This window comes from Talpa europaea (genome assembly GCF_964194135.1).
Source record: "Talpa europaea genome assembly, chromosome: 5".
Classification (NCBI taxonomy): Eukaryota; Metazoa; Chordata; class Mammalia; order Eulipotyphla; family Talpidae; genus Talpa; species Talpa europaea.
In genome coordinates, this window is record NC_140071.1 from 61,859,922 (window position 1) to 61,932,010 (window position 72,089).

General features: G+C 39.9%; 1 pseudogene across 1 annotated transcript; it reads right to left on the minus strand.

Annotated features, from left to right (window-relative positions):
• Positions 1-48,309: 48,309 nt before the first annotated feature.
• LOC311170542 (U3 small nucleolar RNA-associated protein 14 homolog A-like) lies at positions 48,310-55,001 on the minus strand (annotated as a pseudogene). Its single transcript has 3 exons — positions 53,991-55,001; positions 52,639-53,875; positions 48,310-48,391 (listed from the first exon to the last, which is right to left on the minus strand). The product of its transcript is annotated as a U3 small nucleolar RNA-associated protein 14 homolog A-like (transcript).
• Positions 55,002-72,089: the final 17,088 nt, after the last annotated feature.

Sequence of the window (72,089 nt, forward strand, 5' to 3'; positions counted from 1 at the left end):
CGGGAGGGTGAGAGAATTCACCAGAGCCAGAGCGGGGAACAGAGCAGGCAGAAGGACCGAAGTTCACTGCTGAGGGGAGCAGCGGGCGGCAGGAGAGGTCTGTGCGCCATGTGGGACCCTCCTCTGGTGGCTGGGGAGCAGCCAGGAATTGAATGGGTGCTACAGAGGCTGCAGGCAGCTTCGTAATTAGGAGCTCAACCGCTGCACCACCGGGGAGGCCCACCCCAGTTCTTGTATGCATAAATAAGTGAAGATAAATCTTTAAAAAATAAAAATAAAGTTGCAAAAGTAAATCAAGGCCCAGGATTTTATTTAAGGTCTCTCTAGTTCCAAAGTCTGTACATTATCCACTGTGACATTTTACCTCCTATTTCTACGGGGATTCTTTATTTTAGTTCTCCACACATACTTTAGCTAGGATTAACAGAAAACAAAGGTGTTTTATTCATCTTCGTGTCACTGGTACTTAGAATTTAATGTCTATTCATAAATGATTGTTAAACTGAGCTGAACTGTAATTTAATGCAAATCACATTAATTTTATTCAATTTTGCTCTATCTTCTGTTCGTTGATTAATTCTTGGTATTTATTTAAATTTATCTTCTTCATTTTGTAATATTAAAAAGAGGTTCCGTGTGATATTTTCAAATGTATAACCTTCCAAAAAGGTAATGAACCAAAGGAGAGAATCATCATTACCTTCATAACGATGTGCTTGATTCAAGTGATCATTGTCTTTGCTTTCTTTGGAAAGCAGAATATTAGCCCTCCTCCAGTCCCCAAATTCCTAATCTTGACTTATCAGGAGAAAGGACAACTTCAGGAAAGAATTTTAATCATTGACTTCAAGCAAACATTTAAACTACTGTTGCTATGTCCTCTGTATCCAAAAGACTCTTTACAAATGGTGTCAAGTTATCACTGTGTCTTCCTGAGTTATTTGTGTAGAGCCAGCGCCCCAAGCCTGGCCAGGTTCATGATGCTGGCAGAAGGGAGAAGAGACAGGGAGCCCTGGGCAGGTCTGACAATATGTCTTTGTTGAAGCAGCAGGAGACATGATACATACACAGCAGCAGCAGCAGCATCGGCAGCCTGGGGTGAGTAGCTGGCCTGGTAACTCTAGAGGCAGCAGCAGTGGTGGTTCCTGGGAGAGCAGGAAGCCCAGGGGTGGCTCCTTAGTCACAGCAGCAGCAACAAGAGCAGTGGCCCCCTTCGGAGACCTATTACCTTTTATATGGTTTATGAATAAAACTGGCACGGAGCCAAATTTATGCCGAGGTTATGTAAGCAAGTCTTCACTATTCATCAAGGTTACATTAGTATTTCGTGCTTCCTGCACATGCAGACCACATCTCAAGTTTACATGTTATCTATTAGGCAACCTGTGCTGGAAGGTCACAGCAAAAACCAGCCTGAGAAACTTTGAGAAAACTGTGTTTTTTTTTTCACTTGCCTTACAATATGTTTACTTTTTACATATGGGAAGGTCACCGGCTTACCCACAGTTGATAAATCACTTATGAACTCTGAGTTACTTCTAGCAAGGAGGAACAATTTGTGCTCAACCATTTAAAACCATCTCCCTGAGTTTCCTAGAAGAGGGAAATACATGACCTAAGGGAAAGAGTATGATTTGATGAAAACTCTCAGTGGATGAAATCTACGAACATAATCTTAATGCACCAGGCTCAAATCCAGTATTTAATTACCTTTTTCTGCCCCATCATCCCTAAAGAATCCTACAAATTCTCATCCATAGGTTGGCTAGAATTCTCAGAGTGAGAGGAAAGGGAGTTGGGGAGAAAGCAGCCGTGTGAGGCTATCACGTATATGTGGCGCTTTCCCACCAGGTGATTCTGGTCAAGCATCCTCAGGATGGGTTGATTTCAGCCTCCAGTTAATACCTCTGTCATAGAGGAAGGTTTTATTCAAAAGGAGTATTTGGGTTCAGAATTCCCTTAGGGGGGCCTCCCTGGTGGCACAAGGTGTTAAGACGCAACCTATGAAGCTATCCGCAACCACTGAGGCATGAGTTCAATCCCCAGCCAGGGAGATACCCACATGGTGCAGCAGACCTCTCCTGTCTTGCCCACTGCTCCCTTCAGCAGTGTATTTCAGCCAATCTGCCTGTTCTGTTCCCCACACTGTCTCTGGTGAATCCTCTCACCCCCCACTTCTCTGAGCTGTACCCCAGTTCTTGTATGCATATTTAAAAAAAAAAGAATTCCTTTAGGGACTTTCATTTCTGAGATTGAACCAAAATGCACGTGAATAGATGACGACTAAGTGATTTACTTAGAAATATTTCGAAAGTCACCCTCCTGAGATCCTGAAAAAACTTCTGTCTCAAATTTTAGCCAAAAAAATTAAATATTGCACTTGAAAGATAAGGAAAATGGAGTTCTTGTGGCAGTATTTTAACTCATTACTATTACTATGATGTAGGGTAAGTGAAAAATTATCAGGCTTTTCCACCTTCCCACCATTAGCATTAATGATGGATTCCTGCAGTCCTAAATGCATGCCTGTTGGCGGACACCTGGAGTGGGGTGTGGGCATGCATAGTTGGGTACACCTGGGCTGAGACTGGGCTTATAAGGGTGGCGTCACAGGGACGCCAGCAGAAGAGAAAGAGCACAAGGAAGAGAACAAGAAGAGCCAGCAGAGAAGCAGGCACCATGAGAGAACACTACAGAGCCCAGGAAGAGTGAAGACTTGCTGGGGACGGGGAGACCTGCCAGCCTCCCAGCCCCCAACCACCCCTGCCTGCCCTGTACCTGGTAAAACCCCAATAAAAGCCTGGAAAGCCACTGAGGGCTCCAGAACTCTCCATTACCCATCTGCTTGGATCATAGAGATCTTGCTCTGTGCCTTCCTGGCACTACATATGCTCATTAAAATATTACAGTCAAATGCCTCCCTTCTTTAATACATAAGGCCCAGGTAAGATAAGAGTTTGTTCCTCATCTAATTATTTTCACTGGAAAAGAATGCATCTCCCTCTACTTTTATCTTAGTGCCTTTTTGAATTTCCAGGAAAGGAAGACTATCTTAGATATAATCAGAGTCAACCTGGAACACAGTTCTAGTGCAAGCACTCACAGGATGGACAGGTTCACTGTGGATTTGGGAAGATGGGTAAAGGAATCTTGGAGCCCTTGGTGGATTTTTACAGGCCTTTAATGTTGAATCCAGGAATCTGCCACATAAGCTGGTATGCGTGGGCAGGGGCCAGGCTGCCAGCCTCCCTGCCCCAATGAATCTCCACGGGAGCTCACTCTCCTCTCTCCCTCTGAGTCTAATGTTGTCTTGCAGTCATCATCATAGTTGCCCTGTAGCCATGTCTTATAATGACACCAACCTCTTACCCCTCTCTCCTTGGGCCAGGTATGCACATATACATACATGCATGCCCAGCTCCCTGGGCCCTGGTGTCCATAATCATGGGAGGAGAGCAAGACCACAGGTGCGGGTCATAGAGGCTAATGGAGGGAGGGGGTAATAAAGCCTGGTAACTTCATTTACCCTACAACTGTATCTTCTGTTTTAAATTTTACACAGTTGTAAAGGGCAGGAACAGGCACCAGAGCAGGTTTTCTAGGATCCAGCAGAACGGGTAAAGGAGGAGACAGAGTCCTCAGTGGTTTTGCAGGTCTTTTATTGGGGTTCACCAGGCATATGGCAGGCAGGGGTGCTGGGGGGCCGGGAGGCTGGCAGTCCTCCCAGCCCCCAGCAAGTCTTCACTCTATCTGGGCCCTCCGGCATTCTCTGCTTCTCTCTTGGCTTCTGCTACTTTCTCGGCTTCTCTTTTGGCTTCTGCTTCAGCTTCTCCTGGCGTCCCCGTGACGCCGCCCTTAAAAGCACAGTCTTAGCCCAGGTGTACCCACTCCAGGTGCCCGCCATCGGGCATGCATTCAGGATCACAGGGTTCCCTCATCTATCCTGATGGCGGGAGGACAGAAAAGCCTGATATTTTTCCTTACCCTACAACAGTATACATTAATTGAAAATTTCTTGTTTTTTGAGAGTCAGGTAAAATTTGATTTGAACAAAATGTCTCCAAATGACTGCTCCAAGCACTGTCATTGCGACTACTTACTTACAGCATTTTAGTCAGTCTCCAAATTGGCTCTGTCCCAAAACCCCTACTGATAGGTCCATTGGGCTTTTTATATAGTGTAGGTGACTCAACCTTTACTTCCACATTTTAGAGTCGTCTTCAAAGCGTGGTCCCTGAACCAGCAGCATCAGCATGACTTAGAACTTGTAGAAATACAATCTCCTGGGTCCTCATCCAGACTTATGAGTCAGAACTACTGGGGGCAGAGCTCAAACATCTGTGTTTTAACAAACCTTAGTTGATTCTGATGCTCACAAATTTTTGAAAGTCACTGTTTTCAGATAGATCTGCTCCAAGTGTGGTCTATAGTCAGCAGCAGATAAACTGTGTTCTTATTAAAATAAAATAGCTATATGTACTAAATCACCACCTCAGAATTCTGCTTTAACAAGCTCTCTAGGTGATTCTCATGCTTGCTAAATTTTACGAAGCACTACTTTAAAGCATTTTCTTCCATGATTACTCACTCTTAGGGCTCTTCATCTGATCTCTTTTAAGTACAGGAGCAAAGAGACAAGAGACACTAGTAATACATTTCTTCCACATTTGTCCCATTCTCTTTCCTTTTCAATGCTGCTAACACTTTTCACGTGGTCCCTGATGGGTTGAAAACTGTAGGGCTTACTATCAAGTCTAGTTTACCCTATATCATTTCTTTGCAGTAAGGAATGTTTCTCTCAAGAGGCCAAAAGTATCCCCAAGGATTCTATGACAGTTAAGAAGACTTTGCCTGCACTGAACATATGGAAGGAAAAAAAATTACCAGTGGGTTAGCAACTAGGGAGATAAAGTTTGTCAAACTACATGCAAATAGCATTGATGAGTCTCAGCACTGACTCAACCAGAACACTCTGTTACAACCAAAGGAAAGAAAGGAATCACCATATGGAATATGCTGGGATTTGATTGAAGTCTGTATTGTATTTTATTTGATGGAATGGCAAATATTCCAAAAAAGAAACTATAAAAACAATAAGATACAAATAATGAATTTACTATGTCTCCAATTTTTTCTCTCTATGGAAGCATTGTTGACTTTATAAAATCGCTGAGAAATTCCCCTCTCCAATTTTTTAAGGAATTTGAGAAGAATGGGCATTAGATCCTTGTTGAAGGCTTGAATCCTTATTGACAATTTGGTAGAACTGACTAGTGAAACCATGTGGTCCTACGCTTTTGTTCTTAGGGATACTTCTGATTACTCTTTGGAGTTTTGTGCTTGTAATTGCTCTGTTCAACCTCTAAAATTTTTCAGGGCCAATTTCCTTCTTCTTGCAAATTTTTTTTATCACATTTAATATGATTTAGGAAAGCAACAGTGTTTCTTGTAGGACATTTAGAGTCTGTGACCTAAATATATATAGCCTGTCTTCATTAGCATAGTAATTTGATGGTTTGGGGTATAGAAATGACTAAAATTTACATAATTCACAGAAATAAAGCAAAGATGGCCAATTCATATAAAATAAGTGAAATGGGACTGATTACAAACAACCATAACAGCTAAATCAACTGATAATGACCAGATGATAGAATGACACATCATAAATACTTGCTTGGTATCACTACAGCCTTCAATATAAATGCCCCCCCTTTTTTTGGTGGTATGTAAAGGCAGATCTTTATAAAATATAATCAGGTCCAGTAACTCGGTTTCCCTTGAACATCAGAATTGTTTTGTGGAAGCAACAAATCTATATGCCATTGAAAATAGAGAATTTTATAGGGAAACACAAGGAAAGGGGGTAAGTCATAGATGTACCTTATAATTTGTCAAAAATGAGTATGGCACTCACTCTTTCTACCCACCCCACCTTAAATTATATTCATCAGGATTTATGATTAAGGGCCAAAAATATACACTGGTTCAATAACCTAATATTTAGAAAAATCTTACTTAGCAGAGATGGTTGGACATTAATTGTGACATATCAAACAGACTTTTTCAGGAAGTATCTTCTATTTACACATTTCTTGTTGAAGAAAAAGATACTCTAAAGAAACTTTTAAAAAGAACCCAGATGAGTATTTTTTTAATGGACCATAAATAAGTCCTGATTTCAACACATTTCACAGCTCTCCAGAGTTGAAAAACTAAAGACAATTCTCAAATTTCAAAAGTAGCATGACTTAAATGCTAACACAGTAAAGTGGTTTGTATCTCAGAAGCATACAACATCATAAAGGATGATGTCATACAGGCACTATTCTTTGTTCCTAACTAAGCAGGCTAGTTGAATTGTGAATGGTAAATGGAATATTGCCCACTCCACTTAAGTTGACATTTTGTACAGACTGGAGGAAATTTGTGGTGTGAGCTCAATAAAGAAGTAATTAAAAGTAAAAGACTCTTAATGATTGTAAATGAAGCTGAGAACACAAACTCAGATCTTAGTAACCTAGACTTATGACTCTAGGGCCATGGTCTGTTAACATTGGCTTCTTCAGAGGATTGTTTTTCTTTCAAAACAGCAGTGCTATATGAATCAAGAGCTTCCAAAGGAACTCTTTCATGTCATCCAACCTGAGGTCTAAGACTTGAAAAAACTTATTGATCTTTGGTGAAATCTCAGTTATATAAGTAGGAAGTTATTTTTAAAGTCATACCAGATGCTACAGTTCCTCTTCATTGCTCCCACATGGATGTAACTGTTTATTCAGAATTGAGCCAAAAACCCTGATATTAAAAAGTTAAGTAGAACTCCTTGACAAAACTAGAAAACAGATTTGCATGCACTGGATTATAAATATTTCTTTTAGTTTTATTATTTGTTTCAACTATGGCTTTTGAACACTCTGCCTCCCCCCTCCAATTCCAAACCTCAGAAATTTTCCTTTGGAGGCACATGGTTTTCATTCTGGAACTGACAGAAGGATTTCTTCATGATTTAAACCATTTTTTTTTACAGTCTTTTTAGTGAGACTAAAACATTAGCAGATAAACTGCAACCCTCGCTCATCATTTTGCAATAAGAAACATGAAGTAGTCTATGCTGTCAGAAATAATCTTTGGTAACATAAAAATGGTAATTAATTTAGTCAGGTTGCAACTCAAATTAAAAAGAAATTTTTATTGCCATACCATAACCTTAGTTTGAAGGGTTCTTTCTATTACGTATGTCTTCTATAATTCAAAGTTAAAATTTGATCACTTGCAAAGGAAACTTAAAAAATGTTCAATTACCAGTTCTCATTGAGAAAGTAAGTCTCTGACTTTATTGTCAGAGATTAAATGTGCAAATCACATGTTTCTTCAAGACTATGTTTATTCATTATACCTAGTTCTTAGAATAATAGCTAAGAAATGTTCAATACATGAATAAATGAGGGATTATACTTCAGTTATCAGAAGAATCTCAGTTTTGAAGTCAGAGCTATTCCTCCTTTATTTTCTAATAAGTCGATTGATGAGCATCCTTGCTTAGTGAATAAGTAATCAGTACTATTCCCCAATATAAAGTTTTATATTATGTCACCTATTACTGCCCAGGACTTGCATTTTATGATATAAAACACCATCCAATTCGATTATTTACCATATTTTCATGTAGAATTACCAATGTATCTTTAAGAAAGATTGAATCATTCCTTAAAGTTCTCTAGTAATGACATAATATTTACATAAACTTCCACTTCCTTGACAAGGCCTAAAAAGTCCTTCAAAATTAAGCTTTTATTTATATTTCCAACTCTATTCCCTGCCATTCCTCCTTGGTCTCTGTATTGCAGCTCATTCCCACTTTCAGAATTTTGGTTTTCTACATTAGTAAAGTAATGTATATCAAACTAACCTTCTGTTGGTAATAATTAGAAACTCAGGAGAAAAGAACTACTGTTTGGAATCACAGAGGAGTGAGAAAATCCCACTCCACAGGAGACTCAATATTTGAAAAAAGGGACTCACAATGGTGGAAATTCATATTTATATGCATTTTTCCTAATGTCACTGTCTAGTCTACAGCCTAGTGTGGGAAAAAAAAAAAAACCTAAGCACAACATTATTAGCTTAAGGAGTCAAAGATGAGAATTGGGAGAATTGGGAGCTGCCTGAGTGACTAGCAGTTGAAAGGGGGAATTCTTAAAAAGGAGTCATAGAGGGGAAAAAAAACAAATATATGTTAAATCCTCACTAAATCCTTGGCTGACATAACATTGAGGATATGTAGGTTGTTAGGAGAAAGGAACAACTCATGGGCACATCAGCAAATGCATCCTCAATGGGGGTGATAGATTTTGAAATGAGTATTCTGCTGTTAAGGTCTCAGAAGAACCACAATTTAATTTAGTATTAAAAACTACAAACCAAGACTAAGTGATTTGCCATCAATTTAACCATCTAATAAAAAAAAATATGCCTCTCAGAGGGAGATAAACATATCCAGAATATTGTATATCAGCACAACATGTAGTATGCAATCAATATGAATAGACATATAAACAAATTTTAAAATATGATCCATTGTCCAGAGGAAAAAATAACTGCTACACAAAGACAAACCAAATATCAAAATTAATATGCAACTTCAAAATTTCTAACATAATAAATGTTGAGAAGCTATAAGAAAAATAGATGAAATAGGTCGATAGGGAATTTTGGAACAGATGTAGAAACTGTAAAAACATTAACTAATAGTAAACATTTTTATATTGGAAAAATAAAAAAAAAATTCATCATATGAAATTCAAAACAGATTGGATGCAATAGAAGAAAATATCAGTGAACCTGAAGACAGTCTAAAGAAATCATCCATTCTGAAACACAGAGGGAGACATGATTGAAAAAATATGAAACAGAGCTTTCATTTGGGATATTACATAGCCAAACATATAGTAATTAAAATCCTGGAGAGAGAAAAGTGAGAGAAAATGGGACAAACAATAAAATGGATGAATGAATGATAGAAATATGATGGATAGACAGACAGGCATATTTCAATTCAGTTTTAAATTCTGTCAGTTTGAAAAAAAAAAGTCTTTACTAGTCGCAGTGTTCAGTCTTTCTTGGACAAATGTGTTCCATTTTGCAAATATCCTCCTTTTCCCCCAGTTTCTTTTCCCAAGTTGATGCATATAGTTATGCTGGGACTAATGGGCTTGTCTTGTGCCTGATGGAAAGGTCCAGGGTTCTCAGGTGCAGCATCCGCTGATCTGTGGAATGATATTATGTCTATTTGAATGTCCCTGTCTTTGATGACATTAACAGCAAAAGGTTTATTTTAATATAATTCAAGTATGTTATGGGCAGGACAGAGACTGGTTGTACCTCACCTTAGTTCCTATTCCTGCTAACTCTTAGGCACCTGCCACATTATTCTTACAGCCGCTAGGTATATTAATTGTACCCAAGGTTTTACTGTTGTGATACATTTGCTGGCTCTAATTTGTCTCTTTCCTGACACTCCACAGTTTCACTGATATGGCTTGACCTCCATGCTAGTATAGGTACCAGGAGGTGATCATTTCTCAGAGGCCCAAATAGAGAGGAATGTGACACCTTCCCACTGGCCCCATTCCTCTCTACCTTTTTTCACTATAAAATCAAATAGTGCTACCTTATCTCACACCTAGAATTTAGCTAAGGGAGAGACAATTCTATATTTCTCTAGAAGAAGAAGGGAAGGTATCTTTACTTCCTGTAGCTCATATCCTTCTTTTGCTGTCATTGCAGTTTCATTGTCAAAGACTGAAGTGGGAACATCTCCATTTTATATAAGAACACTGTAAGTGGAATCCTGTAACCATAAAACAAGAGCTACTAAGATAAGGGTGATAAAGAAAATTGGAAAATTCTGTCATATGATAATTTACTGGGTATTATTTTGCTATATAATCTTATTTGGCAAAGCAGAAACTAACAATCCTCTGTCTCTGTATTCCTTTTTCAGCAATCTCTGATCTCTTCCTAGACATTTTATAGGCAAGAAAAAAAGAGAAGGATGAAGGGCAATGCAACACTTTTCAAAATATTACTATTGCTGGGCCTACCCTGGTGGCACAGGCAATTGAGCACTGCGCTGTTAAGCGCCGCGCAGTGAAGCTGTCCGAAGCCTCTGCAGCGCCGGTTTGATCCTGACTGGCTGGCAAGGGTCCCACATGGTGCAGCAGACCTCTCCTGCCCCGCCTGCTGCTCCCCGCAGCAGTGTATTTCATCAGTCTGCCTGTTCTGTTCCCTGCTCTGTCTCTAGAGAATCCTCTCACCCTCCCGTGCATCTGGCCTGTACCCTGATTCTTCTATCAATAAATAAATAAATCTTTAAAAAGGTATTACTATTACCCAGTAATCTATTTTATTTATTTGTTTATTTATTTATTTCAAAGATTTATTTATTTATTTATACAAGCACTGGGTACAATCAGAAGCGTGGGAGGGTGAGAGAATTCACCAGAACCAGAACGGGGAACAGAACAGGCCGACTGAAGAAATACACTGCTGAGGGGAGCAGCAGGTGTGGCAGGAGAGGTCTGCGCACCATGTGGGACCCTTTCCTGGCGGCTGGGGATCGAACCAGCCCTGCAGAGGCTGCGGGCAGCTTCGCAACCCAGCGCTCAACCGCTGTGCCACCGTAGAGGCCCAATATATTTTTTTAATGACTATATAATATGGGCAGAGCTGTAAGATATAAATTCATTTGGGAATAACTTTCATAGCCATGAGTCTTGATGTTCCTTGCGTTTTAGACAGTGTTTGTTAGCAAGGTACACTCAGATTAATGAAGACTGTAGACACCAGCTTCAAAATATTGCTTTGTGATCAGGACTCCTGTTTTCCCCCACTGAATCTATCTCACCATATCAAATTTAAACTTCTGAGGATAAATGTAAGAGTAATTTGGAGCTCATAAATAATATCAGAGCTGATAAATTTCCCAGTAGATTTTTTATGCCATCACTAAATGTAACTTCCTTTGGGTCATTGCAATTTTATCAGATTTTATTCCCAACCAAGTCTTTAATGATGAGGCAAACTATCACATTCAATTATGATTATTTTTAATTCCCAAGTATATGTTTTTATTTAAGGAAGTCTTGCTCTTGTTTTAACAATGTGTTCTCAATTTGGTCTAGTGATAAATTTCCAAATTTACTTACGGTAATCAGCAAAAGAAGAGTTAGTATGATGATTGATGGCATAGTCATCTGGAGACAGATGTTTCTGGGATTTAATTCAAACAGGGAACTTTTTAGACATATGCATGGATATGTGGATGTATATCTCACTCACAGAAGAAAATCCCCTTAGGAGCAATGGATTTCAGATGTGTTGTCTCAGCTGGTTTATTAATTACAATGTCTGGTAGGCACTGATGAGTCACACAGCACTGTACCAGATTCTTGTCTTTCCTTAAATGTCTTGTTCTAGTTTATATCAATACAACAAGGTAGAAAACAACTCATGTGCATGAAACTTAGGCTGATGTACTAGCTGAGTTTTATGTGTATAACTAAAGTTCTAAATATTTAATGTACAGGGTTATTTCTCATTTCAGAAGAAATACAAAGGCAGTACTCCTGAGATCCCACAAGCTAGTCCATCATTTTAAATCCAAAAGTGAATGATTATGGTTCAGATGACTTCAAGTTGGCATGCGATGGTTCAGAGAAAATCATACTTATTTCTGAAAAGAGATTTTTAAATGAGTATTTTGTTTCTAGATAACAGCCTTAATATATCCCATGATCAGAAGAGCATAACATAAAGCTCAACAGCAATGTGAAAACCAAAATCATTCCTCAGAAGTGAGATGTAATATATTTTATTAGACAAATTAGAACTACTAGAAAATATTGGAAATCTTTTCCTACAATAAAAATAAGAGTAATATCACATTATTGTGAAAAACATCAGTTTCTTTCACGTTGTGCTTTGTTACCTGTCATAATGTGGAGGTAGACTACCTCCATGCATTTGATTTTAAAATAACAGAGTATGAAAAAAAAATTATTCACTGAATAAATCTTGTAAGTTCAGCTATAAAAATTGCCCAGGTCAAAAAAAAGAAAGCAGGACATGTGTGAAGCTCATCAAAATAACTTCTTTGGTCTCTTAACTCTGTCTACCTGGAAAATCAAACATCCCACAGATTACATGAGAAAAATATTTTAAATCTGGTTAGAACTGTTTAATGAGACAATTCATATTTCCTTGAGGTAATAAGGACTGATTAGGCATAAAAAGAGGCAGAAAATAGCAGCTTCCTTTGAAGATTGTCGGAGTACAAGGCTTGAGGGATCTTTGACTACAGCAGGCAAAATGAGAATTTATTTCAGAAAAATCAAGGCTATTTATTCTGATAACAAGAGGGAATTTGGGCAGGGTAAGCAGTAATATTCCCTGTTTTTTTTAAAGGAAATATTCATTACATTATTAGAAGTTTACATCTCATGAACAGTATTTTTGTTAAATCACATTTAAATTACTAAATCCTACAAATAAGTATAATTAGAATAAAAGAACACATCTCAACGTCACTATAAATATAAAATGTCACTGAAATCTGAGGCCGTCAGATATGGACTTGAAATTGACTAAGCTATTTCAAATGCTATGTCTTTAAATTAATTTATGTTGAACACAGTGGGTAACAGAGTCAATTCTAGTTGCTATGACAACCGACACTGAAAATTTAAAGATCCAGCAGCAGGCTCAATTCTCTGCAAAGAGGACTATTTTACATTAAAATTACATACCACTGCAACATTTCTGATGAAACATGTTAAACAGATACACATGCAAGCCATTTTTTTAAAGACAATTTAATTAGTATATGTAAAATAGCATGTTTACCATATTAAATTTCCTCCTAGGTAGATTTAAAGAGTGAATTTGAATCTAAATTTCAGAAAGCTCACAACTAATTATCAAAATGCTACGCTAGGGAAAGGAAAGATATCTACACTAACCATGTAATAAAAACAGCATGGAGTACCAGTCTATACCAGTTTCTTTACAAATGCATTCTCACAAGATGGAAACTTAAAATAATAGCAACAAAAGAGAATTATTCATTCATATGAATCTCTGAATTTTTTAGTTTGATAAAACATGTTTTCTCTAAAGAGTCATTTAATAGAGTGTAAAATTACTGGATTTGAAAACGATTGTGTTTTGTTGTGTTTCAATTCAATTTTTATGAGGTCAAGGCTCATCAATTCTACCAAACTAACATACCCACTCATGTAATCCAAATAGACACCTGGTGTATATAAACCAAGTGGAGGGAATGAGTTTAAGGGGCTGTCAATCAATGTGTGCCAAAGAGGAGAGAAAGGTGGAGGTTTCAGAAAATGGCACTCCCTAGGTCTCTCCCACTGGATCACAAAAGGCAAGGAAAGTGACCACCTGTTTATGATTAAATGCACATTGTGATAGCCCAGGTTGCCAACATGTCTTTCAAAACACTCATATGTGCACATTTTTTTCGGGCCAGGCCATTTTCAATGTTGTTTAGTCCGCTAAAGTGTAGTACTAATTTTCAGCTGACTTATCATGAGACACTGATTAAAATTGGTTGCCTTGGGCCTCCCCGGTGGCGCAGCGGTTGAGCGCTGGGCTGCGAAGCTGCCCGCAGCCTCTGCAGCGCCGGTTTAATCCCCGGCTGCTCCCCGGCCACTGGAGGAGGGTCCCACATGGCGCGCAGACCTCTCCTGCCGCCCGCTGCTCCCCTCAGCAGTGTACTTCGTCGCTCTGCCTGTTCTGCTCCCCGCTCTGGCTCTGGTGAATTCTCTCACCCTCCCACGTTTCTGACTGTACCCAGTGCTTGTATAAATAAATAAATCTTTAAAAAAAATAAAATAAAATAAAATAAAATTGGTTGCCTTTGGGGTGTTCCTGAGGCCAAGAGTTAATTCATTTGAAATACAGAGGTGATTGAAATTGAACTATAAAGCATTTAGAAATACCTTTAGTGTTCATTTTATAATTTTCAAGTTAGATCCTTTAATCAAGCTTCATGCTTTCAGATTTTATTTGAAGGATGAGAAAGGAAAGAATTATTTCCCTCTCCTAAAATAGATCTTCCACACTAAGATTTTCCTACCACACAAGAATTCTGACTACAAAGGATCCCAAGTGCCCATTTATTCAGATCACTGACACCATATTTTAAGTTTATAGAGATGCTTAAAAATTCTGTTTTATTTGCTGTTCATGGTTTCCTATTCCACAAAGACAAGAGTTAAAAAAAAAAGAAAGCACTACTTGGATTGAAAATGTACAAGGTCCTTGGAATATGAACTGTGGAGATAAAAATCAGTGTGAATGTCTATATTTCAAGTAAATTTCAAAGAGATGGAAAATCAAACTATTTTAATGTGTGAAATTTAATATTGCTCCTATACTGAAATTATAGGATGCTAATAATGTTGATACCATGTTTATCATCAGAACAAATATTACCCATGAAGATTCAAGGAAGAAAATTTTTTACTAGAAAAAAAAATTACATGGATAAATGGGGAAAGGGAAATCTCTTTACCAAATGGTACTTAGAAAATGGACAGTCAAATGTGAAAGAATGAAGCTGGATCATTCTCTAACTCCTCACAACAAAATATAGTCTAAATGGACTAAGAACTTAGACATAAGGCCCACAGCAATAAGATATATAGAAAAGAGCATTGGCGATATGCCTTGTGATATCAATGATAAAAAGTTTTGTAGACTCAGTCCCTATGACAAGGGAAATACAGGCAAAAAAAAAAAAAACAATTGGGATTACCTCAAATTAAAAAGTCTTTATGCAGGAAAAGAAAATATGAGTAAATTAAAAACTGATTACCTCAAATTAAAAAGTCTTTACACAGGGAAAGAAAACATGAGTGAATTAAAAAGATATCCTACCAAATCAGAACAAATACTTACACATTATATAACCAACAAGGGGTTACATTACACATTATATAACCAACAAGGGGTTACTATCCAAAAAATATAAAAACTTACTCAACTGGATAATAAAAACAAGCTAATAAATAAATGAGCAGTAGATCTAAACCTACAATTCACCAAAGAGGCTCTCCAGAAGCTATCCAATTGATGTGCTATCTTCTGGTAACAGAGTGAGGCAACAGATCCACGAAAAAGTGTTCATTATCACTTTTGAAAAGGGAGATGAGATCAAATACACAATTAGATATCATCTTACATCTGAGAGGGTGGCACATATCAAAAAGACCCCCAATAACAAATGCTGAAGAGGATGCAGAGAAAAAGGAACCTTATTACATAGTTGGTGGGATTGTAAACTGCTATAGCTATTTTGGAGAGCTATCTGAATTTACCTTAAAAAAATAAAAGTGGAAGCCTCCCTGGTGGTGCAAGGGGTTAAGGACTTGTAGGGGCAGGATGGGCACAGAGCAGGTTTTCTGATCCGGCAGTTGGGTGAAGGAGGAGTCCTGGAGCCCTCGGTAGGTTTCTCAGGCTTTTATTGAGCTTTACATGTAGTGCAGCACCCAGGTACAAGACAGGCAGGGGTGCCAGGGTGGGGCCAGGAGGCCACTAGGCTTCCAAGACCCAGCAAGTCTTCACTCTGGGCTTCTCTAGCTTCTCTCTCTCCTTCTCTCTCCTGCCTCTCTCCTGCTTCCCTCTTGTTTCTTCTCCTACTTCTTCTGGTGACTATCTCAATACTCCTCCCATGGCCCACAGAAGTAAACAAGATAGCTTGCAACAATGTAACTACTGCAGGTGCCCCATCAAGCAGGGCAATCCTAATGGTGGGAGGGCAGAAAAGCCTGAAAAACCATTTACCCTATAGCACCGCACTGTGAAGCAATCCACCTCTGCAGCAAGAGTTGGAACCCCCGGCTGGCCAGGGAGAAACCCACATGGCGCAGCAAACCTCTTGTGACTCACCTGCTGCTCCCCTCAGCAGTGTATTTCAGTCATTCTGCCTGTTCTGTTCCCCACTCTGTCTCTGGTGGATCCTCCCCACGCCTACCTCTGGCCTGTACCCCAGCTCTTGTATGCATAAATAAATATTTAAAAAAATAAAAGTAGAAATACTATATTACCCAGTAATCCCACTCTTGGGCATCTATCCAAAATATATGAAACCACCAACTCAAAAAATTACATTCTCTACAGTGTTTATGAAAGCATTGTTTGTAATGACTAGAATATGGAAACTACCTAAGTGTCCACTGGCAGAGGATTAGATCCAGGAGAAATTGTATATCCACCCAATGGAATACTTTTCAGCTATAAGGAAAAATAAAACATTGCCATTTACAGACAGTATTACAGATAGTAAAGCAAATCAGAATGTCAAAGACAAACTTGGACATTTCCATAGCAGACAAATCAGTAAGTAAAACACCTATAAAATTTATTGAACACACTAATAAATGAAGTGTCTGAGTTTAAGAAGGAGGGATCAAGGGAACGGGTCGAAGGGGTCTTTGGCGTGGTGTGGAAGAGAAAAGAAACAGGGAGACTGAATGACCATAATGGAAAGACGAATGTTTGTGTTCAAAAATTATGATCTAGGGGAAAAAAAACTACATGGGATCAAAAACATTAAAACCAGTCATGTATGTTTTTATTTACTTATTTTTCAAATGGTTTGAAAATAATCAGCTAAGACCCAGTGTGTAGAAAATTACAAACAATATTCTAATTTTGCATTTTCAAAATCATGTGTTTAAATAATCTAAATAGAACATTGTGTTCCATTAATATCATCCTTCAGTCTTCAAGAGTCCTCTTTAGGTATTTATAGGCCTTGTTAAAGGCTGCAACTGTCAAAGTTTACAATGACTTTTCACACATTCCTGTTTGACTCATCAGCATCATTTATAGATGTGCTACATGGCATTAAGAATATATCTTAATTTGTACCTCTTAAAAGTCACTCAGTATCCATGGATAGTAAACAATACAAAGATGTTTAACATCATTATCTAGGTGTTCCAGCTAAAGAAATACATTGCCTTCCTTTAGCCATTAAGAAAAAAATCAACATATTTGGAACATTGTCATGAGCAAGAAGCTGTAAAAGATGCAACATACTACGGTGGATAAAACTAATACGCGGATATTGACTGTGAAACTATGCCAAGATGAGGTAGCAAAACTTATTATTTTTAACATATGAGAAGAGACTTTTTGTTCTAACACTTAAACTTTCAAAGAATGGTGTCCCGTACACAGAAAGGAAGAAACTTCCAGGAAGGATCAATACAAATAAATACCAACAGGGGAACAGTACACTGTTCCAAAGGTGTTAAAGAGACCCAGCATGGACTGCAGCCCATCTAAGAAACTTTCAAATCCCAGGCTGAACAACGTAGAATTTGGTTTTTAGACCGAAGAGTTGGGGGCAGGGAATGACAAGAGATGAAGTGTTTTGCAGTAAAATCCATATGGCAACAGGCAAGAATTTAAGATACAAGTCATAAAGTTTAATCCAAATGAGATGAAAAAGGATCTGAACTAGAGTAATAACAACAGCGAGGACAAAGTTATTTAGAGATATTGCATAGGTAGAAGGAAGAGAATATGTTAAAAGCCAACTTGACATCCATACCTCTAAGTGTTAAGAGTTACACTATGTTAAAGAATATGCATAGGGCCTTCCTGGTGGTGCAGGGGTCAAATACAGCACTATCGGGCTACCGACAGCCACTGCAGCACAAGTTCGATCCCCAGCTGGCTAGGGAGAAACCCACATGGCTCAGCAGACCTCTCCTGCCTCTCCCGCTGCTCCCCTCAGCAGTGTATTTCAGTAGATCCGCCTGTTCTGCTCCCTACTGTTTCTGGTGAATCCTCTCACCACCCCCCACCCCCCACACACACACCTCTGGCCTGCACCTCTAGCTATTGAAAGCATTTGGCTTATTCTTGGCCAGTTGAAGTGCCAGTTACTGATCTCAGAGATTAGGCAATGACACTAAAAGAGATTGATGGATAGAATCTCTCGTCTGCCTGACTCCGAGGGTTACGTAACTTGAGGTCCACCTTTTATATTGGCTCTGTTTCCCAGAGGTAATGAGCATCAACTTAAAACAGTTAACCACATTAGTCACTTGCTTTATGACTGAGTCTTTATTGGTTTCCTTTCTTGCCCTAACTCACTCAGTCCCCTGCTGTTGTTTCCTGGGATGATCTTGCATAAACCACTTGCAATGGAATCCTTGTCTCACAGTGTGTTTCTAGTTGAAACCAAAGGCAGTATCTCTTGACAAATACATCTTGCCTTTTTTGTTGGCCTGAGAGAAATCTCTGAAGACCAGAAGCCTAAATCATACAGGAATTCAAGACCAAGTTATTCTCATTTCTCCCTCGTAATGCTCCAACTAAAACCAGAATCACAAAATGTCCATTAATAAATCTCAGCGAGTAAGTGTTTCCCCTGGATGACTCATCCTTCAGTCTCACTGGCAGAGTTCCCAGACCTCTTGGGGAAGGTCGGAGAGCTCTGACTCAGGCCATCCTCTCAGGTTCAGCAGGTATTTCTGCCCTAACATGTTTCAACTAAGTAACTGGAGATTTTCACCATCTTAGGGTCATAGGATTGTAAGAGTACCAATTCTCAAGACTCAATGGTTCACATATCGTGGTACCTTCACATTTGTACCAAATGTAGTATCGCTAAGTCTTTATTTTTTATTATGAACACAAGCAAACAAAAAACACAAAAATATGTATATTTTTTAAATGTTTATTTTAATTCTAAGTCACAGTTGTAACTAAGATGTGGAAGATTTGTGTTCAAACTCCGAATGCAACTTTAAAAGTATATCATTTCACAGAGGCCATTTGGAACAAATGAAATATTTCTTTTAGCCAGCCAAACACGTAGTAAGTATTCATGATAATTTATTTTAAAAGATCCAGTAATACTTCATTGACTTATTCAATTAATATTGAATGAATCACAATGAAATATTTTTCCTACCTTCCTACCCAACATGTTGCAGTCTATTGGGGATAAGATACATTGTTTTCCTTTTTCGTTTTATAAATTGAGTTAAAACTAATGTATATAATTTTACATTCACTGCAATATTATTTACAAAAGTCAAGTTATGGGGGCCTCCCTGGTGGTGCAGTGGTTGAGCAGTGGCTTGCAAAGCTGCCAGCAGCCTCTGAAGCTCCGGTTCGATCCCCGGCCACCAGGCGAGGGCCCCACATGGCGCGCAGACCTCTCCTGCCGCCGGTTGCTCACCTCAGCAGTGTACTTCATCACTCTGCCTGTTCTGCTCTCCGCTCTGGTGAATTCTCTCACCCTCCCGCACCTCTGACTGTACCCAGTGCTTGTATAAAAATAAAATAAATAAATCTTTAAAAAAAATGTCAAGTTATGGAATCAACCTAAGTACCAAAGGACAGAGGAGTTGATTAGGACAATGGGGTGTGTGTGTGTGTGCAATGGAATACTACTCAACAATTTAAAAAAATGAACTCTTCCCATTTGTGATGATTTGGATGGAACTGGAAGGAGATTATGCTAAATGAAATAAACCAGAAAGAGAAAGACAAATACCAGATTATTTCCACTCCTATAGAGACTACAGAGAAACAAAACCAGGGATCAGACAAAACCAAACCAAAACAAACTTTACAAATTTTACTGTAAAGTTGAGGCTATCCGTGGGGGAAGGACAAGTCAGAGAGCAAAGGAATTAGGGGCATAGTTGACCATGTAACTATGGTTACATTTGTGGTTCACTGTGGGGTGGTAAAATATATCTGAAAAGATGTGATCCTTTACCTCTGAGTCATTTACAGTTGTTGCACACAAATGTTACCTCAATTAAAAAAATAATAATAATAAATCCATTTATTGAGCTTTGCTTTCTGTCCCAACATGTGATCTATCCTTAAGAATGTTCAATGTGTGGGCCTCCCTGGTGGCACAAGGGATTAACTCTCAGCACTATGAAGCTATCAGCAGCTACTGCAGCACGAGTTCGATCCCTGGCCAGGAAGCTGACCCCACACAGTGCAGCAGACCTCTCCTGTCACACCTGCTGCTCCCCTCAGCAGTGTATTCCAGTAGATCTGCCTGTTCTGCTCTCCACTCTGTCTCTGGTGAATCCTTTCACCCCCAGCACCTCTGGCCTGTACCCCAATTCTTATATGCAGAAATAAATTTTTTAAAAAAATTCAATGTGCACTAAAGAAGAATGTGTATTTTACTGTTCTGGATGGAGATAGAATGTTCTGTATATCTAAATTATGTCCATCTAGTCTAAATGTGTCACTTCAGATGGATGTTTTCTTACTGATTTCTGTCTGGAGGATTTATCCATCGATGTAAGGGGCATTATCCATTATCCACTGATGCAGGATACAAAGCACACATGAGAGCTGCCGGGGTGGTTCTGGCAAATGTTGGGCTAGTAGCAGTATCCAATTGCTGGCCATCTGTTTTAGTAGGCCCTGGCATGTTTGTGAGCCAGCCTGCATGCAGGCATTAGATAGATAGCAGGAGCCTAGCCTATTTGTGGGCAGGGGACTTCTTGCTTATTGTCTCTTGGCCCCTGGCTAGCCAGGCTACTTTCACAATCTGGATGAAATGCTCTTCAGAGATTTGACCTTGGGATCTGATAGCATGGAAGATTGGTTCCTAAATGGTGCCCACCCATGCTGTTATTGGCAAGGTTTCTGAAGGTTGCCTAGATAATGCCTTCCAATAACCCCCAATGCCACATGATTTCCTAGTGTTCTTTGCCTCCCAGGCCAGTGCTGCAAGGATATTACACGTGGTTCCTTCATATGGGCTGTGCCTTGCTCAAACAGGGATTATTGGGCCTCCCCTGGTGGCGCAGCGGTTGAGCGGTGGGCTGCGAAGCTGCCCGTAGCCTCTGCAGCGCCGGTGCAATCCCTGGCCGCCAGATAGTGTCCCACATGGCGCGACAGACCTCTCCTGCTGCGTCCGCTGCTCCCCTCAGGAGAGTATTTTGTCAGTCTGCCTGTTCTGTTCCCCGCTCTGGCTCTGGTGAATTCTCTCACCCTCCCGCACTTCTGACTGTACCCAGTGCGTGTATAAATAAATAAATAAATCTTTAAAATAAAAAAACAGGGGTTATTGTTTTGAGTCCCAGAGCAAGTGCGTCTAGTCTCATCCCTATTAAGGGCCTCTTAGTCTCTACTTTCTTTTCCATTTTCCTGGGCTCACTTCCCTCTGTCCCAGGGCGTCCCAGAGCTTGTCTCAGCTGTGCAGAATCATAGGCTTGGGGCATTGGGTATTTGGCACACCCCTCCTCCTGCTTCTGAGGGAAAAGTCCAACACCTAGAGCTTTTGGGTCTTGCTGCCTTTGTGCTGGTATTCCTCCCTCGGTGAGAGCATCTGTCTCATCCATTCTTCTGGGTGTTACCTTTTTATCCTTTGTTGGGGAAGCACTACTTGTCTGGGTTTCAGGTCAGCGTCTGTACAGTTTAGTCCATATTTAGGTATAGATTTGTTGTGAGCATAGAGGAGGTAGCACAAGTTCTTCCTATTCTGCCATCTTAGGCTCCCAGTGATACTGCTTTTAAATTAATAATTAATTAGGGTATATACAGTATATTACATCAAATTCAATATTTTTCTGCAACCATCCCAGGCCAGGTAGGCTCATCGTCAGTTCAGGCAGCTTAAAAGAGAAACTGGGAGCCCTTGGCATCATCCCCACAGGTTTTTTAATATACACAGGAGAAACAAGTCAGCAGGGAGACAGAACATGGGCCCCTCTGTGAATCCCTACATGATTTTTCTTCTGGGCTTTCTCTGGCATTCTCTCATAGTCACTTGTCGCTGTTCTGCTCCTCCTTCTCTGTGATGCCACCCTGATAGCCTCAGCCTCCAGGCTCAGGTGTGCCCACTTACACATGCCCACACCATACTGCAGGTGTCCACCATCAGGCATGTGTGCCTGGAGCCCACACTCCCAAGCATCTCCTGCATTAACATAATAGGGGCCTCAGGTGATAGCCACAGCAGCCAGGGGTGTAAAAGGCTGACCATTTTACTTCCCCTACAAATATATTATTGCATATTAATATTAACTTGGATGATAATTGTAATGGATACTAGTTTTCCTTAAATGGAGCAACAGTAAAAATGTTATCTATAATCTCTATGCTTTATAGACCACAGAAGGCAACCCAGGGCCTCCCTGGTGGCGCAAGGGGTTGAGACACAACCTATGAAGCTGTCCACAGCCACTGCAGCATGAGCTTGATCCTCAGCCAGGTTGTTGCCCACATGGTACCACAGACCTCTCCTGGCTCGCCTGCTACTCCCCTCAGCTGTGTATTTCGGTAGATCTGCCTCTTCTGCTCCCCACTCTGTCTCTGGTGAATCCTCTCACCCCCATACCTCTGGCCTGTACCCCAATTCTTGTGTGCATAAATATTTTTAAAAAGGCAACCCAAATAATGCAAAAACAATAATTTGAAGGGATATATACATTCTTACATTCATTGTAGCACTATTTACATATATTTTGATACTTACATTTACTTATGCTTTATTCAGCATATGAAATTTCATAACCTTATGATTCTTAAGGACCAGTCTCTTTCCATTACCAAAATATTAACATTTAAATGCTTCATACCAAAGAAAATGAGACCGAGAGATTCAACCTTGGGTCATGTAAGTGTGAAGAGAAAATTATAACCATGTAGGGCATTGTCATGGTCCAAGGGAAATGAATGGCTGATCTGGATAACTTATCATGTCACGCCACTAAAATTGCCATCAGTGTCATAAACCAGTATCTATTGGTTAAGTGTTGAGAGGTCTGGAAAGTTTAATATTCTCCTGCCAAAAATACCTAGCAGTATGTTTCATTGATAAGTGTAGCAAAAGCTCACCCTGCTTCCCATTGTTCACATTTCCAAGTTTTATTCTTACCTGAGTGTTATATTTTGCATGCCTTTAGCCCTGTTTAATCCCAAACCAGCTATTCTTGTAGCTGCTCCTCACATGGCATTCCTCAAATGGGGAGCACAGAGGACACACACCCTCCCAGCCCGCTCTCACACCTCTGAAGGATGAGCAGGATGCCGGTGGAGATTACTCAATGGGGGAAGAGCTCTTAATAAAGTGGCTCCGGCCCTGCCAGCAGGTTTAGTGAAGTGCTTAATTGAGACCAGAAGAGATGAAGCTGACACCGTAACTAAGCCAGGATGTGTTCATCATCTAACACCTGGGTCTCAGACCTAGTTTTCAAACTGTGTCTAGTGCCCTATAAAAATATCACCAAGTTTCTTTAAAAAGTGGCAAAGGGGTGTCTATTAGCCCTCCGCAGGTTGTTCAGACCTTCACCGTAACCTTGCCTTCTCATCTTTGAAAGAGTAAATGTTCAAAAATTTTAAGAACTGTCTGCATTTTAAATAATGACTTATTCCGACTTTGAGAACAATTGTAACCTAGGTCTTAGTTCTTGAAATCTCAGAGATATCTTTTATCAAGAGAAAGATGACTTCATCTCTGCATTTGAACACTGTAGGGTAAGTGATTGTAGGGTAAGTAAAAGGTACCAGGCTTTTCTGCCCTCCCGCCATCAGAATAGATGAGGGAACCCTGTGATCCTGCATGCATGCCTGATGGCAGGCACCTGAAGTGGGTACACCTGGGCTGAGAGACTGGACTTTTCAGGGCGGCGTCACGAGGACGCCAACAGCAGCAGAAGCCAAGAAGCCGAAAACAAATAGAAGCTGAGAGAGAAGCAGAGAAGACTGGAGAGCCCAGATAGAGTGAAGATTTGCTGGGGGCTGGGAGGCACCCTTGCCTGCTGTGTACCTGGTAATCCCAATAAAAGACCTGCAAAAAACCATTGAGGACTCTGACTCCTCCTTTACCCAGTCTGCTGGATCATAGAAAACCTGCACTGTGTCATTCCCGACCCTACAGTGATTATCAGGCTTTTCTGCCCTCCTGCCATAGGATTAATGATGGATCCCAGTGGTCTCTATCACTGGTGAATCCTCTCATCCCCCAAACCTCTGACCTGTACCCCAGTTCTTGTATACATAAATATTTGTTTTAAAAAAAGTATTAACTTAGGGACTTTTGTTTCTGAGATTAAACCAAAATGCATGTGAATAGATGACCACTAAGTGATTTACTTAGAAATAGTTCTAAAGTCACCCTCCTGAGATCCCGAAAATACTTCAGTCTCAAATTTTAGTCAAAATAATTAAATATTACACTTCAAAGATAAGGAAAATGGAGTTCTTATGGCGGTATTTTAACTCATTACTATGACTATGATGTAGGGTAAGTGAAAAATTATCAGGCTTTTCCACCTTCCTGCCATTAGCATTAATGATGGATCCCAGTGGTCCTGAATGCATGCCTGATGGCGGGCATCTGGAGTAGGGTGTGGGCACGCATAGGTGGGTACATCTGGGCTGAGACTGGCTTATAAGCATGGCATCATGTTGACGACAGGAGAAAAAGAGTAGAATGAGAAGAGAGCAGACCCAGCGGAGAAGCCGAGACCACGAGAGAAAGCCAGGGAGCCCAGAAAGAGTGACTATTCGCTGGGGCCTGGGAGCCCTGCCAGCTTCCTGTCTCAACCCCTACCCCCGTGGCACCCCTGCCTCCTGTGTACCTGGAAAACTCAATAAAAGCCTGAAAAGCCACGAAGGGCTCCAGGACTCCTCCTTCATTCTTCTGTATAGGCTCCGTAGAGAACTTGCTTTATGCCTTCCTGCCACTACAAATACGTACCATACATGTATTACTCTTTTTATGAAGAAAATAGGGATCAATTTGTTACAGGGCAGGGAGAGGGGCACCCCAGATCCCGCAAACCTGCCTACTCTAAATGGGTTCTGCCATCTCCACATCAACACAAAACATATGAGACTTTAATGGGAAGGAAGTTTAATATAATTAGGAAACATACAGGAGAGGCAAAGAATATAGTTTCTAAATCAAGCACCCAAAGTTTCCCATCCCCTCATGGGTAAAAGTCCACCCAAGCAAGATTGGCCCAGAGCAAGGCCCCAAAGCCTGCCCCAAGTCAAAAGCATTTTCCAGTGGGGACCCACAGAAAAGGAGCAGAAACAACCAGACAAGTCTGGAAGGAAAAGAGCAAAATCAAGACAAAAACTGCCATTGTCACCTCCCCACGGCTCTCCCACCCACATCTATGTCACCCAGTCCATGACCAAAAGGCAAGCACAGTTTCTTCACGTGTCTCTCTGCTCCATGTGCCTCCTCCAGGTCTCCTTCTGGCGCCATCCTGCTTCCTTCCTTCCCCAGTCTCCTCTGCAGATTCTTCTCTCCCTCTCAGCTCCACCCTCCCTTGGGTGGGGCAGGAAATCTGGAAACTCCCCCTTTCCTAGGGACCACCCTGTTATAAATTCTTCAATTAAACGTGAAACCATTGTACTTTGATTCTAGAAGGAGATTCTCATTAGAATACAGTCTTTGTGTGTGCAGAGAACTCAGAAATTATTTGTCCAGTATACCATCTTTCATGCTGTATTTTAACCAATTCTTACTACAGAAATACTAAAATAATAAAGGTGGCCAAAAAGCTAATGAACCAACACCATTGTTTTGTTTTATTGTTAATGCATAATTGAATCAAGGAAGCAGACTCATGACAAAAATAGGTTCATTCCACAAATGCATGGATGCTTTGAATTAGAAAGTCTAGGACTATAATTGAGCACATTAACAGATTAAAGAAGAAAGACCATATGGTCCTCTCAAGAGATGAGGAAAAAAGTTTTGAAAATTCAACACCTGATTATAATAACATTTTAAGTAAACTTGAAACAAAGTTAATGCCAGGGGTTTAATCACAAAAACCTGACTAAATATCTAGCCATATGGTGTCTGCCAAATAAAGAAACTAAAGTGCAAAAAAACAAAGAAATTTGACTAAATAAGTTAGTAGTGATTAAATCATTAGGTAGATATCTGGAAGAAATTATACACTGAGCTTTTTGGTAACTATAGGGTAAGGAAAAATGTCACACTTTTCTGTCCTCCCGCCATCAGGATAGATGATGGATCCTTGAGGTCCTGAATGCATACCTGATGGCGGGCACCTGGAATAGGGTGTGGGCATAGGTAGATGGGATTCACATGGGCTGAGACTGTGCTTTTAAGGGCGGCGTCACAGGGACGCCAGCAGAAGCCGAGGAGAAGCCAAGAACAAACAGAACCAAGAGAGAAGGCGGGAGAGCCCAGAGTGAAGACCTGCTGTGGGCTGGGAGGCCTGCCAGCTTACCGGCCCCCCAGCACCCTTGCCTGCTGTGTACCTGGTAATCCCAATAAAAACCTGCAAAACCACTGAGGACTCTGACTCCTCCTTCACCCGGTCTGCATGGGAATCAGAAAGCCTGCACTGTGGTCCTTCCTGCCCGCTACAGTAACTCTGTAAGTAGTTCACATAAAGCAATTTTAACTTGGAGTTTTTTGACTTGGTTCTTATGATTCAATTTAAGAAGGTAAAACTTTTTTAATATTTTTACATTACCTTACACATTAATTCAATTATTAAATACAATCATATAATGCCGTTTCAATTCTCTGAGAGACTGCACAGCCAAGAGTTATACTGTCCGCTGTAAATTCGTTTTAAACCTGCAGTCTTCGGTTTGCTGTGAATGGATGGGAGGCCAAAAAGGAAAGATAGGAACGCGGTTGGGGAGAGGAGTCCATGTGAGACATCTCTAAAAACTTAGTGGGGAGAGCCACGCTGACTAACTTTTATCACTGTGTACGCTTTATTTCGATAGCAACAACAAAGCATACAGCTTAACCTTTATTTTTGCCTCCCAAATAATAAATTCCACATAAAGGCCACATCAAAAATTTCTGAAATGCAGTGGAGAGGGAGGTGAGAATGAGGAGGTAATGTGAGAGAGGCGTTGGCACTGGGGCTTTGGTGGTGAGTGAGGGAAGCATGTGCACATGTTGAGGTATGAAGATATACTCCCCAGATTATAATACTGTGTAAATGAATGGCAAATTTAAAAAAATGAATAAAAATATCAGAAATGTAATCCTCTATAAGAAGGTAGGAGGAGGGGAAAAATCACCCATACCTGTTTATATTTACAGGATGGTTAATGTAATTGGTCCAAGTTATATGGTTGATTTAATGCGGAAGCTGAAGGACATTTATTCCAATTTTGTCATTTAGGAAAATCTTCATGCTGCCATATTACATGATTATTGATGGAGGACAAAAATAGAAAAAAAAAAAACTAAAAAAGGAAGCCCACAAAACCAGAAACCTGGCTCACACCAAGATGTAGGGGCAGAAGAGATTAGCATAACCATCCACACAGTTGTGGAAACTAGTATCCTGAGGATGGACAACAATAGTATCCTGAGGCAGATGCCTAGATTACAAAGCTTAACATCCAAGCAGGGATCACAATGCTGTAGGAAGTGTCTAGAGCACAGGCCCAAGGGTAAAGAGATGGAGATTGAGCCCATTGTGGAATATCCAGTCCCTTTCAGATTCTGCATAGTTATCCAAAATTAGCAACCAACTGATGGCTCACAAGGAGTGAACCCCTCCCAAACAGAAGACTATATATTAGTTCAGGGTCTGCACAGGCTAAGGGCAGCACTCCTACTGCCCACCTGTGACTATACTATGTAGGTGCCTCTTTTCACCAACTCTCTCCCTCTGCAGGGCAGCAGCTTTCTGGCTGCCTGTGACCTGCACCTGCTGGGACTGCTCTTCACTGACCTCCCTCAGTGGAGGCCGCTTTCCTCGAGTCCGCCTGCCTGCAAACATGCAGGCCTCACTCAGCAAACCTGTCCCTTTCCCTAATAAAGCTGCTCTTTAAATATAACTACCGTCTCTGTCTCGTGGAGAAACTTGCCTGGGAAACTCGCCTGGTGCCTTTGAAACGGAAGCTCTGGTGAAACCTTTCCCAGAGTGAACTCAAGAACCCCGCACTCCAAAAATGACAATTATGATGACAATGAGTGGCAATGTCCTAATCTTTGAAAATTACACATTAATAATCTTTGCCTTTAATAAACCTACAAGTGATTCAAGACTACAATTGTAATGAACCACTATAATTTTTTTTTCCCCAACGAAAATTTACAGATAAAATCAGCTCTGAGTAATCCAAACAAATTAAAGAGTCATGGCATAGTCAAAAGACATGAGAAATAAAAATAATTTGCATTAAACTCTGATGTACAATACGTTTGTTTTTAAGGTTGGAGCACTCTCTATTGTTTGCTTAAATCAGCATTTCTTAAACAGTGTTCTGCAGAATCCTACTTTGTAAAAGCTGTTAATAGATTTTCTAAGAAGAAAGAAAAATTCTGTGCTTAAAGAAGTTTAGAGACTGCATGTCCAGATCCTTAGGAGATTTGTAATGTGTTGCTATACATTAAAGGATCTAGGAAGTGCCACAGGAAAAATAAAGCTGGACAATCTTCACACAAAATATTATTCAAGAATGATACTGAAAGGTCAATGCAGGGAGCTGGAATGCAAAAACCCACCTAGAAAAAAATCAGACAAGGGCGTCCCCGGTGGCACAGTGGGTTGAGGGTATCTCTGTGAAGCTGTCTGAAGCTTCTGCAGCTCGGGTTCGATTCCCGGCTGGCCAGGGAGATTCCCACATGGGGTGGCAGACCTCTCCTGTCTCACCCGCTGCCCCCCTCAGCATTGCGTTTGGTCCATCTGCCTGTTCTGCACCCCGCTCTGCCTGTGGTGAATCCTCTCACCCTCCCATGCCTCTAGACCATAACCCAGCTCTTGCATAAATAAACCTTAAAAAAAAAGGAAAAATCAGACAATAAACCTCTTCCCACACTACAAATCTTTTTGTGCCCTACAGACTCCCCGCCCCCCTCCTCGACCCCGCCCTGCCATGCAAACCCAGTTTCCCACCTGAACTCTCCTCACCCTAGAAAAGCCTGCCTCCCCCCTGGCAATGTGCTCAATTTCACTGACCCCCACCTTGGGTCCATGAATCTCACCTGGGGGCGCAATAAAATTTTCCCACCTGTGAGAAACTTGGCCTGGCTCTCCTCTTTACCATGCAGATTCTTTCAGATACATGATATTCAATGAAGAATGTACCCATCGGGCAGATGGGGTAAAGGTGGAGGGTCCTGGAGCCCTCAGTGGCTTTCGCAGGCTTTAACTGGGATTTACCAGGTACACAGCAGGCAGGGGTGCTCAGCAAGTCTTCACTCTTTCTGGGCTCTCTGGCATTCTCTCATGGCCTTTTCCTCTCTCTTCTAGTGGTCTGCTGTCCTGCTGGCATCCCTGTGACACTGCCCTTATAAGCCCAGTCTTAGCCCAGGTGCACCCACCTACGCCTGCCCACACCCCACTCCAGGTGCCCGCCATCAGGCATGCATTCAGGACCACAGAGATCCATCATTAATCCTAATGGCAGGAGGGCAGAAAAGCCCAATTATTATTCAATTCAAAACCAAAACTACTATGTACAATGCACGTGACAACTTGGGAGAGAAGACCTCAGTCTCACCAACTTGCTAATTTTTCAGCCAACTGAGTAGCGTGGAATGTTTTAGCAGTTGCACAATTTTCTTCTCCTTTTGTAAGGAAAAAACCCTAGGTGGTTAAAAATTAATGCCAAGAGTACTTGCAAGGAATAATGTTGAAAATTATTTTCAATCCGTGCTACATTTTCACTTCTGGTGTCCAACATCACCAAAATCTGCATCACAGCACTGTGGCTGATTTTCACATGATAGCACTGAGTTATCAAGAAGTTAAATTAATTCAAATATGTTCTGTTTACAAGGGAAAGATTCATATTATGTAGTTTTGACTTAAACCCTTGAAAAAGTTAGGTTTGAGAAAAGAACTTTGCTTGTAAGGATGCAGTTGAGAGCCAACTCTCGTCAAACGGCTCAGGTTAGAATCTTGATTCTGTCCCTTTCAGCACCTTGGTCAAGTTACTCGACTCCCTCAGTCTCTGTGTCCTTATTTGTAAAATGGTATCAATATTATGATATGCTGGTAGGGTAGTTATGAGCATATGATTTAGCAAAGTATCTCACATTGTAAGCACTTACAAAATCTTATCTGCAGGATTAGCATTACCACTTTTCATATACTAAGACATTATAAATCAGATCCCTTAGGAAACTAGAGACTTTTTTTTTTTTTTTAGTGAGGTGAGTATATTTGTTTAACAACTGATTTTTCCACTGATTTTCTTTTAAAAATATTTCTCACAGGTTATATACATTCCACAACTTTTATGTTTAAGAGGATTATAAAGAGCTATGTCCTGTCCTAGTTGTCACTTATCAATCGATGCATTTTTTTAATGATCCTCTTTACCTCTTTTGTGTATGGAAACAACCATTTTCCCATTTTTGGAGAAAAATCCATTTCTCCCTCTTCTGACAGAAAATTCCTTTTTTTTTTTTTTTTTTTTTTTTGAGAAATAACCTCTGGCCTCTCAATTCATGCACCTTGGGCAAGTTGATTTCCACTACTTCCCTAATGTATACATCAATTTTTAATTCCATTAAATTATTTTTTCAACCAGTCAATCCAAATTTATTCAGGAAATCTTTAAGAATTCCCAAATAGCATATGATAGTAGCAGAAATTGCAGGTGTCATATTCCATTCATGCATCTGGTTTTCCAGGGAAACTGGTAAATTTTATTTTTTGTAAAGTTATATCTTATTGAGATAATGTTTATTAGTATCACAATACATGTCTTAGGGGTATAGGTTTTTCCCTCTACAAATATATAGTGTGCACCACATCCACCACAAAACCCCAGTAATCCTCCATTGTACACCCCTCCTCTTTACTTCCACCCCATCACATCCGCCTTCTAGTAGCCTTCCTCATCATCCAATGTGCTCTCCCTCTTGTTTTAACCCTCCCCCTCACTCTCACCCTCACCCTCTTACTCCTTTCCTGGATGCCTCATATCTGTGGAAAGCTTTCAGTGTTTGCTTTGACCTTTTGTTTGGTTTCTCTATACTCCACATGTAAGTGAAACCATCTGATGTTTATCTTTCTCATTCTAAGTTATTTCACTTAGCATAATCTCTTCTAGATCCATCCATATTGCTGCAAATGCCATGAGTTTACATTTTTTTGATCATAGATAATATTCTATTATGTATATATATCACATCTCAATTCAGTCATCTGTTTTGGGGCATTTAGGTTGTTTCCATATCTTGGCTACCCTAAATAGTCCTGCAACAAACATAGGAGTGAGATTTCCTTTCAAATTAGTGTTTTTGTGTTCACTGGGTAGATACCTAAGAGTATCTATCCTCCTAAAAGTCCCACTACTAGTGTCACCACACATGAAGATGGCACATATGAGTTGGGGGGGGGGGACAAGCATGGCTTAGCATTGTGTCTGCCTAAATAATAACACTGACATTTACTTCTTACAACTTGCCTAAGGAAATGCTTTGTTGTATGGCAGATTTATTTTCAATGCATTGAGAAAACTCCACACAGCTTTCCATAGGAGGTGGACCAGTCTACATTCCCACAAATAGTTTAAGAGTGTTCCTTTTCTCCACATCCTCACCAGTACTTGTTGTTTTTGGGTGTTTTTGTTTGTTTTTGTTTTTGTTTTTATTTTTATTTTTTCCTCCCCCACACAATTTTATTGTGGTATAATAAACATATAGGATTGTTTCATATATACAGTATGACTCAACTTTCAAATATTGTGAAATTGTTACCACAGTAATTTACTTAGCATCCATCCTCACAGGTGTGAGGAGGTATCTCATTGTGATTTTGATCTGCATTTCCTGATAATAAGTGATGATGACCATTTTTTCATATATGGGTTGGCCATCTGCATGTTCTTTGGAGAAGTGCCCATTTGGTTCTTCTGCCCATTTTTTTAAATTAATTTATTTATTTATACAAGTACTGGGTACAGTCAGAAGCGTGGGAGGCTAAGAGAATTCACCAGAGCCAGAGCAGGGAACAGAACAGGCAGACTGACGAAATACACTGCTGAGGGGAGCAGCGGGCAAGACAGGAGAGGTCCGCGCCACGTTGGACCCTTGCTGGCTGGCCGGCCAGGGATCGAACCAGCGCTGCAGAGGCTGCGGGCAGCTTTGCTGCCACCCAGGGCTCAACTGCTGCACCACCAGAGAGGCCCTGCCTATTTTTTGATTGGGTTGTTTGTTTATGTTGAGTTGTATAAGCTCTTTGTAGATCTTCTCAGTCCCTTATCAGATGGATGGTGTGCAAATAATTTTTCCCATTCAGTAAGGTGTTGCTTCATTTTGGTTACTGTCTCTTTTACTGTCCAGAAGCTTTTTAGTTTGATGTAAACCCAGTTTTTTGATATTCTTTGTTTTCCTTGCAGCTTAAGATGAGTCCTCTAAGATGTTACAAAAGTTTTTGTGATGGAGTGTTTTCCTGTTTTTTTTTTTTCTCTTTATTTATGGTTTCAGCTCTTACATGCAAGTATTTTATCCATTTTGAGTTGATTTTCATGTATGGTATAATATAATGATTTAGTTTCATCCTTTCACATGTGGAAGTCCAGTTTTCCCAACACCATCTACTGAAGAGACATTCCTTGGTCCAGTGTACATAGATTAATTGTCCATAAATGTGTGACTTTATTTCTGAACTCTCAATTCTATTCCATTGATCTGTGTGTCTGTTTTTGTTCCAGTAGCACCTTGTTTTAATAATTATAGTTTTATAGTATAGTTTGAAATCTGGAAGTGTGATGCTCCAATTTTCCCCCTTTTTGATGGGAGATCTTTGGCTATTCATAGTCTTTCATGGTCCATATTAATTTCATTAATATTCATTCCATTTCTTTGAATTATGCCACTGGGATTTTTAGTGGTATTGCATTAAATCTGTGTATTGCTTTATGTAGGATGGCCATTTTAACAATATTGATTCTTCCTATCCATGAGCAGGTAATATCTTTCCATCTCATTGTTTCTTCTATTTCTTTTAACAATGTTTTGTAGTTTTCCTTGTCTAGGTCCTTCATATTCTTTGTTAAGTTCATTCCCAGGTATCTATTTGTGTGTGTGTGTGTGTGTGTGTGTGAGAGAGAGAGATTGTAAATGAGATGGTTTTGAAGATAAAATATACAGTGATGGAAAATTCAGTTCATTCTTCTAACCTATAATAAATACAAACTGACAACTATGATGCATACTAATGGTTTGGTATTGTTTTGGAAAATGTTATATATCTTCTCATATGGGAGAGTGTATCAAAAAATACAGAGACTGGGTATATGAAAGGGTAGAGGTAAAAATGCAAGGAGGATGTTTGCAGAACAACAAATAAAACATTTTGCTGGAGCAAGACATGTGCATGGAAGAAGTAAGAAGTAAATGTCAGTGTTATTATTTAGGCAGACACTATGCTAAGCCATGTTTGTTCCCCCCAACTCATATGTGCCATCTTCATGTGTGGTGACACTAGTAGTGGGACTTTTAGGAGGAAATTGGTTATGCATTTAAGTAGCTCAGAACCCTCCTGAATGGGATTAGTGAGATTACTGCCCTTATAAAATCTCTCTCTCTTTTTCTCTCTCCATCACCCCCACCTCAGCCCTGTTACGTGAAGATACTATTTACAAACCAGGAAGAGGGTCCTCACCAGACCTAGGATCTACTAGTGCCTTAGTCTTAGAGCCTCTAAAACAATAGGAAATAATGCATGATATTTAAGACACCTAGACTATGTTATTTGTTATAACAGCCCAAACTGACCAATAGTTTTCAGAGGACCTCACAAATGTGGAGCTAAAAGAAAACACTGAAAATTTTACAAAGCATATGCAGAATTTTGCGATATATGTATTTAGAGCTGTTTTGTTATGCCTTTTTCCAAGGACAACATCTATGGTGCAGTATAAAGAAATTCTGCTTCTGCTTCATTTTTAATTGTGCTCTCTTCTGAGACATCCTGAATCTAGGCAAAATAAACTTATCTTTCAAAAACTGGAAGCTAACAAAGAAGGTCTGTAAGGACATGGTAGGTAAAGCTTGGGGAGTTTTTTAAGCTGCCTGAAAAGAGGGAATAATTTAGGACCAACCAACCAGTTTTTCTTACTCTGAGGCTTTCTTTTTACTAACATCTCCTTATCCTGTCAAAAATGTTCTAGTTTAGACAAAAATTGTAAGGTTCCTATTTATTGACTGCCTTCAGAGCACCAGGCTAAGCCCTGGGGCAAGGAGGAAAAACTAAAGCCAATAGATACGGAATTGTCTTAAGCAGAAAATCATCAGAGTACCATCTACATTGTTTTGTAGGTACTTTTACAATATAGATGTGTTAAGATAAGGCAGATCAGGAACAAAATATATAATCTTACAAAAATGCTAGAGTACTACAATAAAATATGCTTAGTAAGATTTTTTTTTTTTTTTTACTTAAAGTCTTCAAGCAAACTGTAAATAAATTTGGGAAATAGTGAAGTAAATACAGTAATAGTTCACATGATTGGGAATTTTTCATTTGATAGGCACTATCCTAAGCAACATCAGCCTTATATGTAGACCTACCACTTACAAAGAATCAGGCACTTTTCTAAGGAATATGTATGTAACACTTCATTTAATCCTTGTGGAAATCCTATGAAGTGGTTTTATTATTCTGCTCAGTTTGTATGTGAGGAAACGGGCACAAAGAAGTTAGTTCATCCAAAGGCTCATAGTTAGGACAGAGCAAAATACCAAGCAGTTCAACCTCATAGTCTTCTTTTTTTAAACACTATGCTATACAGACTTGTAATTTGAACAAATGCCAGAAATGCCTCCATTTCATATAGGCTACTTGGATAGATTTGTTATAAATAGTAAATTATGGTGTCAGGACCAACCTAGCACTATCTGATCCCAGAATAGGTGCTACTCTCATCTCTTTATACACTGGCCCAGGTGAGTCTGACATTTTAAGTAGCTTTATGACAATTGTATCTTTGCTCTGTGTCCTTTAGTTCACAAGATATCCAAGAAAAGAATTTTCATCACTCCCTCACTGGTTTCTAATCTGGAACATCGATTTTATTTTATATATTTTGGGGGCTTACAAGAAACTTCATTACTATCCCTAAAGCTATTGCCACTAGGATTCTATCTACTGGTTTTATCCAGACAGATAACAGAAGTGATTTTGACACTGAGTCAGTTAGGAAGGCTTTCTGCCACCAGTACAGAAAGGCCAACTGTCAGTGGCTTAAATAAATTGGGTTATTTTTCCACAACCAAACCATAAAGAGTTATATGGTTCCAGCATTGTTACTGTTACTCAAAAAATTGAGTCTGGGTCCAGGCTCTTCCTGTTTTTCAGGGTTTGTTTTGAGTATGTTGGTCTCCATCAAGCTTGTTACTGCAGTTTCAGATTACACTGTGTTCAAGGTAGGAGGAAGAGGGAAAGCAGTTTACAAAAACTGCACTTAACTTTTCCATCAAAAAACCTGAAATTACAGTTTTTGATCACTGCTAAGCAGAAAGAGTATACGGGTTTCTAGCATCTGGGTCATAGGTAATAGACATGGAAGTTGGGAATGTGTGTGTAGTTAGTCAATCAAATGTCTCTCACAGGAGTCAAAAGTGATTGGGGATTTACCGGTTGGTGTGAATCCTACTCTTTCCCTCCACACTGAAGTATGGAAATATGGGGATTAGTGGGTTTAGGGGCAGGATGGCCCAGAGCAGGTTATCTATGATTTGAGCAGACCGGGTAAAGGAGGGGTCCTGGAGCCCTCGGTGACTTTCTCAGGCTTTTATTGAGCTTTACATGCAGTGTGGCAAACAGGTACACGGCTGGCAGGGGTGCCGGGAGGCCAGGAGGTCAGCAGGCCTCCAAGCCACCAGCAAGTCTTCACTCTGGGCTTCTGTCTCTCTCTTCCGGCTTTCTTTTTCCCCTTCTCTCTTTCCTGACTCTCTTCTGCTTCTTCTTCTCTTGGTGACCATCTCAATACTCCTCCCATGGCCCACAGAAGTAAACACAGCTTACAGCAATGTAACAACTGCAGCAATGTAACAATCTAACTGGGGCAATTGTAATGGTGGTCAGAAAAGCCTGAAAACCATTTACCCTACAGGGGGAAAAGTTGATTTCTACATATTCTTAGAAATACACTGTTCTTCCTGACTGTAATCCTCCGTTTGTCACTGATCATAGAGAGAAATGCTCATCAAATCTTTCAATTGTCAGTGGTGATTGTCACCTTGTAATATTGTGTACTTCAATTGTTTACAGAAATTGTTTCTGTGAAAAATAGGGGGGAAAGGCCTCAACAGATTCCTATCGATGGAACTTTTCATGGGTTAAGAAATTTTTACTACGGGCCTCCCTGGAGGCACAGCGGTTGAGCACTGGGTTGCGAAGCTGCCTGCAGCCTCTGCAGCGTCAGTTCAATCCCTGGCCACCGGGTGAGGGTCCCACATGGCATGCAGACCTCTCCTGCCACCCACTGCTCCCCTCAGCAGTGTGCTTCGTCAGTCTGTCTGTTCTGTTCCCCACTCAGGCTCTGGTGAATTCTCTCACCCTCCCGCGCTTCTGACTGTACCCAGTGCTTGCATAAATAAATAAATAAATCTTAAAAAAAATTTACTATGAAGGATTGACTAGACTGTTGTAGATACACCTAAATTTTACTAAGTTTTGACATAATACTGGAAATTTTGTTGAATTTTGTTCTGATTCAACAAAGGTTATTTGTTTTGACTGACCAGGACCTGCAGCAATGTTAAATTATTTTTTTTCTTTTTTCAGCAGAGCTAACTTGTGTTTGTTTTTTCTTTCCCCTTGATACCAACACAGCATGAAAATAGTGGTAGTAATTTTTACTACTCATGTCAGTGTCTATTTTTGTATAACTTCCATAGGGATTTTGTCTACTTAAAACATAAACAATTGGAGATGAGTTTCATTGTGTGGCTTTGAATGGAGTTCTTCCAGGAAGTTGAAATAGAGCTGAACCAAGAAGAGGAGAACCCGCTATTTTGTTCGGAGGATTCCAGAGACCGCCAAAGAAGGTGAGGAAGCTTGCCTCCATTGGCCGGACTGAACAACCCAGAGAATGAAAAAGCCCTGGTATCCTTGAGAAGAGCAAGCCCAGGTGGAGTCTGGTGAAACCAACTTTGTTCTTGAAGCCTACGTGGACCGGATGTCAAAGAGTTTGCTCTGCTCCTGTATGGAGTATTCCAACAAAGCCAGCTAAAATTGCTCTTTAGTAATTCTGCCCTGTAATTGTATGCAAAAATAGGTAATATGGTTTAAAAGTAGATTTAGTTTACAAACTTTTGCTATGCTGTTAAAATAATTTGGGATCAAGGTTAAAAGAACTTGTTTTTTACGTAAGTTCAACCAATTTTAAGACTTTTTTCCCCTATGATTTTGATATATTTGCTGTCTTGTTTTGGCTAATGCCTCCAGATGTTTGTTTGTTTTTTTTCTTTTGGCTTGAATAATGGACTATTTTCCAATAATGGAAAACTGTCATACTGGACATTCACGGATAATGCTGCTGACTTATTGTTGCTTCTCTTACATACATTGTAACCCTGAAAAAAAGACAGTCTCCTAAGACTATACCCTGAGATCTGTGCCACCATAGATATGGTGGAATAAAAATTTAAAGGGGGGAATTGTAACAGGGTGGTCCCCAGGAAAGGTGGAGGTTCCAGGTTTCCTGCCCCACCCAAGGGAGGGTGGAGCTGAGCAGGGAGAGAAGAAGCTACAGAGGAGACTGGGAAAGGAAGGAAGCAGGATGGATCCAGAAGGAGACCCAGAGGAGGCACATGGAGCCGAGAGACACATGAAGAAACTGCACTTGCCTTTTGGTCACTGACTGGGTGACACAGATGTGGGTGAGAGACCCGTGGGGAGGTGACAATGGCAGTTTCTGTCTTGATTTTGATTTTGCTCTTTTCCTTCCAGACTTGTCTGGTTGTTTCTTATCCTTTTCTGTGGGTCCCCACTGGAAGGTGCTTTGGACCTGTGGCAATCTTTGGGGTCTTGCTCTGGGCCAATCCTGCTTGGGTGGACTTATACCCACGAGGGGAGGGGTAACTTTGGGTGCTTAATTTAGAAACTATATTCTTTGCCTTTCCTGTATTGTTTCCTAATTGTAATAAAGTTCCTTCTCATTAAAGTCTCATATGTTTTGTGTTGATGCAGCGGGTGGCAGAACCTATTTCAAGCAGGCAGGTTTGGGGGTCTGGGGTGCTCCTCTCCCTGCCCTGTAACTATTATAATACCTTTCCATTCTCCCTTCCCCTTGCCCCCAACCAATCTGAAAAGCTTTGGACTTGAAGATTATTGTTAATTAAGAGCATTATTGGTATATTGATATGCATATAGGCAAAAATATAGATAAGTACATACAGCATTCCAGTTGATGGTTGTTGCTGGGGGAGACAAGAAACCTTCATTTTGTGCAACTACATGCATCACCTGTATTTTTTAGTACAAATGTATTAATTTTTAACCTGTAAAAACAATAAAGATTGAAACAGACAGTTATTAAATTTCTTACATACTTTTCATGCTTCAGGAAGAAAAATCCCGGTTTAATCTTCCCAAAGCTCTTATTTTCTAACCAACTTTGTGGTTTATCCCTGAACCTTCAGCAAGTTCTCCAGAAAGTCTTTGGTAATGAGAATTGCATGACTTAATCCAATCAAGTCAGATTACTTAAGAGTTAAAACATTCCTTGGACTTCCTCTCCCTTTGCAATTGAAATTGAATGGCTTGGCCTCTGAAGAAGTTCCTGTGCACCCCCTGACATACTGGCTCCGCACAATTTTGCTTGCATTCTAGCTGTCAGGTTACCACAGCTGCTAATTTGTGACCTCATTGGGATTCAGTACAAAGCTGATTTCTTCTTTATGGAAATGTCATAAACTCTGTGCATCGAGCTGGATACAATTCTTTTGATTGGTAATCCTGGTAATTTGTCCAAGAGCTTTTCATTTCAATGAATAATTGTCTATCCACTAAACCTTTTCTTAATAAGGAAGCTATAAATTTTACCTAAATTTCTCCTTCTACAGCCATGCTGTGATAGGCTTCTAAAATCACAGCCTTCTCAATGATAAGGGTAGGGAAGGGATATGATGTTGACCACAAAATTGAGTAATGCTTATGTGTTCCACTGAAATTTTAAAGTTCCAAAAAGTTGTTTTTTTTTTTTAAGATTTATTTATTTATACAAGAACATGGGTACAGGCCAGATGTGTGGGAGGGTGAGAGGGTTCACCAGAGACAGAGCAGGGAACAGAACAGGCAGACTGACAAAATACACTGCTGAGGGGAGAAGGGGTGAGACAGGAGAGGTCTGCGTGCCATGTGGGACTCTCGCCAGTGGCCGGGGATCCAACTGGCACTGCAGAGGCTGCGGGCAGCTTTGCGGTCCAGAACTCAACCACTGTGCCACAAGGGGAGGCCCCCCAAAAAAGTTCTTGACCAAGAATATTGGCACGGTTTTGTTTAGGAAACTGCTCTCAAATTCTTCAGAATCTTCTTTGTCTTTATTATCCCTATAAGGGTAAATCTAAAGTTTCTTGCCTATAGACCTGGGAGAATGATGGATCAACATTTATTCATTAGTATGGTAAATATGGGATAAAAGGAATATTGATGGTGAAGGAAGTATCTCTCCAACTTGTGAAGAAAAAGAACTTAAACAATTTTCATCTCCCATACTTTATTTTTTATTCTGGATAGAGATAACACTATCCTGACTTTGACAGAAATATACTTGTCCTGTTACAATCTGTAATAATGTCTTTTTTTTTGCCTATTTAACATTATTTTTATGACACCATATAAAGCATGTAGACAAATATATTGTAATAATTTATTCCTGTATAGTTAGTCATCTTATATTAATCAGTAAATAGGATCTAGCAATATAGTAAGAGTTTTATGAGCATCTAAAATAGATACGCCAATGTAGAAACACCAAAACCCAGGAGTTTCTTCTGTACAGAATATTTGTCTTAACTTAGGGGCTATTTATTCTTCTGTCACCTAATCTTGTTAGTAGTGGTGATAATGATGAAGAAGGTGATAGCTGCATGTCTTATGAGCATCTAAAATAGATACGCCAATGTAGAAACACCAAAACCCAGGAGTTTCTTCTGTACAGAATATTTGTCTTAACTTAGGGGCTATTTATTCTTCTGTCACCTAATCTTGTTAGTAGTGGTGATAATGATGAAGAAGGTGATAGCTGCATGTCCTAAGCACTGGTCTAGGAATGTTTAATTATTTCTACTTATTTCAATAACCATTTTAACTATCCTAAGGGTGAACATTATTTACCCTCATTACATAAATGAGACTGAGAAATCAAGTAACTCACTTAGGTTCTAAGAGGAAATGCTTGGCTCTAACAGAGTTAGCTCTACTGTACCACATGACCTTCCTGAATAAAATTATTGTTTATACTCCTCATTATTGCATCCTTGATTTCTGCTTTTCTCATGCAACTTTGCTCATAAGGAAAGTGATTTCATCCAAATTTATTACTGCAATCACCAAGTGGAAGCTAATGACTCACAATTACCTTCCTGTTCCCCTTTCTTTCCTGAGTTTAGATCCATGTGTCTTCATGCCCCAGGGACATTATTACTTCAGTGTCCAACAGTTACCTCCAACTCAAAACACCTCAAATCGATACTTCAGCTTCTGTTTATAAATGTGCGCCCCATATCTGCTCCTCCTCTTCTATTCTTTATCTTCCTAGTGGGCAATATCATATACATAGTAGCCCAAGCCAGGAAGTATTCCTAATATTTCCCTCTCCTTCAACCCTCACACTCAATTGAAAACTGAAGAAAAAAAGAAAACTGAATCCTACTGATTCTACCTCTTGGAAGGTTCTTTAACCCCCAAATGGATTCTTTCCTTTCCACCTTTATTATCAGTGCCTTAGTAACTTCTTTACAATATTTTGCCTGTTTTATTGCCATAGATGACAAGATTCCAGTGTCATGCCAGCCCCATCCTTTCCTTTATAGAAATGTGTTTACTCTCATGTAAAGGTCTCCACTTCTTAAACCATAAAAACAGAATGGGAAAATAAATTTTCTAATTCAATCACTTAAGTTAACAGTAGTGAATATACCTATAATTATTAATTGGCTTCAAGTTTTTATAAGTGTGATTTTTCCATTTTTTTAACCTGTTACTATTAGACTATATATTTTATACATGTGTACATTGTATACTTTAATCAAAGTATCTTTATGTTTTATTTCTTAGAATGCCTGGTCGTTCATCTCACTCCCGAAAAGTCCATGCTCTAAATGACTGTTATAATGACCTTTGTAAAGTGTAATTCTGGTATTCTCACAGTCCTGCTTAAAATCTTTCACCGTCTCCTACCTGCTTCCAAGATGCAAATCCAAAATCTTTAGTCGACATAAGAGGGGCAGCCTGAGGTCATTTTCTAGAAAGATAACTGACAACCAGCCCTGCATAAAACTTCTTAGGCTATTGTTAGATTATGTTCAAAATAATGACCTAATACGATACAGTAAAATGTAGTTCCAGCCACCATATCAAACTTCAGAAATCATGAGGATTCCATTTACAGAGATTTTCTAGAGAAATGTTTCTAGGTAAGTGCCTAAATAAATAACTGCTACTAATTAGAAAATTATGTCACTATACTTTCACGTGTTACAAGATGGGAAAACTTACATGAAAAAGTAAATGAACTATTTAAAATAAAGTATTCATCTAGAATGGCATGAGATGTTAATAAAGGTCTTAAAAGAAATTAAACATTAAGAGACATGGGCTGGATTACACAGAATAGGAAAAACTGATAAAATTATGGATTATAAGAAACTAAAAATTTCTCAGTCATTATTTAATGTAGAGGTCGCAGCTGGAGACTGCAGGTCAGATTTTGTCCAATGGTAGAATTTATTTGGTTTGTAGATAATTTTTAAAGTTTTAAACATTAAGATCCCTTTCTAAATTCCATCCACAGAAAGATGTCAGTCCTTGAATGAAACTCATTTGCAACAAGTACAGAAATTGAACTTCAGCTTTTAGAAACTTTTATGGCAAGTTGGAAAATTAATTAAATGTCTGGTAAATCCAGTTTGAAATGCATTCTGGTTTTCCATAATCTTCATCATCTCCTATTTTAATTTCAGGCAAGTTTCATTCAAATATCAGATCTCCAGTAGCATTTTAGTTGAGATCTCTTGCCTCATTCAATTAAATTCACTCAAAAATGAGGTTGGATACCTAAAGCAGTTGTGGTTAAGTATGTTGCCCCAGTCCCAAAGATCCTCACATGTATGACCACATTCAATAAACTTAGTAAAAGTTGCCTGGTGATTTAAATTTTCTAATCCTTTCAACTAACCTATAACAAAACATGTCAATTGAAAGTTGTTGCTGGTGTATCATCCCACATACACATCCTGTGCTTCCCTCTTTCAGGTAGACAGAGACCAGAATTCATGAAGGAGCAATGGGATGTGGAGGGGGCTAGAGGCAAGCTAAACAGTGGAAGGGTGTTCTAGACAGAAAATATAAGTGCAAAAATCATTCTAATTCTTCTAACCCTTTTGCAAACTAAGGAGATCGTCTGATTTTAGGAGCAGAGTATTTATTTCCCTGTAACAATTTTCTTTCTTTCTTTTTTTTTTTTTAAAGATTCATCGTATTTATTTATGCATACAAGATCCGGGGTGTAGAAAGGTGTGGGGGGTGAGAGGATTCACCAGACAGAGCCGGGAGCAGAACAGGCAGATCTACTGAAATACACTGCTGAGGGGAGCAGAGGGCAAGCCAGGGGAGGTCTGCTGCGCCATGTGGGTTAGCTTCCTGGCCGGGAATTGACTCATGCCACAGTGGCTGGTGATAGCTTGATAGCGCTGAGACTTTAACCTCCATGCCACCAGGGAGGCCCCTGTAACAATTTTCTTAACAATTTCAACTTACTGAGGCATATCACATCTCTGTTCTGGGACTTCCTGTTTCCATGGCAGCTGCAACCCTGTCTTACTGAGTCACAGAGGCATTGCTGCTGTGGTATCCTGAGCCTCCCCACCACCAGGCCATATAGTGGCCCCATAGACCACATAGCCCTGGCATGCACCACACTTTCGCAGGTGGTCAGCCATATGCTGAGTGTGGGGGTCATGGACTGGGCTGGAAAAGTTCCAGAGCAGAGGAGTTCTAACTACCCACACTGCACCCCCAGGCTTCCTGAACAGGGGCTGCTGGGAGCTGAGGGGCGAGCAGAACTGCCTCATGACATTAAAGGAGACAGTAGGTGGGCCACTTGTACTCTCGTGGCTTGCTCCTGCTTGCTTGCAGGTTCTGTGTCAGCCTTTCCCTGGGTAGACTGAAGATGTCCTGCCTGTGTGGCTGCTACTTCCACCTTCTTTCTAAATGGTGGAGGGACAACTTCTCACCAGGAGCAGCTCCTACTTGAGTTCTGACCTCTGCTCAGAGACACTATCAGAGACTTCATACCACCTTCTAAATTTTCTTCCCTCTCTCTCTCTCTTAGTTTTCCCTTTTCTCACTCCCTATATAATAAATCCTTCTTTTTTTTTTTTAAGATTTATTTATACAAGCACTGGATACAGTCAGAAGCACGGGAGGGTGAGAGAATTCACCAAAGCCAGAGTGGGGAATGGAACAGGCAGACTGACGAAATACACTGTTGAGGGGAGCAGCGGGTGGCAGGAGAGGTCTGCGCACCATGTGGGACCCTCACGGAGGGTCGGGTGTCGAACTGGCGCTGCAAAGGCTGCGGGCAGCTTCACAGCCCAGCCTTCAACCGCTGTGCCACCAGGGGAGGCCCCCTTCTGTTGTTTTTCTGTGAGCCCTGCACTCTTAGCTAAGGGAAAGACTTATCCGCAATGTCCTCCCCTCCCATTTGTCCCATTTCATGAATCCTAAAATACACAGATGAATGCCCTGATTCTCCAAAGTAATCACGTCACTCATACCCAAGAACATCCTGTACTCACCTAGAAGTAAAGATGAGAATAGAAATCTTCCCTAATGATTCCAAGCCTTTTCAACCGTGTCAAATACAAACTTAATCACTTGACTTCTCTTCTTTACTTATCATCATATTTTTGAAAGACTGCCCCCCACACAATGGCTCATCTCCAGTTTATTACTAATAGCAATATAGAGAATGTAGAGTTGAGGTTCATAATCATTCATTACTTAGTTAAAAGAAGAAAATCAAGACTATAAGAGAGTAGAAGCATAGCTGAAAGACTAATCCTTTATGCTTCATTCCAGATTTAAACCTACAAGTGTTTTGGAAATGGGTTATAAATTTTAATTCTAGACAGTTTTATAAAAAAGTTGGGTTTTCAATCCAGAAAGAAACCACAAAAAAAATGAGTATTCAGGGCCTCCTTGGTGGCACAAGGGATTAAGATACAGCCTATGAAGCTCTCTGTGGCCACTGCAGCACGAGTTTGATCTCCAGCCAGGGAGTTGACCCACATGGCGCAGCAGACCTCTCCTGTCTTGCCCCTCAGCAGTGTATTTCAGTCAGTCTGCCTGTCCTGTTCCCCACTCTGTCTCTGGTGAATTCTCTCACCCTCCACACCTCTGGCCTATACTCTAGTTCTTGTATGCACAAATAAATAAATCATAAAAAAAAGAATGAGTATTCACACTAATACCTCTCCATATGCTATCACATAGGAAGACATGAGAAATATGTGATAAGTGAATAAATAGATAAATAAATGGATCAATCCATTGATGAGTGAATTTTCTCTAAAAACCATTTCAAAGACTCATCATGAGGTGGACTTTTCCCAAATTATCCCTCTTCCCCTAAGTCTAGACTTTGCCTCACTTCCACCGTATCAGACATTCACTGTCAGTCCACCATCAGCTGCCAGTGTCCATGGCAGACACTGCCGTAGACCTGCGACACTGAGGATGAGTGGGCCTCTATTGTGCCTGGCAGCAAGCCCTGGCTGGGAACTAACAACTACATGGAATTGATGGACAAGCTTCTGCAAGTTGATACAGAGTTAATGAGCCAACATTACCCAACCTTGCCAAGGCAGTGCAGAGGAGAGATACGGCCAATTAAACAACAACAATTAAAGAAATTTCATATCTGAATTATGTTCTTCTCCACACAATGGTCTGCCTCCAAGGAGTTATCAGGTAGGGAAAATTAATTCAATTTTCTTTGGTCATCGCAAAACCCATACCTTGAAGTAACTCTAAACTGGATAACATTGGGAAGTGTTACCCAAACTAAAACTGGTTGAATCAGTCTTGGCAATCAGAGCAGTAGCAGATGCTGTGGTCAGGCTGCCTCACATTTTGCCAGAAAATTAAATCACAATTTTAGACAAATCACACCATTTTATACAATATTCCAAATGGAACCATTCTTATCTCAACAGGCCAGAGGTGTGTGTGTGTGTGTGTGTGTGTGTGTGTGTGTGGCGGGGTTGGGGGGGAAGTGGGGGGGTGAGAGGACTCACCAGAGACAGAGTGGGGAGCAGAACAGGCAGACTGACTGAAATATACTGCTGAGGGGAGTAGCGGGCAAGTCAGGAGAGGTCTGCTCGCCATGTGGGTCACCTCCAAGGCCAGGGATCGAACTCGTGCTGAAGAAGCTGTGGATAGCTTCACAGTGCTATGCTTAACCCCTTGTGTCTCCAGGGAGGCCCTGAACTTTGAAGTTTCTTTTTAGCTCTCCAGGTACACCATTTTCTCCATGTCACCTTGGTTCTACCAAATCTTCCAGTTGGTGGTCTCTCAATACGTGGGGCAAAGGGAGGGTCTCAAGGCACTGTGGCACTGCTGCACCTCATGGGAAGGAAGGAAGAAAAAAGATCCTGATGTTGGATGAACAGACCCAGAGGAAAGGGGGACATTTGCTGAGAGATCATTTACTTCTTTTCTCTGTCAACCTCACAATGTCAGGAAAGTAGTAAATCCACAGGAACAAGCCAAAGAAAGAAAAAGGAAGAGAGTATGTTGGTGGCAATAGCCACATGCACTTCTGGCATCTTTCTTTAGGCCCCTAAGCTATACGCCAAGGACATACTACCCCTTCACTCTGCAGGAAAAGGAAACTGTGACAGAACACGTGCATGGGATGTTAGCCTTTCTGTGTCATGCATACAGGTTCTGAATATTAATGCTGACACTTCTTCTCTCTCATCAGATGAATGTGTGTGACTCACATCAGAATTCAAACTCCTTGGAGAAGGCAGAGAAGTGGAGTGGGACACTCTTGGTGGGAGGTAGTACAAGAGAGAAGGATGGAGACTGAAACCTAGACTTCCCTCTAAAGATTGGCATGTGACCATGATGCCTTGAATTTTAACATGATTGTAGAAAAAGATGCACAGGAAACAAGACAGAGTTCTGGCTTACGCTTCTCTCTGCTATTCCATTTACACAGACTTAAGAGCACACTTGGCTTTGCCACTGAACAAAATGTGTGTGTTTTCCTCAATAATGATAATGGACGGCACAGAACTTGTTTAAAGCCAGCTGATTAAAAGTTTGCTGAATTAATCCATTAATTAATTAATGGAACAGAGCAAAAATAACTGTAAGCATGGTTTCTTGATCTGTAAAAAAGAAATGAGTAGAATAAGTTTTTAAAGGCACTTCTTCTTAATTTCTTGATTCATAAATGCCATCACTTATAAATTACTAATATATTTTAATAATTTTAAATTTATGATTACATGTAAAATAAATTTTAATAACATTTTCATAATTCATGTATTTCCTAATGATATGATTCTGGAACATCATGCAACTAAACTTCAGTTTTCCACAAATTAATCTACACATACCTGACAGGTAGTTCCCACATCATTTCATTAACATGTCATCTGTGATGTTATTAGAAAAACCCTAATAAATACAAAATAACATCTCATCTGTGATTGGATTTATTAGAAAAACCCTAAAAAATACAAGACACTTTAAAATCATGATATATTTAAAAGTTCGCAATGAATGTTTGGACTGTTATTTTATAGTTATTTTATGACAGTGGAAGTAGGCACAAGGTCTACAGAGGAAGACATTGTTTTCTTCTATTGCCTTCCTAGTCTCTAAACAGTTATAGGTAGGGTGTATATAAAATTCTATGATGGGAGATATAAGGGGATGAGGCCAGAGGTGCTGGGGTGAAAGAATTCACCAGAGCCAGAGTGGAGAAAAGAAAGGCAGATTTATTGCAATATACTGCTAAAAGAAGCAGCCAGCGAAATGGGAGAGGTCTGCATGAGAAGAAGGATTTGGGGTTCCCTTTTGTAACCCATTTTCGTGGGTTTTACATGAACAGGGCATAGGTTCCGGCCAGTTAGTGCTGGGATGTCTGGTTTTAGGCATTGACATTTGGCACAGAATGTGTCCTGGCCCTGCTAAGACCATTAGTGGTCTTAGTGATGTCTTAAATTCTGGTTTCCATAGCAACTTTATCAATTCCCTTTATATATTCAAGCCTCCCAAACCTTCCTGCTGGGCTAGGAGTGGGAGCTTAGGTTTTAACCTTCTTCAATGATACCCCGACACTTTCTAAACCTGCCTTTGCTCTGCGATCCTACTCCAGGCACAACATTTCTGGTAAAAGGAAGAACAAGAAATTTTGACAGAATCGTCTGCCGGTTGTTCTCTAGAAGGCTATTTGAAAGAATCAGAAAGAAAAGGGGCCTAGCGTTACTACCTCCTCATTGCAGATATGCTTCTACAGGGGGTGTTACGCTATGAAATAAGTTATATGTGGGTAGAGACAAATGGCACAGCAAGTAGCAATATTGTACGTGCTGTCCTATCCTGAGGCACTAGCTGTCACTGCTTCGCTATAATCACAGAGCGCATTTACAGATTAACTGGATATAAACTCCCAAAGCACAGGCTTAGCTCCAATACTGCCAAATGTTAACACCAAATCCTCTAGTGGCATGCTTCTGCCCAGATATATTAATTTTACTGTGATGTGGCCCAGTGTCATATATAAATAGATTACATAGATGGTAGGTGATAGATCGATGATAGACAGATAGAAAGAAAACATCTTTAAAACTGTACCTTCAACATGTACATTTTCCATGTATTAAAAGATACATTAGGAACATTTTCCATGTTGTAGAAAATTTTGCCATATGTGCGTAGTTGTTTTAGAGGAGAAGGGATTTTTGCAGTTTGTTTGTTTGTTTATTTTTGTCTCTTTTTTAATCTCCTTGGCAAATGCACTTATTTTGGTTAAGTTTGCTTTTCTTTCAGCCGTTCATTTCTTCTTCTTCAGTCTTTGCTCAAATACAGTGTCTGAGTTGGGGGCTGAGAGGTCATGGAGCAGTACTTTCTCACACCTGGGAACCAGTGAGTCTTAAGAGGGAGCAGTGCACAATAATGCACCTGAATGCTACATCCATTTTGCAATTCAAGCAATCAAATTCCAGGGCAGGAAGGTAATTCCAATCTCTCTTCAGCTGCGGCCTAATTTCACATAAGCACAGTCACTCTGTCGCCACTGAGAGCCTCTGATAACAAGACATAGACTCTTGCAAATGTTTTATGATAAGATATTATTGAGTATAACACAAATTTATATCATTATGAACCACAAATATACTTTTATTAGAGGAGTACTTTCATAATAAATGGAAAATTCAGTCACAGTATTGACTATTAAGAAGTTAAAATGTGGCAATGTGAACACTCTTTGTCTTGAGCTCTTTCCCCATTTGTATTTAAGTAGTACTTACTGACTTTCTAACATGTTCCAGTGGCAATGTTAAACACTCAACAAGCAAATTTTTTAATCCTTGGAACAATCCCATGACATCAGTAGTGTTATTTTACTTTACAAATGAGGACACTGAAGCCCAAGGATAAATAACAGCAAAGTAATGTATAAGATTCTGCATTCACCACCATTCTCTTCGCGTCAGAATATGCATCCCAGTACCCCTATTGTTTCTAAAGAATTTTATAAAGTGTCTCCCATTGAGCTTTGGAACTACTCGTTTTACACATTTTAGCTCAGAATAGCTGTAAAAAGATTTATTCAATCTGAATAAGTCACATTCCTCATGACCTCAGAAAACCAGGATGTTCAGACAAACTGCATATTTGGGTGATCTAACAAATGAACACAGTCTAGGTTATTCCTATACTAGAAAGATAGGAAGATCTTTGTGACGCTAATGAAGCTTAACCTTCAGACTACTTCACTTTCTTCTGTGTGTTTGTGGCTCTGAGAAGTTTTACTGGGGCTATAATATGATTCTTTTTATTTGAAAATTTACAAAATAAGTTAACCGCAACCAATTAAGACTATTGTCTCTTTTTTTTTTTTTTAAGATTTATTTATTTATTTATTTATTTATTTATACAAGCACTGGGTACAGTCAGAGATTAAGTCAGAATGAAATGAGGTTTAAATCCAGAGCTATGGAAAATTCTTCTAATCCCCTAACATGTAGAAATGTAATTAGAGGAGACAAGACTCATCAATAACTGATCAAAGCTGACATTTTCTCCAATCAAAAATACAGCCAACAGTACAGCATATATAATTGTGAATGTACATTTTTATGAAATGACTCACAAAAGAATCTGTCAGTGTTTCTGTGTTTACATTTTCAGCTAGGAAAGGAAATTTCTCCCTACCTTCTGATTCCTTGTTGGATTGGTCAAATAATCAAATTAACATTGTTGCAGAGGGGGAATAATCTCCATAAAAAGAGGAGGTTCCATATTCCTTACCCCACCAAATGAAGGTTGGAGCTGAGCAAAAGAAGAGGACTTGGAAAATCAAAATACACAAACAACTATGAACCAGAGACACACTATTGGGGGCAGGGGAAGGAGGGATTGGGGTCAAAATAAGGGGGTTGCAATTGTATGGGTTATATAAAAATAAAATAAAATAAATAAATAAAAAATAATAAACTTTTGGCCCAGGGACTATAACCAAGATGAAAATGCATACTTTGTACAAAAATGAAAAATGATGTAAAAATATATAAATTAAAAACAAATACCAAAAAAAAAAAGAAAGGAGAGGACTTGGGAGTGAACTTGGAGGAACACGTGAAATAGAGACATGTGATGAAGAGGGGAGCATTTGCTTCTCAACTTCAGACTTTCGTCAGGATTTGGAGGACCTGGAAGGACACATATGGAGTGGAGACACATATAGACGCTCGGAACAGACATGGGTGTGAGACCTATGAGGAGGCTGACAATGTTAGCTGTTATCTGGATTTGTACTCTATTTTGCTCCTTTCCTTCCAGACTTGCCTGGCTGCTTCTGTCCCGTTTCTTATGGGTCCCCACCAGAAGGTGCCTTAGACTTGTGACCAACCTTTGGGCCTCTGCAGCCCTGCTCCAGTCCAACGTAGTTTGGCTGGTTATTTATTCTGCCCACAATGGAATGAGTAACTTCGGGTGTTTTATTGAGAAACTATTATCTTTTCTTCTCTCTCTATGCATGCTATTCTATTAAAGTCTTTTCACACTAAGAGTATCTTTTGTCTTTATGCAGTAGATGGCAGAATCTCTTCAGAGCATGCACTTTTGGGGGCCCTAGGGTAGCCCTCAGTCTGCATGCTAACAACATCAGGACAGATTAGTGGGAGAAAAAGTGAATTTAATACATATGTACAGTGAATGTACACAGAAACAAAAATTGAAAAACCAGTGAGGCAAAATGGGGGCAGATATCCTGAGCTCCAGAATCCAACAGGAGCCTAGAGCTTCAAGGAGAGAGGAGGCGCACTCACATGACAAGAATGACTCATATGAGGAATACCAGATGCTCTGTCATTATTTATTCTTCCTGCCAGAGAGATGACTTTCTCTGATAGAAAAATTATTTCTGGTAAAAACCCTGATTCTGGTTAATACGCCTAATATTCACTTTTCTAGGCAGTTAAGGGAGTGGTAACAGTTTCTTGTGAGCCTGAAACTCACAATTGATTGACCTGAGTCCTAAGTAATCCACCAAAGTGACCCATCACATAATGGTCTATTCTGAACATCTGAGGGTAACATCCTTCACTAGGCACAAAAAAATAAGTGCAAAATGTAGAGTCACGTTCTTTAATTACTATATAATAGAGCACAATCTAGTATGTGCAATCTTCTGTTCTGGTGAAGAGCAGAGATTCCAGACCAAATGTCTTGCAAAAATGCCACCAAGCCAACTAAATGCCCTGAAGAAAAAGTGTTTCTATTAATAGCAAAATGCCAGCCAATCTTGGTTTCCTTGACCTATAAAAGGAACAGAGATTTGAGGAGAAGGAAAGATTTATTAACTTGCCAACATATGCAGAGTGTAGCAGACCAGCATCTGAAAAACCACCATCTTGCTCTTGGGCAGAGTGCAGGGGTATTTATCTAGAGTTACAAAGACGTGGGGGGCAGGGCCAAGGGTCAGCATGTCCATCTTTGTGACACAAGCATCTGGTGATTCTGGTTGGTTCCAGCTTGTTTTCTCCATCATCTGGTGTCCAGCAATCCTGATGTTACCTTTTTAGGGGGATCTTTGCCTTTGGATTGTAGAAAAACAGGGTTTGTTAAGCCTAGAGGAAAAGGAAAGAGTCGCTTATCTAGTGAGACAGAGAAAGACATATACTAGTGCATTACTGTGACCAAGCTCTACTCATATTTATTCTGTGTACATTTATTAGTAATTTTACTGCATAATTATCAAGCCCATTACAGCATAGTACCAATTCTATACTACATTTGACTTGTTCTTGTATATTCCTTACAGATGTCTTTTTTTATTTTTCAGACTTTTTGAGCATACCAAAATCCAAATGTATCAAAAAGAAAGCTTTCAAGTAGAAGCCAAAATCATAAAACAAAAATAAATTATTTGCGATGACATCTTTTTTTACACTTACACTTTGTTGTGATTTTTTTATTCTAAATAAATATTCACTTTCATACCTAATATTCCACTAGAAATTTTATATTCTTTTTCTTTATGGGTTCCCAATAAATTAAGTTTCAGGCCACACAAAAGCTGAATCTGCCAGTGAAGGAAATGAACCCCAAAGTCCACAGAACCTGCCCTTCTGGCTGGACAGGGACTGGCCTTTGGGAAGACAGGTTCACTACATCCATACTTCAGTTCATACTTCCATAAACCCTTATCTCAGAGATGACATTATAAATTTCTTATAACTTTTTAAAAAATGATTTATTTATTTATGCATACAAGAACTGGGGTACAGACCAGAGGTATGGGAGGTGAGAGGATTCACCAGACAGAGTGGGGAGCAGAACAGGAAGACTGACTGAAATGCACTGTTGAGGGGAGCAGCGGGCGAGTCAGGAGAGGGTTTCTGCATCATGCGGGTTGCTCCCTGGCTGGCCAGGGATTGAACTTATGCTGCTTCACAGTGGATAACTTCACAGTGCTGTGCTTAACCCCTTGCACCACCTGGGAGGCCCCATATCTTATAACGTAAAGATATGCTTATCATTTGGCATCAAAACTTATTTTGGATAAAACCTAGCTGGAACTGACACGAGGCAATTTATCATTATTTTTTAAGGTAAAAATGCTTTTATTTCTAAAATGTGGCTTAAGTATGCCCACAGTGTGCTCAGTGAGTTTTGGAACAGATCCTGAAGCTTGGAGTAAAACCAGCACTGGTCAGTGCAGGCTTCTGGATCCCAGAGATGTGACTTCTCCAATAACTCAGTGTTCAGAGATCTTCGTCTGTTTTTTATGATGTGAGGACAGTTATTTTGGATGCCTTGCAGGACAGAGAGGTCTGCTCTTGAGAAGGACCAGTAGCCCACATCTTCTGCTTTTATTGGCTTGATGACATGGCCTGGCTTGGTGACAATCTTGGGTTTCTGGAAGACCCACTGGGTGTTCCATGAAGATCCTGTAGGGGTCTGGATCGTCTTTTCAAATTGCTCATGGTGGGTGAGTGGATCTGGAAGCACCCACACCTCATAAGTCAGGACATGGATGTTTTGCTTCTCATCACTGATTATCACATTTGGCAAATTATTGCCTTTCATGGAGGATCCTCAGTGTTTGAAAGAGAAACCATTGTCTCTTCTTGGCACTAGATTTCAGCCCTCACCTCTCTACTCACCCCAGCCAGGCAGAGTCAGGACACCATCCTTTGGCTTACTCACCTCTACTGTTTCCCTCTTCCCTTTCAAGAAGTCTGTGATGACATCACCCCTGGAAAAAGCTTCCTTTATCATCTGTTTGATCTCTCTCCACTTCATCTTCCAATTCCTCTATTGTGGGAACAGACAGACTTCACAGGAGGAGATTATATGGTTAGAAGGTCCTGTAGATCAGTCATTTGCTCCTGCCTTTGCTTTTCCTTGGGGCAGCAGGCTGATTCCTGGGATTTCTATCTAACCCATGTCCTTCCAACATAGGCCTGGGAAGCTCCTCATTTTGTAAACATCCCTCTTTGCCCAGTTCTTCAAACTCTTCTAGAGTCTGCGGTCTCCCGGTCCTCTGCAGCAACAAGGGCCCCTCTTCTTCCTTGGCGGGCTCCACTCTCTGGTCTGGTGGCGCTCTTCCTGCAGGAGTCACTTTTTGCTTTCTGGACTGATGGTTTTCTTTGCTGAGCTTCTGACGGCCCTGATTTCGGAAGTACCTCCTGGCTGGTCGAATCTTTTGACAGCCCCTGCCTCAGCATCCAGGCTGAATCTAGACTTTTTCCAAAGTGATAGCTTTCCCTTCAATTCTTTCAGCAACATTTCTTCTCTGCCAATGGTCTTTCTTGTTTACCTTCAGAAACCTTGGGGATCACAGGCTCTGGATGCTGCTCTGGGTCCTCCTGGACTTCACTCTCTGGCGTCTGCAGAGAAACTCCTGATCATCCAGGGGTTGAGTTTGGCTCCCTTGTTCTTGTTCATTGCAACAGGGACAAGGAGCTCTCCCTCCTCTTCCCCACTTTGGAAAACTGCCTAGTGTTTTTCCATCAGTTCTTTGTTCCTAGTGAATTGTTCCTTCAGGCCTGGCGAGCCTCCAGGTTATATTTGGACTTCACCCATTTCCCGCTAGTCTGGTGCTTAAGGCTCATTTGTGCCATTATTGTGGCAGTGTCAAAGTTTTCCAGTTCTTCCAGGGCTGCAGCAGGATCCACCTTCCATAGTGCCTGAAACTCTTTTCGGTTTTCTTGTCCTTGTCTTTCTCTGTGATACTTTTTGCTTTTGATTTTCTTCCCTCTTTGAGCACAGTCATTATAGTAGGGCTGCAGCGCCTGGGCCCTATGAAGCTCTCCTGGGTCGTATTAGCCTCAACCAGGCTTATGGTTTTGAGAGAGGCCTTTTCCATGGGAGTTAGCGAAGAGCCTGTTGTGGGCTGCTTGTTCTGATGGAGGAGGTTAAAACTTCCTGCTCCTGGGGAGTTCTTGCCTGCCAGCTACTGAGCACACATTCAATGGGCCCAAGGGCTGCCGCTTCCTTGTTCCCATGGGATGGGGGTTTGGGAGGTGGGGGGACAGAACCAGCTGTTCTGCCTGCAAGTCTTCTCAAAGATGGGATCCCATTTGGGATTACAGGTGAGGACCTGTGAGGTTTCATTGAATGACACTCCCTTGTAATCCACTCAGTCTCTTCTTTGTTAAGGGGCAACTCCACAATCTTCTTTGATTTGATTCTATTCAACTGCTTTTTCACAGTGGCCAGTGAAGGTAAAGTTTTAACCGGCTCATTCATATCTGAAAGGACTAGTTATTCTCCTGATTCTTCAGAACTGTCATTGAACTCCGACACCTTGAGACTAGCCTCAGATCTGTCAGCCAAGTTCCACCTATTCTTTCCAGCTAGGGAACTGACTGCTGCAGAAGCCTTTGGCACTTCTCTCTGCATCGCTGTCCCCCTCACCTCACTGCTGCTCCAGGGGTCATCTTTTGGTAAATCCCCTAGATCTTCCTTTTGGCTTAAAGCCAGAAGGCTCTTAGCACCCCAGGCAGTGCTCATCTCAGCAGCCAGTCTCTCGCTGTGGCCATGAGCATAATTTATAATCTTAGTTGATCTCATATATTATGTAAATTCATACATTTTGTTGCACAATAAAAAAATGTGAACTTTGCATGATGCATAACCCTCTGGGGGTTTTACAGAATTTTTTTATTTTTAAGTTCTGAAACACATGTAGTCCCAGGAGTTATGGAAGAGGGACTTGGAATCTGCGATTATTTTCCCATAGTTGCTGCCCACAAGTAGGAACTTGTAGAATCCAGCAGTCTGTGGAGGATTGTGTAAGGTTCTGAGACTATTTGATAGTACTTGATTAGTGGGCTCACAGATATCCAGTCACTGCTTTGGCTTCCAGAACATGCTGTTTACAAAAACAAATACCTGATGGAATTGGAGGCAAAAATGACATATTATTATTATTCAGTGTTGTTGAACCAATACTATAGCCGACTTGGATATGTAGCATGTCACTTGAACTTGAAATCCTTATAGGTCTACAGCATCTTTAAGTCCAAAGAAATGATAAGAATACTTAGCTATGTACTAGCTGTGTGACCTTGGGCAAAACCCTCTATCTGAAAAAGTGCTCTTCCCAATAAAATAACATTATTTTGTATTATCTACCATACATATAACATTTAACTATATTATCTACTTTATTGATTTGTGTTGATGTTTAAATGGCATAATATAGGTAACACACTTAAAATAATATCTGAAATACTTAAAACATATAACCTAGTAAAGATTAGTTTGTGCAATGGTAATTATATTAAAGATGTACAGAGGTGACACAGTGCTTAGAAGAGCCCAGATTCACTCATAAAGACTAGAGCCTCAGGCCTATGTTAAGTAAGCTATAGAAACGTAGTCTTGCTTCAAATAAATGTTTGTACACTAACGTTCATAGCAGCGTTATTCACAATCAGAAAAGGAAGAAACAAATCAAAGTCCATCAATGAATGAATGAATGGATAAAAAAATATAAACATGTAGTATAAACATACAATGGAAACTCAGGGTACAATGTGGAGAAGCTTGAAGACATTGTGCTAAGTGCATTAATTCAGATACAAAATGATAGACGTTGCATCATCCCACCTACAAGAGGTCCTACAGGAGTCAAATTCATAGAAATAAAAAAAAAAAAAATGAATGGGAATTGTCAAGTGTTGGCAGGAAAGGGGGATGGGAAATTATTTTTTAACAATTGGAAAGAGAAAGGTTCTTTTCATTTGTAGCATTCAATTTAGAATTATTTATTTATTTTAAAAGAAGAAATTGTATAATTTTTTTAAAGATTTATTTATTTATTTATACAAGTACCAGGGTACAGGCCAGATGCGCGGATGGTGAGAGGATTCACCAGAGACAGAGCGGGGAACAGAACATGCAGACTGACTAAGTACACTGCTGAGGGGAGCAGCGGGTGGCAGGAGAGGTCTGCCACACCATGTAGGACCCTCACCTACTGGCCGGGATTGAACTGGTGCTGCAGAGGCTGTGGACAGCTTCACAACACTGCACTCAACTGCCTGCACCACCAGGGAGGTCCTATAATTATTTTTTTAATTGTATTTTTTGTAAGGTTGGTGTAAAACCCCGTATATGATTCAGAAATACAGGTTCACACCTTAGATGTATATAACCACATCACACCCACTACCAAGGCACCTATAGTTCTACTGTGTGGTCCATTGGACCCCTTCCCATTTTTGCTACCTACCTACTACCCTTGCTTTCTGGCAGCCTCAGTTTTACAGATTTCTAAGGTTTGTTTTGTTTCGATTTTTCCTGGCTCCTTTTTTTTTGTTTGTCTGTATTCCACATGAGTGACTCATCTGCTATTTGTCTTCTTTTGACTTATTTCATCTAGTATAATCCCCTCCAGTTCCGTCCATATTGTCACAAATGACAAGAGTTCCTTTTTTTATAGCTGAGCAGTATTCTGTTGTGTACATATTCCATATCTTCTTGATCCACTGTTTTTTGGGCACTTAGGTTGTTTCCATACTTGGCTATTATAAATAGTGCTGCAGTGAACATAGAAATATCTATATATATAAAAATATAAATTTATAAATATAAATATATTGTTATAAATAATATATAATATACAACACATAATTATTATAATATATAACATTATAATATATATTATATATTATATACTGTATAAATATATATTAATATATATATCTCCCTTAGATGTAGTGCTTTTGCATTCTAGATGCTTAGCAGTGAGATGGCTAAACCATATGACACATCTGTTTTAAATATTTTGAGAAAGCTCTCTACTGGTTTTCCTCGGGGCTAGCTCAGGCTACTTTCCCCACAAAGATAATGAGGGTTTCTTCTTCACCACACACGCCCCAACCCGTTGTTTCTGACTTTTCAATATGGGCCATTCTCACAGATCTAAGATGGTTCTCACACTTTTGCTTTGTATTTCACTGCTGATTAGTGATGATGAGCACTTTTCCATGTGTCTGTTGACCTTCTGTGTGATTCTTTAAAGAAGTGTCTGTTCAGCTCTCCTGTCCCTTTTCTTTCTTTTTTTCTTGTTGACTGAGTTATTTGTTATCACATTGACAATTTGTATGAGCTCTTTGTCGATGTCGGACATAAGCCCCTTTTCAGATGTATGATGTGCAAATATTTTATCCAATTTGGTAGAGAATCTTTTTGTTTTAATAGTTTTTTCTGCTGTGCGGAAGCCTCTAAGTTTAATGTGGTCATATATATTTACTTTTGCTCTTGTTTCTATTGCTGTTGGACTTGTGTCCTGGAAGAAATCACTGAAACCAATGTTGTGGAGTATTTTGCCTATGCTTTCTTCTACGTATTTTATGGTTTCCAGTCCTGCATCCAATTCTGATTCATGATCTTTTTGTGTATGGCCTGAGCTAGTAGTCCAGTTTCTTCCTTTTGCATGTGGTTATCCAATGTTCCAAACACCATTATTTAAAGATATTTTCTTTTTCCAATGTATAAATACACTCAGACACACAGCTTGATGGAATAGTTTTAAGAGCCCAGAATTAAACCCACACTTACAGTGACAGTTAATATATGATAAAGAACTAGTGACTGGTTTCATAGATATTTTGGACTATCTTTTAAATTTCTAATTAGTTTATTTCTGCTTTAATTTATATTACACACTTCCTTTACTGGTGAGAATGTACTAGGGATGGGTAGAAAGCTGGCATATGTGCTATAGGGTAAACTGTTTTCAGGCTTTTCTGTCCTCCCACCATTAGTATTGCATGCCTGTTGGGGGGGGACCTGCAATTTGTTACATTGTTGTAAGTTGTGTTGTTGACTTCTGTGGGCTATGGCAGCAGTATTGATATATTCCTTAAGAAAGACAGAGGCAGGAGAGAGAAGGGGAGAAAGAACGCCAGAAGAGAGAGAGAGAAGCCCAGAGTGAAGACTTGCCCAGGGCTTGGAGGCTTACCGGCCTTCTCCCGCCACACACACACACACCTGCCAGCCTGCCTTATACCTGCACTACATGTAAAAGCTCAATAAAAGCCTGAGAAAGTCACCAAGGGCTCCAGGACTCTCCTTTACCCATCTGGTCTGCATAGGATCTAAGAAAACCTGCTCTGTGCTCTTCCTGCCACTGTATGTGCCAATATTCCTTTTCTCTGAGGTTCATGATCTACGACTCTGCAGTTTGTTTTGTGAGGTCAATACCAGTTCTTAGGGTTTGGGTAGGGGGAGTACACTCTACAGCACAAACTCTGATTTTCTTCTAGGGACCTAGCCGGTGTGAAGCCATCCAGACATCTCCACATGGTACCCTTTGGTCAAAGGGTATTTGCCTCTGCATCATTTCACTCTCTCTTTACCAGCATCCCTGGCTGAGTTGGCAACCCACTTTCTCCATATTTAATCTTTTTTTTTAAATAAATTTTCTTTTTTTTTTTTAAGATTTATTTATTTATCCATACAAGCACTGGGCATAGTCAGAAGCTCCGGAGGGTGAGAGAATTCACCAGAGCCAGAGCGGGGAGCAGAACAGGCAAAAGGACTGAGGTACATTGCTGAGGTAAGCAGTGGGCAGCAGGAGAGGTCTGTGCGCCATGTGGGACCCCTGGCCGGGGATCAAACCGGCGCTGCAGAGGCTGCGGGCAGCTTCGCAGCCCAGTGCTCAACTGCTGCGCCACCAGGGGAGGCCCCTATTCTTTTTTTTTTAAAGATTTATTTATTTGTGCATACAAGAACTGGGGTATAGGCCAGAGGTGTGGGAGGTGAGAGGATTCACCAGAGACAGATTGGGGAACAGAACAGGCAGGCTTACTAACATACACTGCTAACGGGAGCAGCAGGCGAGTCAGCAGAGGCCTGCTGCACCATGTGGGTTGCTCCCTGGCCAGCCGGGGATGGAACTCATGCTGCAGAGGCTGCAGATAACTTCACAGTCCTGTGCTTAACTCCTTGTACCACCAGGGAGGCCTTCTATATTTTATCTTGGACTGAAGCTGCCAGGCATTTCTCTCCAGCCATCTCCTGTTCAACAAAATGTGACTCTCTTCTGTGGCTCCTCTGTGCCATCTGTGTTGGTCTCCAGTCCAAGCAGTTTTCCAGTCTTGCCCCAAGCCATGGGACTCTGGGTATTGTATATCTCTGGTTTACTATGAGCTGATCCTCTTTGAAATGAAGCAAAGAACTTCCTCTGTTACCCTCTTTGTGACTGACTTCTAACTTTTCTCATCATCTTACCTTCTAGTAGTAAGTGCCACCTCTTCAGTGTCTCCAATGAGACTTGATGAAAATGTGGAGAAAGCTGCATCAAGTATTCCAGATCAGACACCGTTTGTTACTAAACATCTTTCTGCAAAAGACAACATATTGATTTTATATATATATAAAATAATATATATAGAAATATATATATACACCTTGTAAATTTATACATTCTCCCCACCCCATGACCCCAGAGCTTTCTGGTAATACTTGATCTAGCTATTTAGCTTTTGCTTCATGGTATTTTGTATTGGTGCTGCTGGAACTTCTTATGCAATCGCTGGTTATTTCTCCAACCTGACTCATTATATTTTCCTCTATGATAAAATTTGCACTTATTCTTCTGCTGACCTGATACATTAGCATGTATTGTCCTTGCCTTTTATATAATAAAGCTCTGTTTTATATAAAAGGAAAAGAGCCTTCCCTTACAACTGTCTTGAAACATGTTTGCCGTGTTTGGCTATCCACCCAAAGTCAGTTTGGCTAATGTCAGATTATTGCTGGACAATATACCCCATTCTTTTTTACATCTTGATGAGGTTGTGTAGCTACTCCTTGCCAATTAAATATGAACATCAGTGGTGACAAGAAGTATAATGAGTAGGAGGATTAAACTCTGTGGCTTTTTTTTTTTAATGCCTTTTCACTAACTGAATCCTACAACTGAGGTCCTTACCAATGGCAGAGACACAAGATGCAAGGAACCTGGGTCTCTGAATGATTGAGAGAGGAAACAAGCTTGCCTACCTGAGATATCTGCATAGGAGCATTATCAGGAGAAATAGGTATCTATTGAGTTAAGTATTGAAAGTTGGTAACTTATTTGTTATAACTACAAACTTGAATTAAATTAACTATGGAGGCTCATTCTACCATTCACCTTCTGTAGCAATCAGTATCTAATGTGATTTTTCTACAGTCCATGTTACACAGATGTCAAAAACAATTATCTCCAAACCCTTGCATCTAGCCCTAGAAATTTCTATCTCCTTCTTTTGTAGTTTGTACTATATTTGACCTTATTTCAAGCACTATTTCCAATATGGGATTATTTTCAAAATAGAAAGAAATGGAACTCCAAAGAGCAAAGGCTGACTAAGCACTTTCTTACTCAGAGTTTTTAGTTTACTATATCTCACTCTTTCCTCAAAGGATTCCTCAAATCGATTCCCCTAAATCATGTAGTGTTGTAAACCAATGTTACCTCCTCAATAAAGGACAAAATAAAGAAGGATGCCAACCATATCATGTCAGAAAATGATCATTTACAATATTAAAATACCTCCAAACCATAGTAGCAAAAATAGACTCAATTTCCACAAAGAGCCTGGCCTTTAGTAAATTGAATAACTAGCAGCACTTCAGCTGGTTAGATATACAGGGTAGCCCTTTTCTTTTCTGATGATTACAAGATGCTATAATTAATTCCCCAGAGGAATTAATACCACACCCGACACTTTTTGCAAATCAGCCTAATCCATCTATGTCGGGCATGTTAGTCATCACAAAGACTACTTTCACATGCATAAGTTAGAAAGCAAAGTGTAATATTGGCATAAATTCTGTGGCATGGCCGTGTTCCAATCCGTTACTTTTAGAAATCTGGTCTCATCAGATGTTGTCAAAGCTGGTATGCAGGTCGTGCCGATGGAATTTTCCCACCAGCCAATTGTGCCCACAAGTGAGAGAGGATTCAAACGAAATCTTAAAAACTTTGATTACTATCCAGTGCTTGGGCCACATAGCTGCCCTCCCTGCCTTATCAGTCCTGTCAGATAATGGCTTCCATTAGGCAAAAATGAAACCACAACAATTAAAGGAAAGAAGACACATTCTTCACTAGAATGTTTCAGCAAATGAGTCACAACAGACTGATGGCATAATTCACATTCTAAGGCCAAGAACAAGAATTACAGGGTTTAACAGGCATATGAAAAAATGTTCACCATCACTTGTAATCAGGGAAATGCAAATCAAAACTACAATGAGATACCATCTTACACCAGTGAGAATGGCACATATTAAAAAAACTAGCAGCAACAAATGTTGGTGAGGATGTGGAGAAAAAGGAACTCTCCTGCACTTTTGGTGGGAGTGCAAACTGGTCCAACCACTATGGAGAGCTGTGTGGAGATTTCTGGACCTACTAAACATAGAGCTTCCATATGATGCAGCAATTCCACTCCTAGGGATTTACCCAAAGGACACAGAAAGATCGATTCCAAAGGGCACCTGCATGCCTATGTTTATAGCAGCACTATTTACAATAGCTAAGCTTTGGAAACAACCCAAATGCCCAAAAATAGATGACTGGATCAAGAAGATGTGGTACATATACACAATGGAATATTACTCAGCATTCAAAAAAGATAAACACATGCAATTTGCAGCAACATAGATGGAGCTGGAAGGGATCATGCTCAGCGAAATAAGCCAGAAAGAAAAAGAAAAATACCGGATGGTCTTACTCATAGCAGGAATCTAGAAAACTTAAATAAGGGACCAGGAAAAACAATAACTATAAGAAAGAAAATTATCAAAATCAACAAACAACTATGAACCAGAGACACTCTATGAGGGGTGGGGGGTCAAAATAAGGGGATTGTAATTGTATGAGGAATATAAAAATAAAATTTAAATTAAAAAAAAGAATTACAGGGTTTATTTTAAGACAGTAAAAGAGTAAAAAACAGATTGGCAAACATATGATATCCCATCCAGCTCAAAGCTCTACAAACAGCAATGGCATTTGCAAAGTTCTGTGTGTCTTCTCAAATGTGGGTTTAGTTTAAATGTGTGTTGACATCTTTCTCTGTGTGCAAAAGGAAGAACAACAGTTTGTGCTTTTCTTTCTTTTGCTGCAGGATGGGAAGAATAGGGAAAGAACCCAGCAATCTGTGTTTACTTGGAACAGCCATACACTGTGAACGGACACTAAGATAAGGTTTCTCTCAGTCATTCCAAGTGACTGTAATAAACATGTGCTTATGCCTTGGGCAATTAAGTCAGCATCATGCAGAAGAGACACAATAGCCATGGTGTCTCTTCATGTTCTCCTCCGGTGCAGAGAGAAAGGAAGTAAACAAATGAGAAGATTGGGACAGAATTTTCTTTTCAAATCAAATGAATGGTAAAGGGATAGGGTGCCGAAGTTCACAGAAGCCCACAAAGACTAGAGTTGCAAACTGCATTTTAAAAATAGTAGAGTGAAAAATTAAGGAGTTCTAACATGAAATAAATTTAGGAAGAAAGAAAAAGAAGTAGCATGCCAAGGACTGTACTGATTAGGAAGTGGGCAATTTAATTTCTTCAGGAGAGTAAATCTCCAACATGAATTAATTTGCTTCACGCTGAGTCCTGCTGGTTTTTCTTCTTTCCTCAATCACTGTTTATTTCACAAAATCAGCACTCACCTATCTACTTTGATTATTTAATTTCAGGAGGCTTTTCCTTTCACAAAGCAGTTAGCACAACTAAATTTCGCTCTGCATGTAATGTGTAAACACATTATAATGACCTGTCTAAGGGTGAAGATTATTTATTTCATCTTGGAGAGAACATTGCTTTGATGCTCTCCTATCCCTCAAGAGAAATCTCTCAGTGACATTCCTGAATCTACTTCTCCCTGGGAGCATATTTCATTGACATTTACCAAGTGTACAGGTTTTGATGCAAAATCAGGAAAGCAGTATTCAAACCATGACATACATATTCTTGTTTCTAAAGAGGATGTGGGTCAAGGGATAGAGTTGATGGAACTAGTAAGTAATACACAAAATGACATTTTAAAAATGAAAATTGGCATTGATTTCTTTGTTACTAACATCTCTGTGAATGTCTAAACTCTTCTCAGCTCTCATTTTATGCACATGGGTCAGTGTAATAGCAAGGTCTATTAGGACTCATGGCTCTGATACTTTTTTTAAATGAAGATGGAATCTCAGTGGATTTCTTTGGGCAGAATATTTAAATAAAGATTATTTGAAATATGGTACAAGCATTTAGAAATAAACAAGTAAACATCCTCTAAGAAGTGTGTGTAGTTTGTTTTTCACTATGCCTCAAAGACAAGCATGAGACACATAGCCTTGGCCTTTCATCTTTATTTCAGCTTCTTTACTGCTTCTGATTAGCGGCCTCAATTGAGACTTAATGTTCACTGCAAAGACTGCTAATGAATTATATGATCCTGAATGTTTTAGAATGGAATATTCATTCTCTCCAGACCCAAGGCCAGGGTTTTTCTCCCCCTGATCCATTCTGCCTAGAATTTTAGATAAAAGTAACCAGGTTATTCAAACTCATACTTTTGGTTTTCTTGGCTAAAAAAAAGTTGTACTTTATAATGTTCATGTAGTGATAGTCTATATATTCAATGGCAAGTTCTTGGACTGCCTCTATTTGAACCAGAAATTTGTTTTATCAAAACTCATCAAAGGAGAGATAAGATCATGAAACCAAAAATTCATATAGGTCTTCACAGTGCACATTAGCCATGAGATAACCTCTCAGATCATTAGCCTATTGCAATTACATTTGTAACTTTCACTCTTATGCTTTGCCACTTCAGAGATAGGAAAATGCTGTTCATTGTTGCTAGGAGATGGGTGACTATGGCAACAGTGTGGGACAGAGCCAGATGGAGAGCCTAAAGCAATTCCAGGTTTAGGTTCCTTTTTGATCTCTAAATGACTTCATAGCAGTCCTGAACAAGGGAGCCCCAAATCACAGTCTCTTCAGCTTGTTTCAAAAGCTATGCCACATGGTTTCTCCTCACACATTGACTCTTCCCATTTAACAAGTGTCTTTTGGTGCTGAACTATACACTACAAGGTTGTCTGAGAAAGAAAAAAGCTGGATAACAAGGGGGATTATCACTATTTAACTGTGTTTTCATACTGTTATTAATTTAGTTCAGATTTAGTACCATATGCTTCTCTTCATCATTCCACTGAACTCCTGGTGACTTTCATGGAAGTTCCATGCAAAGAACAAGGGCAGCATATGGTTCTACTAGCAGTTTGTTCATTCCTTGAAGATTTATGGGCATCTAAAGCCATTAATCATTATTGTTAAGACACCCTTTGATGTCTTCATAAAAGAGTACTTTTCACTGATTTAAAGGAGTCCTTACCACACAGCCTTATTTAGCAAGAAAAAATGTTTCCTTGTTTTTAAAAATTTGAAATGAATAGAAAAATATTGACTTGTTCCTTTTGCAATCAAAAAGGCAAAAAATATATAGTCATAGTGGCTAGTGCTAGTCTAAAATAATTGTTTCTTGGTCCATGAACAAATTTTATCAATTTAAAAACAAATTTCATCAATTTATTCATCATGTCACAATTTCTCAAAAAACTATGACTCCTTATTACCTGCCACATAAAAATACAAACTCTTGGACCTAGTTCTCGACCTGTGTCCCACCAACCCATCCAGCACAATTTATTTCCTATATTAAATTTTCCTAGATCATATCAAAAGAATTATTTAATTACCTCCTCCTTCCCATTCTCACCCTCTTGTTATTCACATATTCTATCTACTTCGATTTCTGTTTTTGCTGTTGCCATTTCTTAAAATATCTACTCCGGTTTGATTTACATTTTGGCTTAAGTATTTATCAGATACCTACTCTTGTAACTTGTTGGGAACTAGTTATCAAAAGAATGAGAGCTCTACACCATCTACCAAGAGCAACAGATCCATAAAGATGTGTCCCGACCCGCGGGATTCGGAGGCACGAAAAGAGAAGGGCTGAGGATTGAAATGAGGGGCTTGACAAATTGACGCTAGCGTTTGCTTCTTTATTTTTCCTTTTCCTACTTTTACATGTTTTTCCTTTCCCTGTCCTACTACCTTCCCTGGCTTTCTCTATGCTCCTCTCTCAGTACGTTTCTCAGTATCCTCTCTCAAAGTCTCTACACAGCATCCTTTCCACAGTCTCCCTCTCAAGGTCTCCTCGCCTCATCCTCTACGCAGTCTCTCTCCTTCTCCTCCAGGCAGTCTCTCTCCCCGCCGTCTCTCCAGTCTCTCCCGTGGTTTCCTTCTTATCCCCCCTCGCTCCTCTCTCGTACCTCTCTGTCCCACGTGCTTCTTCGGATGCGCGGTGGTTTCTCCGAAGGCGAAAACGAAACCGAAACCTCACTTCGGAGCATGCGCAACACGGCGCATGCTCCGTAAGGCTCCGGACAAAGATTAACAATGGAAGCCATCTTTGAAGTGTTCACTACATGCAGTATCCATAGAGTCATAATAACTCTATGCTTTTTTCATTACTTCAAACAAATAAAAAATATCTAAGGCACAGAGAGTGTAAATGAGTGCTCTAAACTCAAAGAACCCATTAGCAGTAAATCTGAAACTAGATTTGTTTCATTTCAAAAAGTCGCATTTAATGGTGCTTCTGTTTTGACATGAGATACTTCTAAGAATCTAAATATGTATTTTTCAAGGATAGGAACCACAAGGAAATGATCAGCTCCACTAGGGAGGGTCAGAGAAGAGATCCTAGGAATTAGAAAGGGCTCATGCTATAAACAAGGAGTTTGACAATGGGAGATTAACCTATAAACAAAAGAAGAACATTTTTGGAAGAAGGTTGAACTTACAGTGTAAATAAAGTCCTTTTTCAAATTCTTTGAATATCAGTCTTTTCAACTTCCACATTTTCCTTTTTCAAAGTGCAATTCAATGGCTTCCTCTCCCATACTGGTATCAATCTACACTAAAACACTTGCTTATCTCATCTTCCTCTATTTTTTTTTAAAGATTTATTTATTTATACATAGAAGGACTGGGATGCAGACCAGAGATGCAGGGGATGAGAGGATTCACCAGAGACAGAGTGGGGAGCTGAACAGGCAGACTGACTGAAATATACTACTAAGGGAGCAGCAGGCAACACAGGTGAGGTCTGCTGCACTATATGTGGGTTAGCTCCCTGTTAGGGATGGAATTTGGGGTCCTAGCAGTTATAGCACTGAGACTTAACCCCTATGCCACCAGGGACACCCTCATCTTCCTCTAAACTCTAATGGTACTTCTTTTGCAACAGTCCTTTTAGGTCTTGATTAGATACTGTCTTATCTGACTCTCAATTTTCTGGACTATACAAACACTGAGGGAAGGACGACATCTTTGATCTATTTTGTATCTTCCCAAGCACTTAAACCTGTCAGGGACATAATAGGTGATATACATACACTGCTTATGGGCAATAAATATTCTGTACTGTGTTTTATAGTTTATAAAGTCTTTCACTTATATAGTTCTCCATAGACATTTATGATAGCCCAATGAAGTATGTTAGCTTATTGTTTTTAGTCCACATTTTGCAAATTAAAGGAAGCTATAATTCAGAGTAGTGCACTGGAAAACCCAATATCACCCTGAAATAAATAAATGCTACATCAGGAAAGAGACCCAAGATTTTTCTCCACTATCCAATTCCTCATTCAGAGAATGATTGATGGATTGCATTCCATGTTTTAGCAGATATACCAAGCCATCTATCCACCTTATCACTACTAAACTAGTAATGTAATTCTGTGTCTTCACATAAGTGCCCAGTGAGTTTTAGCCTAGTGAGGGGAAATGAAAAATATTTCATTTAAACTTTTTAACCACTTAATAGTTGAACAAAGAGCACAAAATGGATTTTGAAAATGCGCATGAAGTGACATGGTGGCTACGCTTGTCCACCAGAGAGTCCAGGAAGAATCAGCTTAACAAACCACATACTGCCTATAAACAGCAGGTGGGTACTCCCAGCCATCTGCTGACTTCTCCAGTTGAGAGCCCTTGAGAAAGTCACTGACATGGTCATTAATGGGATGAATGACCCTGCTCATTAATCAAAGACTGCAGGAAAGTAACCAAACTTGACTCTTCCCGTTAAAGGTTCGACGCATTGTCAAAGCCCAGAGGGATGGTACAACATAAGATGAAATGCCCCCTCTGCTTACTGCAAAACTTCCTTTCACTAAAATGGAAATTACCCCCGCCTTGGCCCTAGGATTATCCGCAGGGAACATATATCCCAAATGAAAGCAGGAGCCCTTATCGAGTCCTTTATAAGTCCTCCTGAGAAGAATACTGTCTTATCATATTAGAAGTCAAATCTGAAAATTTCTTGTCATTTTTACTTAGGAGAGAGCAGGTAGAGAAATTATAAAGCATTCACTGAATCCCAGAGGGCTTCTTGGAGCTTCCATCTGGCCTGTTCTTTTGTTTTTAGGCCCAGAGATAATTCTTCAACATTGACTGTTGACAAAGAATTAAAAGGAGGATTGTGAGCTCTACTCACATGGTTCTGTTTAGAACCTGGAGACTACCTGTTTCCAAACATGTCCATCTTTAACACCATGTTGCCTCCCCCAATCCCTACCTTTCCTCCTTCACATTTTCACATACCATTCTCCCTACCCAGCTGCATGAATTTAAAAGAAGGGATTAGTCATATATTTTTATCTCTCTACTGCCTCCTCTCCAGAACATTTGAATCCTCTTTTTACAGGCAATATCAATAAATAGCAGGTAAATCATATTTACAGAAGAGAAGGCACTATATTCAATTGAAGGGTAGAAAAATAAAATCAGTTAAAAATATGAATAACAGTCAATGTCACCAATAAACAAAGAAGCTATATATATCACTTTCACTTATATATTTGGCAATGATTTTTTTCAATTTATTTTTTATTTTGTAATGAAAATCCTAGTGTTTCATGCAAGAGTACTATGGCCAGGGACTGCAAAAGTCAATTTGTAAGTATCTTGCCAGAAGTATTCAATCCTAATCAAATTCTTAATGATACACTCTGTTCTGCTTCATGACAAGATACCCACACCGGTGATCTGTTTCTTATCCTTGACTTCATCGCAACAACTGTCCAACTTTCCCTGTTGCAATCTCTTTTCATCTCTGTCATGATATCTTTCCCTCTATTGGATCTCACAGCTATCCAGTCTACACCAACAGAACCACAGCACAAGAGAATTTTTTATACAACCTGTCCGTACCCTATTCTAGTTTATTACCCTGTATAGGCCATGGCAACCTTCACAGTGCCCTCCTCACCCCCAGCAAATGTGACTATACCGTGACTAATTAATCTTGATTTTACTCTACTGTGTTGGGTAAAAAATAGTTCACATCAAATAATCAAATTTTTCTGATATTTGAAAATAGCAAACAATTTTTGTTTGTCAGTCAGTGCATCCCATTTTTTTCTTTGGGGGTCAGCGTTCCTAGAGGCTGGATGGTACTGACAGAAAAATATTAGCTTATCTTATGAGTGCTTGCATTAGTTTACAAGTGTATCTTTCTTACACTGTCTTCTCTTCATTTTTTCCTGAAAAATGTTTTATGTTCTGGGGGCCTCCCTGGTGGTGCAGGTGGTTGAGTGCCACACAGTGAAGCTGTCCGCAGCCTCTGCAGCTCGGGTTCAATCCCAGGCGGCATGCAAGAATCCCACATAGCGAAGCAGACCTCTCCTGTCTCGCCCGCTGCTCCCCTCAGCAGTGTATTTCGTCAGTCTGCCTGTTCTGCTCCCCACTCTTTCTCTGGTGAATCCTCTTACCCTCCCACACATCTGGCCTGTACCCTGGTTCTTGTCTAAAAATAAATAAAATCTTTTTTTAAAAAAGTTTTATGTTCTTCTTTTAAAAAGCCATGATAGGGCCTCCCCGGTGGCGCAGCGGTTGAATGCTGAGTTGCGAAGCAGCCCGCAGCCTCTGAAGCACCGGTTGGATCCCCAGCTGCTCCCCAGCCACCAGAGGAGGGTCCCACATGGCGCGCAAACCTCTCCTGCCACCCGCTGCTCCCCTCAGCAGTGTACTTTGGCCCTTCTGCCTGCTCTGCTCCCCACTCTGGCTCTGGTGAATTCTATCACCCTCCCGCGCTTCTGACTGTACCCAGTGCTTGTATGTATGTATGTATAAATAAATAAAAAACAAAAAAATAAATAAATATTTAAAAATAAATAAATAAATAAAAAGCCACGATAGTAAGAAATGAGATGAAAGGGACTCCCTGGTGGCACAAGGGGTTAAGACACAGCACTATGAAGGTATCCACAGCCACTGCAGCACAAGTTCGATCCCCACCCAGGGAGATACCCACATGGCACAGCAGACCTCTCCTGACTCGCCCGCTGCTCCCCTCAGCAGTGTATTTCAGTCATTCTGCCCGTTCTGTTCCCCGCTCTGTCTCTGGTGAATCCTCTCACTCCCCACACCTCTTGCCTATTCCCCAGTTTTTATATGCATAAGTAAATAAACCCTTTAAAAAAAGAAATGAGATGAAAAAGGAATACACAGTATGCATCCATTTTACATTGAACATTGTTGCACATGCTTTTCTCCAATTCTTTTTCCTTTCAATTTCAAGTTGTTTTAAATGCTACTTTCCATAGAATACTAAGGATTTTTTTTTTTTTAAAGTGACCTGGGCACTTCCAAATCAGTTGAAGTCTATTTTATAAAGATGACAGGAATATTTTGTCTTGACATTTTATTTTTTTTAAGAAACTTTTTTTTTTATAGAGGCATGTTTTATTTCTTTCTTTATTTTATTTGTTTGTTTGTTTTTGTTTATACATGCACTGGGTACAGTCAGAAGCACGGGAGGGTGAGAGAATTCACCAGAGCAAGAGTAGGGAGCAGAACAGGCAGACGGACCGAAGTACACTGCTGAGGGGAGCAGTGGGCGGCAGGAGAGGTCTGCGCGCCATGTGGGACCCTCCTCCAGTGACCGAAGAGCAGCCGGGGATCGAACTGACGCTGCAGAGGCCGCGGGCAGCTTTGCAACCCAGCGCTCAACCGCTGCGCCACCGGGGAGGCCCTTGTCTTGACATTTTAAATGCATTCTAATGGAACAAATTTTTAGAGTGACATGGATCAATTTTATAAATTACATGGTCACAGCCTCAATTTTATTTATGCCAATTGAGAATATATATAGCATATATTAATGAACTTCTAGAAAAACCAAGTACTCCTTTATGTACCTGTTTCAATTTGTTTCTCCACTACCATCATATGCAAGAATGTAAATTCCTATGTGCTTTCATTTTCCTATCCAAACTCTGGTCAAGATCATTTAAGCACAGAGGATTACTCAAGGGCAGGTAACCAGAGGGAAAATAGGCAAAGCAAAGAGCCTGTATTATCTTCATATTAGAGTATTCATAATGAATAATTATGAGTTAGCAATTTTTTATTTCTATCAACAATATACCTGAAAAAAATTGAATCAATGATAAAATCTAAAGCATGCATTTATCCAAATCTAAAGCATGCATTTATTTTAAAGTCAGCAAATTTCTTATCCACATTGATTGAATGCAACTTGTTAAAGAGTTTGAAAGAACCATTACTTTATATTTTAAAGTTTTCAGAAAGTGACATATAAAATGGACTTTCTTGCACAAAAGTGGCGTTTCAGACCATTCTCGGTTCATATGATGACTTTGGCTCAAAAAAAAAACAAAACCAAATCAGTGTATTTATAGACCTCAACAATATTTGTTTTTTTTTTTTGTTTGTTTGTTTTTTTTTTTAAAGATTTATTTATTTGATTGATTGATTTATACATACATACATACAAGCACTGGGTATAGTCAGAAGGTGAGAGAATTCACCAGAGCCAGAGCGGGGAGCAGAGCAGGCAGAAGGACCGAAGTACACTGCTGAGGGGAGCAGCGGGCGGCAGGAGAGGTCTGCGCGCCATGTGGGACCCTCCGCCGGTGGCCGGGGAGCAGCCGGGGATCGAACCGGCGCCGCAGAGGCTGCGGGCAGCTTCGCAACCCAGCGCTCAACAGCTGCGCCACTGGGGAGGCCCAACAATATTTGTTTTTAATTTTCTTCACAATAGTGCTTAGGACTCCTTGCTGTTAAGAATTCCAAGATGGTCTATTTATTTCCGAAGAAAGTGAGCCTGGCATATAAGTCACTAAGCCAATTTTTATTATGCAGCTAGTTTTCTCTATTTTTCAATAAAATTAAGAATTAGGCATCTTCACTCAGTAAAGCTTTAAGAGTCATTCTCAAATGTATCTACAGTTACATTTACTTGAGAAGAAATACAAAATGAGTCTCTTTGACCATTGAAAAGTTAACTAAATATTTTTTACTTAATGAGATAGACATAATTTCAAATATTCAGTACATTGATATGTCCCAATTTTTAGTTCAAGATATATAATTATTTCACCCATATGATAGTGTGGGTTGACTTTGACTAGCTTATTTTCAATTAGTACAGAGATACTCAAAACCAGTGGTTAGTTAGAGAATAACGTCTGCCAAATATGTATGAGACAGCTC